This window comes from Mustela lutreola, chromosome 12, assembly GCF_030435805.1.
Source record: "Mustela lutreola isolate mMusLut2 chromosome 12, mMusLut2.pri, whole genome shotgun sequence".
Lineage (NCBI taxonomy): Eukaryota > Metazoa > Chordata > Mammalia > Carnivora > Mustelidae > Mustela > Mustela lutreola.
Window position 1 is genome coordinate 47,872,574 of NC_081301.1, and position 55,325 is coordinate 47,927,898.

Here is a 55,325-nt window from a genome sequence, read left to right on the forward strand (position 1 = left end):
GAGGATAACTGTGTCATTAAAATTTCATGAGGGATTCAATTAGCAAAAAATATCTAAAATGACTCTGGGGTCAAGGGAAGGGGAGACAATAATGAAATGAAATTGTTGAGAAACACTGCTCTAAACCCATTTGGTGAATGCAAAATGAAAAACAAAAACAAAAGTAGAAAGTAAGAGGAACATCCAGAAAATGGAAACTAATGCGTCCCCATTTAAGAGTGTGCACAAGGGAAGATGTTCAGAGAACCTAGAGCCACGGTTCCCAGACGTGCCCACCCCAGCCAGACCAACAGCATCTGCAGGATCCCCAATGGCCCTGCCCTACTCCTTCTTGGTGGCCCTGGTGGTGCTCAGCTGCCACTTCCTCAGCTCTATGGGATGTGACCTGCCTCAGGATCATGGTCTGCTGAACTGGAGGGCCTTGATGCTCCTGCGACAAATGAGGAGAGTCTCCACTTTTTCCTGCCTGAGGGACAGAAATGACTTTGCCTTCCCCCAAGAGGTGTTTGATGGCAAGCAGCTGCAGAATGCTCAAGCAATCTCTGTCCTCCATGTGACGAACCAGAAGACCTTCCACCTCTTCTGCACAGAGGCCTCACCTGCTCCCTGGAACACGACCCTCCTGGAGGAATTGTGTTCAGGACTTTCTGAGCAGCTGGGCCACCTGGCAGCCTGTCCCCTGCAGGAGGCGGGGGTGGGAGAGACGCCCCTGGTGAATGGGGACTCCATCCTGAGGAACTACTTCCAGAGAATCTCCCTCTATCTGCAAGAGAAGCAATACAGCCATTGTGCCTGGGAGATGGTCAGAGCAGAGATCATGAAAGTTTTCTCTTCATCAACAACCTTGCAAGAAAGGTTAAGGGGCAAGAAACAAGACCTGGTTCAACATGGTGATGACTCTCACTGACAAATAATATCGTACTTCCTTGTGTTCTACCAGGTCAAAGACTCTCATTTCTGCTACAATCATGACACGGTGGAATCAATTTGTCAAATGTTTTCAGGAGTATTAAGTGACATCATGTAGAGCATATCAGCTCTACAAGAACTAGTTCCTTTCAGATGACTATGCTGATCTATTGATGTATCTATTTAATAACTTATTTATTTAACTATTTATAAGATTTAAATTATCTCTGAACAACATTAGGTATAATTTCTCTTTGTGGTTAAGAGAAAAAATATATTCTTTATATTTGTTCAATTTATTATTTCCTTTCTTTATTAAATATTTTGTATAGAAAAATTATTGTATTTATTATTTTTTAAATAAACAAGTCTGAGGGGAGCCTGGGTGGCTTAGTGGGTTAAAGCCTCTGCCTTCAGCTCAGGTCATGATACCAGGGTTCTGGGATCAAGTCCCACATCTGGTTTTCTGCTCAGCAGAGAGCCTGCTTCCCTTCCTCTCTCTCTCTGTCTGTGTCTCTGCCTACTTGTGATCTCTACCTGTCAAATAATAAATAAATAATCTTTTTTTTTAAAAAGAGAGAGAGAGAAACAAGCCTAATTATAACCTGAAGAGAGAATGGATTATACAATGCACCTACTCATTATTATGTTATTCACGCTATAAATTAAAAACAGACTTTCTCTAAACCAGTTTGTGTATTGCTGTCAGGATAGAAGTGGACATTATAAATCCAATCCTGCTTTGTATCATGGATTTTTGTGGAGAAACCAACCTAAAAATAATAATAATTTTGAAGTAGTACCAATTATGTTAAGTGATATAATAAGAAGGGGGAAAATGGAGTTCTCTCAGCAGAAGCTGCAGTAAGTCATTGTCAGGAAACAGAAACAGAAACAATAGATCTCTTCTACAATTGACTGATGGAAAATGGATATTTGAGTCTGTGATTTATAAGCAGCTCTATTAACCAAAAGCCTGCGAGCAGAAGTGGTCATATCGGAAGAGTAGAGCATGAGAAAAGAACTTAAGATTGATTCCTCGATAGGCACTTGAGTGGCTCAGTGGGATAAGTTTCTGCCTTAAGCTCAGGTTATGATCTCAGGGTCCTGGGATGGAACCCCACAATGGACAGGGTCCCTGCTCATTGAGGAGTCTGCTTCTCCCTCTCCCTCCACCCTTCCCCCAACCCCCACTTGAACTCACACTCTCTCTCTCAATAAAATAAAATAAAATAAAAAGATTAATTCTGTAAACTTTCAAGTGGTAAGAGAGAAAAGAGCCACAAAGGAAACAAAGGTGAAATGGCCCTAAGGCAATAGGGTAAGAGAATACTGGTCAGAGTATTTCAAAGAAAAAAGTGCTTCAAAGAATTAAATATTGCAAAATGTGGATGGGAAGTGTCTACCACCCTGGGATATAGGGAGCATTGAAACTTTAGTGAGAGCTGACTTGCCAGAATTCATCAACAGAAACCATATTAGAAGGTAAAGGGAGAGAGTGAATAAGAGAAGTGAAGTTAATGTGTTCAGAGAAAACAGTTGTGAGAGATTTGCCTTCTGAAATGCAACAGAAAACAGAATGGGAATTGGAAATTATGTGCATTTTTTTTTCTGCAGAATTCCCTCATTTGCAATGTATGTGTCCCTGGGTCGATTCATGGATTTGAAACATTAGCAAATCATGTCCATCTGTTTAATATGTATTTCTTTTAAAGAATGGCACATTTCATTACTCACAATGCTAATTTATTATTATTTTGATTCCTACAGTGTGGAATGTCAGTAGGCTGCTCTGTGGATTGGAACCACGCAGAACCCACAGGGCAGCAGATGGAAGGCAAGGTTGCTGAAGAGAAGAGCTCCTGATGTCTTTCTCTCACCTGGGAGTCACTTTAGTATTGTCCTTCCCTTCTTGGTCAGATTGCCTTTGAGTCCCTGTTGCCTCAAAGCATCCAAATGTGATGACAGTTTTCTAGCAAAGCTGAGTGGAGAAAGAAAAAAAAGAAAATGATGTATTGAAAGTGATGGAAACAAATGGTCCAGGACCTTCTTTTTCCATTTTCTCTTCCCTAGTTTGGTACTGAATCAAGAAGAAATGGAAAGGAATTGAGAAGAGCAAGATAACTCCTGTCCATAAAATTACTAAATTAAAACAAAGATACTCATTTTTAAAAACTCTGAACCAGTGAAACAAAAGTGGCTAGTTTTATCTAGCATCTTATGTGGCCCCACTGCCCCATATTTCACTGTGAGACAGAGCATGAGGAATCCAAGGGCTCAGGAGAAGAGGACTGACTCAATAATGCAGGGATAGTCATTCCTTCAGTCAAAACCTCGCACAGCAGGGAAAGCTACACCGAGTCCCCTGTGGCCTCAGAAACTGAGAACAGAAGAAGGACTCACAGTCTAATGACTGAACTCCATATAGAAATCAACATTTAACAAAATAAAACTGCAGTCACTATTTAAGGCAAAACTTAAAAAGGGGGGGCTGATAATTTACCCATCCCCGTGTCCCTGACACTCGCACGTAGTACATAACGTTTACCTTGTGTCCTCTGTAAGACACAGAAAAATATGATATTTGGGTACCTGACAGAAAGAAGAGGAATTGGTCACAGAAACACTCTTGGGTCTTGGGTTGTTGATTGTTCATGGGACAAAAACAAATCCCCTCTAAGACAGTTTTGCTCAAAACTGAAAGTGTGCTGAGCTCACTCCTCACAGCCAGGTAGAGAGAAGGGGAGTGGGCGAGGGAGGGAGGGAGTGAAGAGGGCAAAGGTGGAACACAGGTGGCTGTGGCACAGCATAAGATGCAACCCGCCCTGCTCAGGGGGTATGAGATTCTATGCAGAAAGGATACATGGATGTGCAGCTGAAATTAGAACAGAAACACCAAGCTGTGCCAAAAAACAAACAAACAAACAAACTAGGAAACTAGCCTGGGTTTCAGGGAAGAAACTGATGAATCATTAGAAGGACAAGGCAGAAAGAGGTGGAAATGCCACTTACCTCCCTGGTGATGAGACACCCCCCTCCCCTACCTCATCCAAACAGCACCCCGCATGGCCATCCTTGGAAGTCTTCTTTTGTACACAGAATCCAAGAATACTCTTCATCATTAGTCATTATGCCCTAAGCAATTAATAGGAACATTGGCCAATGACCAAGGTGTGGGAAGACCCCAGGGAGTGCTTGTCAAACAGGGGGACCACATCCTTTCTGAAGAGGAAAGATGCTGAGGGATGAGGCAGCAGGGCTGAAGAACAGAAATGAAAATAGAGAAAACAGAGCCCAGGAGCAGAGGTAAAACTGCATTCTCAGCAAGGAGAACAAAGCTGCCTACTTGTGACTGTAACACAAACATTTTTTTTTTCTCATTTGAAAGCTTTGGCTCCATTTACATAGAAACATCTCAAGATCTGGACAAATTAAACTTTGATGAAAAATAATCGAAATCAGTGGTGTCTTCCAATCTCTTCTAAGCATATGTAAAGAAAACCAAATAAAAATTAAAAGCCATAAAAAGTGCCCAGGAACATTCTGCAAATGAAAACTACCCTATTGTATTTAAGAGTCATGAATGGAAAGAATTGGAGAGGAACTGAGGGCCATGACACACCTGACTGGTCCCCCAGACAACCAGAGTCAGCTATGGCAGAGATTTTTCAATTGTCAGACTAGGAATTCAGAATGACTATCATTAATATGCTGAGGGTATTAATGTATTCATATTCTCATTCATTCATTCATTCATCTATTTTATCTTCTATGTACTATTTAAAACAGATTTGAACAGCAAGACGCCCTTTTAAAAATAAAAAAATACTTTTGTTCATATAATATCATATTTACCTTTATAATACATTTGAATGTAGCAAAATTTGTTCATCTTATTTTTGTAAAACTGTTTTCTTTATGAAATTCTTCATCAGGAGATTTTTCAGATTTGTTAATTCTTAAAAAGAGAGATAGCCTGAATTCGTGACCAATTTTGAAGAATGAATGATAAATTCAAATCACTCATTCATTTCTTGTTCATTGTTTTAAAACTGCTTATCTTTATGCCAGATTATGTAGTTATTCTGGGGACACAGAGGTGAATAAAGCAATTGTAAAGCTTATTCTCTTTAAGCCTTCCATTTTGAAGAGAAAGAAACATAAAACGGGAGAATGAGACAAGATGGCCAATTTAGTTGGCCTACTTCTGAACACCTACAAACTCAACAGGAGATTATAGAGAAGAAGAACAGCAATTCTAGGAGCAGAAAAGCAACCACTTTCTGGAAGGTAGGATGTGGAGAGAAGTGAATCAGAAGCCACGGGAAGAGAGGCCACAGCAGGGAGGGGCCTGCTCCCAGCAAGCAGTAGAGCAGTGGAGCACAAAATCAGAACTTTTACAAGTCTCCTCCACTGAGGGACGTCACTTCAGGGGTTAAGCGAGGGATGGAGCCCTCATGGGGACAGTGTGGTCTCAGGACCTGCAGGGTCACAAAAAGATCAGGGGTGTCTGAGTGTGGCAGAGCTCCACACTCAGTATTGGAGCAGGGACACTGGCTGCAGAGACAGAGCCAAGGGGTGGGCTCTCAGCTTGGGGTTACCTTAAATCTGAGACACGATCAGGCCACTGCTCTTTGATCAGGGGCCCCACAAGTGGCAGATACGGGGACACCCCTCCTTTTTCCTCCAGGAGGAGCAGCACAGGAGCACGCAGCAGGAATCTGCTGGGTTTGGAGACTCCAAACAGAGCTGTGAATCAGAGATAGACATGCTTGGTCACAGCTGGGAGAGCATGGAGTGCAGCCAGAGACAAGGGAGACAGGAGGGATTGACTGCTTTTCTCTGAGGGCACACTGAGGAGTGGTGACCTGAGCTCTTGGCAACTCTGAGCAGAGACTGGGAGGCCACCATTTTCATTCTCCTCTTCCAAAGCTGTATGGAAAGTGTTCAGGGAACAAAAGGTACTGAGAGCAAAACGGAGCAGACTGCTTAGCCTGGCCCCTAGCAAAGGTGGTACAATTCTCCCTTAGGTATAAACACTTGAAAATTACTGCAAGAGTCCCTCCCCCAGAAGAGCAGCAAGAATATCTAGCCAAGATCAAGCTCACCAATCAATGAGAACTGCAGAACTCCAGAGCTAGGGGAATGTCCCACAAAGAATTCATGGCTTTTTTCCCATTACTCTTTAGTCTTTCAAATTTAAATTTTATTTTTTCTTATTCTATTTTTAAATTTTTTTCCTCTTTTCTATTTTAACATATTTTAACTATTTTATCTTATCAGTTACTTTTAAAAAACTTTTTATAATTTTCATCTTTATAGTCATATTCTGTCCCTTCATCATGTTTACCCTTATTTTTGTACATATATATATGCTTTTCTTTCTTTAAAGTTTTGGGAGGCAGTTTCTTCTAACAGACAAAAATATACCTAAAATCAAGGGTGTGGCTCTGTTCTATTCACCAGTCTAATCATATTTTTTTCCCTTTCTTCTCCCCCCAGTTTTGGGTTTCTTCTAATTTGGTTAGTGTATATTTTTCTGGTGTCATTGTTGCCCTTTTAGTATTTTGTTCTCTCATTCATCTATTCCTCTCTGGATAAAATGACAAGGCAGAAAAACTCACCTCAAAATAAAAAGAACAAGAGGCAGAACTGAATGCTAGGAACCTAATTAATTAGGACATTAGTAAGATGTCAGAACCAGAGTTCAGAATGGTGATTATAAAGATGCTAGCTGGGCTTGAGAAAAGCATAGATGATACTAGAGAATCCCTTTCTGGAGAAATAAAATAACTAAAATCTAACCAAGTTGAAATAAAAAAAGCTGTTAATGAGGTGCAATAAAAAATGGAGGCTCCTACTGCTAGGATAAATGAAGCAGAAGAGAGAATTAGTGATATAGAAGAACAAATGATGGAGAACAAAGAAGCTGAGAAAAAAGAGATAAACAACTACTGGATCACAAGGGGAGAATTCAAGAGATAAGTGATACCATAAAACAAAACAATATTAAAATAATTGGGATCCCAGAAAAAGAAGAAAGAGGAGAGGACAGAAGATGTTGGAGAAGATTATAGTGGAGAACTCCTCTAATCTGGGGAAGGAAACAGGCATCAAATACCAGGCACAGGAAAAAACCTCAAAATCAATAAAAATAGGTCTGCACCCCATCCTCTAATAATAAAACTTATAAGTCTCAGAGACAAAGAGAAAATCCTGAAAGTGTAGAGGCCTACTTAGCCAGAGCAACTCCATCTCAGTTAAACAGACATTTTGTTGTTTGTGCAGTCAAACTTAAACTGACCCTGCACAGAGGAACTTACTTAAAAGCAAGTCTGGGAAACCAGTAAAATATGCTCAACCAGTCCCTGATAACAGAGCCCAAATACAAGGATGGGTCAGGTCAGGTGGAGATAACAGAGCCCAAATAGAAGGACGGGTCAGGTCAGGTGGAGATAACAGAGCCCAGAATGCAAGGATGAGTCAGGCCAGGTGGAGACAATCTCATTGGGCACATGGCCTTTGCTCTATAGAAGCTAGTCTGTGAAGCTGGGGGTGGTCTCTCTCTCTGTAAAAGACGACCCGGTCAGTCGGTTTGATTCTCTGTGCTGGCATGAAATAAATTGCTTGACCTTCACTTTGTACCAGTCTCGCTGCTTTGATGATGGACCCCATCATGTGGGGGCTCGTCCAGGATCAAATGATGAGGCCTGAGCCAGCATCAGAATTTCCAGGAAAAGGGGCGCCTGGGTGGCTCAGTGGGTTAAGCCACTGCCTTCGGCTCAGGTCATGATCTCAGGGTCCTGGGATCGAGTTCTGCATTGGGCTCTCTGCTCAGCAGGGAGGCTGCTTCCCTCTCTCTCTCTCTCTCTCTCTGCCTCTCCGTCTACTTGTGATTTCTCTCTGTCAAATAAATAAATAAAATCTTTAAAAAAAAAAAAAAAAGAATTTCCAGGAAAAGCCTCCAGAGGTAAGATCTCGAGACCCCATTCTGGGAGATCCTGTTCTGTCTGTCTTTGTGTTTGCGGCGCTCCATGGGTATAGCCCACTGGGGAGAAACTGGACGCAGTATTGCTCCCCAAGGCTGGAGAGGATGCGGGGTTGCCCCATCCCTCCACTGGTAGATTGCCAGGGGGTTCAAGTTCCGCTAGGCGATCAGGGGACCAAGAAAATCCCCACCAGTGGCAGATTGTGTTTTTGAGTTGGGATTATATCTTGCACACCCTTAGACTTGATATATGGTCGAGGAAGGGCCGCTGGGTCTGCAGTTGTCTTTGTCTTGTCTTTATGTTGTCTGTTGTGTTGTTTGTTGTGTTTGAAAGGGTGTTTAACAACAGGGATGCATAAGATGATGAAAAGCAGACCAAAAAAATAGTTAAGGTTTTGGCATTACATGAAGTGGGAAGGAGACGGGGAAGGAGATCAATGGAAAGGGGAAAGGCAGGTAGAGGATGGTCAGCTCCTTTGATCATTGACCCCATCAAAAGCAGCTCAGTACATATAACAGTAGAAATATTAGACTGGCAGCAGATCTGTCCACAGAGACTGGCCAGCCAGAAAGGACAGGCATAATATTTTCAGAGCACTATATGAGAAAAATATGCAGCCAAGAATACTATATCTAATGAAGCTGTCATTGAAAATAGGAGAAATAAAAATTTTCGAGGACAAACAAAAACTAAAAGAATTTGCAAACACCAAACCAGCTCTACAGGAAATATTGAAAGAGGGTCGTCTAAGCAAAGAGAGACCCTAAAAGTAACAGACTAGAAAGAAACAGAGACAATATACAGTAAATTTCACCTTAAGGCAATACAATGGCACTAAATTCATATCTTTCAGTAGTTAACCTAAATGTAAATAGTTACCCTAAATGCCCCAATCAAAAGACACAGGGTATCAGAATGGATAAAAAAAACAAGACCCATTGATATGCTGTCTGTAAGAAACTAATTTTAGACCCAAAGACACCACTAGTTTTAAAGTGAGGGGGTGGGGAACCATTTATCATGCAAACGGACATCAAAAGAAAGCGTGGGTGGCATTCCTTATATCAGACAAGTTATATTTTAAGCTAAAGACTATAATAAGAGATGAGGAAGGATACTATACCATACTTAAAGGGTCTGTCCAACAAGAAAATCTAACAATTTTAAATATCTATACCCCTAACATGGGAGCAGCCAATTGTATAATCCAATTAATAACAAAATTTTAAAAATCAACAATAATGCAATACACCCTGTCACCGAAGTGTACAGATTATCTAAGCAAAAGATCAAAAAGGAAATAAGGGCTTTAAATAACACGCTGGACCAGATGGACTTCACAGATATATTCAGAACATCCCATCCCAAAACAACAGAAAACACACTCTTCTCTAGTGCACATGGAACATTCTCCAGAATAGATCACATCCTGGGTCACAGATCAGGTCTCAACTAGTACCAAAAGACTGGGATCATTCCCTGCATATTTTCAGACTGCAATGCCTTGAAACTGGAACTCAACCATGAGAGGAAAGGTGGAAAGAACTCAAACACATGGAGACTAAAGAGCATCCTACTAAAGAATGAATGAGTCAATGAATGTGATACACTACATTAATAAAAGGAAGAACCAGAACTATATGATACTCTCAATAGATGCTGAAAAAGCATTTGACAAGGTACAACATCCTTTCTTGATCAGAAAAGACCCCTCCCTCTTCAGAGTGGAGGGATAGAGGGTACATACTTCAATATCATAAAAGCCATCTGTGAAAAACCCACAGCAAATATTCTCAATGGGGAAAAACTGAGAGCTTTTCCCCTAAGGTCAGGAACATGTCAGGACTGTCCACTATTATCACTGCTATTCAACGTGTACTAGAAGTCCTAGCCTCAACAATCAGACAACAAAAAGAAATAAAATGCATCCAAATCAGCAAAGAAGTCAAACTCTCATTCTTTGCAGATGATATGATACTTTATCTGGAAAACCCAGAAGACTCCACTCCAAAACTTCTAGAACTCATACAGGAATTCAGTAAAGTGCCAGGATATAAAATTAAAACACACAAATTAGTTGCATTTCTATATACCAACAATAAGAAAGAAGAAAGAGAAATTAAGGAGTTGATCCCATCTACAATTGCACCCAAAACCATAAGATACCCAGGAATAAATCTAACCAAAGGGGCAAAGAACCTGTATGCAGAAAACTATAAAGTATCCATGAAAGAAACTGAAGAAGACCCAAAGAAATGGAAAAATGTTCCATCCTCATGGATTGGAAGAACAAATATTGTGAAAATGTCTGTGGTACATAGAGCAATCTATATATTTAATGCAATCCTTATCAAAATACCCCCAACATTTTCCAAAGAAATGGAACAAATAATCCTAAAATTATATGGAACCAGAAAAGACCCTAACTAGCCAGAGGCATGTTGGGGGGGAAAAAACGAGACTTGCAGCATCAGACTTCCATACTTCAAGGTCTATTACAAAGTTGTAATCACCAAGACAGTATGGTACTGGCACAAAAACAGACACGTAGGTCAATGGAACAGAATACAGAGCCCAGAAATGGACCCTCAACTCTATGGTCAACTAATCTTTGACAAAGAGGAAAGTATAGCCAATGGAGAAAAGACAGTCTCTTCAACAAATGGTGTTGGAAAAATTGGGCAGCCACATGCAGAAGAATGAAACTGGACCATTTCCTTACACCACACACAAAAATGGACTCGAAATGGACAAAAGACCTCAATGTCTTGGAATCCAACAAAATCCTTGAGTAGAACACACACAGCAACCTCTTCAACCTCAGCTGCAGCAGTTTCTTCCTAGAAACATATCAAAGGCAAGGGAATCAAGGGCAAAAACGAGCTATTGGAACTTCATCAAGATCAAAAGCTTTTGCACAGCAAAGGAAACAGTCAACAAAATAAAAGACAACAGACAGAATGAGAGAAGATATTTGCAAATGACATATCAGATAAAGTGCTAGTATCCAAAATCTACAAAAAACTTATCAAACTCAACACCCAAAGAACAAATAATCCAATCAAGAAATGGGCAGAGGACAAGAATAGACATTTCTGCAAAGAAGACATCCAAATGGCCAACAGACACATGAAAAAGTGCTCAAAGTCACTTGCCATCAGGGAAATACACACATCAAAACCACAGTGAGATACCACCTCACACCTGTCAGAATGGCTAAAATTAACCAGTCAGGAAACGACAGATGTTGGTTAAGATGCAGAGAAAGGGGAACCCTCCTACACTATTGGTGGGAATGCAAGCTGGTGCAGTCACTCTGGAAAACAGCATGGAAGCTCCTCAAAGAGTTGAAAATAGAGCTACCCTATGACCCAGCAATTGGACTCCTGGGTATTTACTCTAAAGATACAAATGTAGTGATCCAAAGGGGCACTGTGCACCCAATTGTTTATAGCAACAATGTCCACAATAGCCAAACTATGGAAAGAGCCTTGGTGTCCATTAACATATGAGTAGATAAAGAAGATGTAGTGTATACACACAATGGTATACTCTGAAGCCATACAATGGCTTCAATGGTATACAATGAAGCCATCAAAAAAAAAAAAAAAAAAAAAAACCTCAAAATCTTGCCATTTGCAATAACATGGATGGAACTAAAGGGTATTATGCTAAGTGAAATAAGTCAATCAGAGAAAGATAATTATCATATGATCTCACTGATATGAGGAATTTGAGGGGCAGGGTGCGGGTTCATGGGAAGGGAGGGAAAAATGAAACAAGATGGGACCGGGTAAGGAGACAAACCATAAGAGACTCATAATCTCAGGAAACAAACTGAGGTTTGCTGGGGGATGGGGGGAGGGATGGGGTGGCTGGGTGATGGACATTGGGGAGGGTATGTGCTATGGTGAGTGCTGTGAATTGTGTAAGACTGATGAATCACAGACCTGTACCCCTGAAACAAATAATACATTATATGTTAATATAAAGCCCAGCAGGGCTTTATATTAATTTTTTAAAAATTTAATTTAAAATTAAAAAAAGAAAAGAAACATAAAGCACTAATCATGCTTTAAGAATTTCAATTATATTTCATATTATAATGAGAGGTAAAGGACAAGAGATTCTTTTGCTTGAATGAGGGATGTCAAGAGGGGAGACAGAGCAGATGAACTCTTTAAAGCAGAAGAAACCTCTAAACACAGACATCCCATCAGCAGACGTGTCCTCAGATACAGAATCTCCAACAGAGTATATTGTGGAAATATTAATTTACAATGGCTTGTTGCATATTTACAACCCAGGGCATGATAATAGATGTTTCACTTATAAGTAGATTGCAAAATGAAGAGATGACCTAAAGCTTATGAAGATGTTCGACTTTTAAGGTTAAAAGAGAAGAGCTTCCAAAGAGCCAGTGCAGGTAGAAGGTAACAAGAGAAGAATAATCTTTAGAGAGTACGCAGTAAGCAAACAAAGACCTTAAATTTGATGGGAGGTCTTAGAGAAGAATAGGGCTAACTTGTCCCAGTGTATCTGGAAACATAGGCGCCATTGATCACTTTGTAAGATCCAATTAGGCAGAAAAATAGGCCATGTCGATAGATGAAGAATAAGAGTGTGTCATCTCTTCTCTCTTTTTACTTAGATCAGCGTTGCTGTGGTTCTATATATTTACTGGAAAAAAGAAGCTCTTGGTTTCTTTGATTTTCTTTAGAGTTTTTCTAGTTTCTATTTCCTTGATTTTCACTATTCTCCTTATTGTTTCTTTTTATTTATTTTATTTTTAGTTGCTTCTTTTACTTCTAGCTTGTTATAGTGAAAGTGAAGAATCCTGGCTTTGGACATTTCTTCTTCTCTAGCCTGATCATCTAAAGCCATAAGTTATACTTCAATCCTGTCTGGTTGCATCTCACAAATTTTTATATGTTGGGTTTTTTAAATTTTTTATTCACTTATTTATTTTTAAAGTTATTTTAAAGTTTATTTTTAAAGTAGGCTCCACACCCAACATGGGGCTTGAACTCATGACCCTGTGAGCAAGAGTCTCACTTTCTACTGACTGAGCCAGCCAGGCACCTCCAATATGTTGTGTTTTCATTTCCATTTATTTCAATGTATTTTCATACTTCCCTTGGGATTTTTTCTTTGCCCCATGACTTACTAAATGTGTGTTATTTAATTTCCAAATATTTGGAAATTTTTCATTATCTCTCTGGTATTTTTCTATTTTTGCCTATTGCAGTTAAAGAATTTCCTCTATCATCTCGGTACTTTCTCTATAGAGAAACTTTTTTATGACCCAGAATGTGGCCTGTACTTATGTTTGTCCTAATGAAGTCTGAAAAAATATATGTCACTTGTAATATTTATAATATTTTCCATCTCTAAAAATTCCTATCAATTTTTATTTGTGTCTTCCATTTTTTCCTTCATTGTGCCTTGAGGAAGAAAGTCATCTTAATTATCAAACTCAAGAAGATGTTATTCTTTGTTTCAGCATCATGGACAGTTTTCTAGTTATTTCTTCTAGGAGCACATTTTCAAGCCTTCTTCACACATCATGATTGAAAATGAGCTATTTTCCTTCTTATGTTTTATTTCATTTTTTAAAAATATTTTATTTATTTATCAGAGAGAGAGAGCTCGAGAAGGGCAGGTAGAGGGAGAAGCAGGCTCCCTGCTGAGCAAGAAGCTGGATGCAGGACTCAATCTCAGGACCCGGGTATCAGGACCTGAGCTGAAAGCTGATGCTTAATCAGTTGAGCCACCCAGGTGTCCCTGCTTTCCTTCTTAAAGTCCAATCTTCCATCAAGTCTGTATTGCATCAGGATTTTATTTTTATCTATCATATGATATGAGTTGACACTGATCTCTGCCTGGATTGGCAGGTAACCACTGTGGAATCATTTCTGGATGGTTAATCCCACCATTTGAACACCAGATACATCCTTTATCCTAAACCTGTCAATGATAACACAATCATTTTGGGCATGATGCATTTTATCAATCTGGTTACCTAATTTTCCTCTTTGTTACACTGCATTTTCTGAATTATGAAATATAGCTTATTTTTACATAGAGATTGATATGCCCAGACTTCTCTATTGCTTTCTTTCTACCTGACTAAATGAAGATTCAATCTTTAGGTAAGTCAATGACTTCAGAAAAATGATAAACTCTTAAGCATTAATAAATAATGAGTTTTCAATAAATATAATGGCCAGGAACACTTCCCTCATAAGATGAAAAAATGAAAGTGAATCAGAAATTTTCTCCTTTCCAATATCTGAAGAGCAAAATTAGGTGAAAACCAGTAAAAATCCAGGGCAACAGCATCAAAAAAGAGAACAAGGAAGTGTGTAAATTTGGGATTAAAATATATGAGAACTTCAAAATAAGAACTAAAAGGAATATTTATGACATGTGATATAGGATATGTACTGCATCTAGATTTTGCTAAGGAAATTAGATGTTTGATCCTGGATAATTCACTAAGCCTATTTGGACCTCAGTTCTCCAAATATAAAAGAGGCTGGATATGTTTCTTGAGTTGTGAGTATTAAATAATCAAGAACACTTGGAGGCACTTAGCAGAATGAAGCCTTAACAGATAGTGACTATTATTTATTCATAGAGATCTAGAGGAGAATAGTGGACTTTTCCTAGACCTCTCTCTGTTACTGATTGCAAATTGCTGGTGGTCTAGAAAAACAGAATTGGGAACAAGTGGCTCATCAATTACATACATAATAGTATAATATGTTTATGTATATAGTACATGATATATATACACTATATATTCTGATAGCTAACACATTTCCCCCTTCTTCCCTGCTTCCCTAGATCCCATCTATTCACTACCATATTACGATGTTTCCTTCTCCCCATGTAGAAACCGCCAGTGAGGGGTGCCTGGGTGGCTCAGTGGGTTAAACCTCTGCCTTCAGCTCAGGTCATGACCTCAAGGCCTTGGGATTGAGCCCCACATCAGGCTCTCTGCTCAGCAGGGAGCCTGCTTCCTCCCCCTCTCTCTGCCTGCCTCTCTGCCTACTTGTGATCTCTGTCTGTCAAATAAATAAATTTTTAAAAACCTTAAAAAGAAAAGAAAAGAAACCTCCTATGAGCTCCCCTCCCCCCTCCCTCCTCAGGAGCCTCTCCTGCCCATTCACACACCTGCTTCTTTTTCCTTTGTGGTTTCTATGACGCTTTTATTTCCAAGTACAAAGCCACTAACTGAAACCAAGAGTTGTGTGAAAGTTCTAGGTTTTTGGAAACTCTGCTAGGAGAAGCCGTGTTCTCTTTTTTTTCTCCCAGTGACTATTTTTAGACCTGAGGAAATGTCCCCGCTGTAGTGATGTAATAGTAGCTTTAGCAAAAAGGAAATAGAAAGCAGGATTATTTTACTGTGGCCTGTTAAAATATTTATGAAGGAAGAGTGCCGCCTACTGGCTACGAGGGACAAAGACAGTGAGCAAGTCTGGAGACTTGCTTTGTGTTCTAGTCAGAAGCCTGTCGCCAGGCAGATTTTTTTCCAGGGCAAAAAGAGCTCATTCTTAGAAGGAACTGACTCCAATAGTGTAATAAGCCAATTTCCATAGCTTTTGTATATTTTAGAAACAACATACTTTTTTTGTAAAAAAGTGGTTGGCTTCAGAGAAAAATTGAGCAAAAGATATCAAGGTTTTCCAACTACACCCTGGTTCTGTATCTACATTGTCTTTTGCATTATCAATATCCCCCACCAGATGGAAGAATTGTTATACTTGCTTCCAAGCGTCAAAATTGCTTCTTGTGGTTGCGACCCAATCTGAAGTATTGCAGTGGTCTGTGGCTCCCCAGAGCTTGTCCTTGCAGTGGTCTAACAAAACCTTGGTATTTATTGTCTCTCATTGGGTTTTCTTGGGTATTACACAAGAAACCACGACACAGAATTTTTGGAAGATACACACACTGTCTGCCGGATCAGGGCAACAAACCTAGGAATAACAGGAATAACTTAGGATTGGAGGAGTTTCTCTCTATCATTTCTCGGATCTGAGAGTCTTAACTGGACAGGTGATCCTTGCTTACTGGTGAGCTGCCATGGGCTGTCTTGTGGACATTGCTTGTCGGAGCTTTGATGTGATGCAGGCTAGGCAATAAAGTACAAATTATATTTCATGACTTAGTTCTACAAAACTGATCAGTAATTGTGAAGTGTTAAACAGAAAAAATATTTTGACAATACCTTCAAGAGTATCTAGTAGCTGGTGAAGTTGAAAATGACTTTGTCATATGAGGCAATGTTAAAATTCAGTTCACTAAAAACACATGTTAAGAAAATAATTTAATTTCTCATTTGCTTTTAGCAATTTGGAATGATTTTAAATGTTTGAGTACACCGATCATTATGTCTTCTTAGGAAATTTTAATTTGCTTATGTACTTTATTTATTACAACTTATATACGTAAACAATTTATAGGTCACTCACCAAATTTACTTATATACTTAAGCATCAATAACTTTAAAAGTTAACTTTTAGCTTAAAATTTTTAGTCATTCATAACCCTGTGTGGGATAAACTTTACACTTTCTTTTTTACCTATAGAGAACAGATAGAAATACAAAACGATATATGCTGTGTCTCTGTGCTATTAAGTTTTCTTGGAAGTTTCAATTAAAAAACATCCAAAAGACTCTGGAGGCAAGAAACCATATGGAAAAAAAATGATACATGGTTGAGAAACCCATACTCTAAACCCCAGTAGAAAGTGCAAAATAGAAAGCAAAAAGAGAAGTAGAAAGGAAGGGAGACAAACGTTCAGAAATCGAAAACTCCTGCGTCCCCTACTTAAGCCCCAGCACAAGAGAAGATGTTCAGAGAAGCTAGAGCCACGGGTCCCAGACATGCCCACCCCAGCCAGACCAACAGCATCTGCCAGATCCCCAATGGCCCTGCCCTGCTCCTTTTTGGTGGCCCTGGTGGTGCTCAGCTGCCAGTCCCTCAGCTCTCTGGGATGTGACCTGCCTCAGGACCACGGCCTGCTGCACTGGAGGGCCTTGATGCTCCTGCGACAAATGAAGAGAGTCTCCGCTTTTTCCTGCCTGAGGGACAGAAATGACTTTGCCTTCCCCCAGGAGGTTTTTGATGGCAAGCAGTTGCAGAAGGCGCAAGCAATCTCTGTCCTCCATGTGACAAACCAGAAGACCTTCCACCTCTTCTGCACAGAGGTCTCACCTGCTCCCTGGAACACGACCCTCCTGGAGGAATTGTGCTCAGGACTTTCTGAGCAGATGAGCCGCCTGGAAGCCTGTCCCCTGCAGGAGGCAGGGGTGGAAGAGATGCCCCTTGTGAATAGGGATTCCATCCTGAGGAACTACTTCCAGAGAATCTCCCTCTATCTGCAAGAGAAGCAATACAGCCCTTGTGCCTGGGAGATGGTCAGAGCAGAGATCATGAAACCCTTGTATGCATCAACAACCTTGCATAAGAGATTGCGGAGCAGGAAGTGAGACCCGTTTCAACATGGAAATGATTCCCTCTGACTGTAACATCACACATTCTGGAGTTCTGCTGTGTCAGAGACCCTCATTTCTGCTGTCATCGTGACATGAACCGAATCAATTTGTCACGTGTTCAGGAGTATTAAGCCACATCAAGTCAACGCTACAAACACCTGTTGCTTTCACACGGCTATGCTGATCTACCTATTAACTATTTACGTATTTCACTATTTATAAGATTTAAATTATTTTTCATTGTATAATGTTAGATGTACCTTCATTGTGGTTAAGAGAAATATATATGCTTTAATTTATTATTATTTTTATTTTTTTGTTAATTAAATGTTTCTACAGAAAAATTCTTGCATTTGTTCCTTATTGAAGGAGGAAACAAGTCTGATTACAACCTGATGAAAGAATAAATTGTACAACTCACTTACTTGTTATTTTGTGATTCACATTAGAAGTAAAAGCATCAACTTCCTGGAAATCAGTATGGATATTGTCCTCAGGGTAAATGCAGACATAAGAAATCCAATCCCCTGTCTGTATCTTTGAGTTTTGTAGGGATACCAACCTCTGAACAATAATCATACTGAAGTAGTATCAGCTATTTTAAAGGCAGAATGGGAAGAAGGTAAAATATGAATTCTATAAGCAGAAAAAGAAGCAGACACATCAGAATATAAAAAACAAAAGCACTAGTAACCTTCCACATCACACTGGTAGCCACCCAAGTGCAAATATTCTTTACAAAATGGATCTTTGAATCTGCCATTTACAAGCCATTCCATTCACTTAAAGCCTAGCAAGGGAAGTGGGCACGTAAGAGAGAAAGGGACTTAAGAGTGATGCCTCAAACCTCCCCCAGTTAAGGGAGAAAAGAGCCACACTGCAAACAAAGGTGGAATGACCCTAAGGCCGTAGCATAAGAGCAAATATTGGTTAAGAATCTATTTCAAAGCTGAAAAGGCCTCAAGGAATTGCATCAGTGAAAGGGTGCATGGAAAGGGTCCATGAAGCCAGGAAGTAGAAGGGTTGTGACCACGGGGACCACCTGTTTTGACGGAATTACTCACCAGAAACCATACTGGCGGCGGAGGAAAGGCGAGGAACAGGACAGAAGCTAGTGACTATAGATAGAATATAGATCTGGGAGATTTACCTTCTTTGGGCTAATCAAACTTCCATGAAAAAATTAACAAATAATTGAAATGGGCGATGTCTTCTAATGTCTTCTAATCCATGTAAAGCATATATAAAGGAAAGGAACAAAAATGAAAAGGCATGAAAAGTGTACGGGAACATTCTGCAAATGAAAACTACCCTGTTCTATTGAAGACTCATAAATAGAAAGAACTGAAGATGAATTGGGGGCCAGGGCACCCTCCACTGGTCCGCCAGGGCACTAGAAGCCCTCGGGAGCAGTGCCCAACCCCTCTGCGGGAATCCTACTGGTTCCCTGTGGCAGCCTCTCATTCTGGGCTGTGAGCTGCCTCCTGGTCCCGGGCAGCTTCACAGAAGGACCTGCTGCTTCTGATACAAGAAGGATCATCTGTCCCTTCCCTGGCCCAGGACAGCTCCTCTGGGACATGGTATGTGGCCGCCAGTTCCAGGAGGCCCGGCCCACTATGTCCTCCACAAGGAGGACAGCTGTATCTTTGAGCTGGCCTTCACCCTCTTCCTCACTGGGTGCCGCCGTTTGCTGCCTGAACCCATCCCTGCTGGGAAAACTCTGCCCAGGGGCCCAAGGGCAGCCAGAACCCCAGACACCTGTGTGGTACCTGCGACGGGATTGGCGGAATCTCCCCCGGGTTTGAGGGCCCTGCCCTAGCCTTGAAGACGTGCTTCCAGAGAATCCATCTCCATCTGAGACAGAAGAAACAGAGGGACTACCTGGGAAGGAGTCTGAGTCAAAATCCAGCGACCCATCTCTTCCTATTCAAATGAAGACATAAGGACAGGGAAATGATAAAAAGGAAGAAAGCAGGAAAGGCACCTGGAAATGATATTCTTGACCTACAACACTAAGTCACATAGCCATGAGTGCCATCTTTCTAATGACTCCTCTTTCTGCTTCAGCCATACAATGTGTTGAGTTAAGTTACTCAGCATTGTGGGTAAAATGTGTCTGTGACAGGACTGTCCCTAAGGGCCTCTCTCCACAGGACAGAGCTAGCCTGAAGTTGTTCACGTGTTCACGTTGCAGGATCCTCTGGTTTTTGGATCAACACTGAACCAGTTGGAATGTTGTTCCTGACGTCACAGCTGCAGCAACAAGAACAAAACCAATGCCCCCCAAATGCAAGAAGACGGAAGACAACAACTCTTCTTAGATCCTCTCACAGCTGAGGTCTCAGGGCCAGTCTCAGTACTGGTACTAGGAGAAAAAGGAGCACGCAGACAATCACACTCACCAGGAGCAGGCATTAGTAGGAACTCGAGCTGTTACGGAAGCCTGGCTCAAGGCTCTGTGTGCTTCCACTGGACAGTTAAAACGTCCAGGTCTCCCTAGTTAATGGAGCCCATAGGTGTGTGGGTTGTACCTTTGGATTCTCCGCTAGGCTCCCCCTGTGAAGAGCAGAGAAAAATCTCCTGGCTTTGCCAGCACAGGGAGGGGAAAAGGAATCACTCTAGAATAGTCTGAGTCTACCTCTTCAGATGATAGATGCCAAGGGGATCTATGGCCAGGAGCCTAAGGGAGGGAAGTCGGGAAGAGGGGCCAGCATACTTCCCACTGGAGATGCAGGGGTGAGTCTGGACTCTCCAACAATGCACGTCCTGGAGACATTAAATTGCAATGTGTCTTGCATATTTGGAAATCGAAGCCTGGTGCTGAAAGTCCTTCCATCTGATGTGACTGTAGAATGAGAAGATGCCCTAAAGCTTCAGAGAACCTTTAACTTCTAAGGCTGAGAAGGAGAAGGGGAGACCCTCAAGGGCACAGCGATGGGGCAGCCAGTGCAGGTGGGACGCAACCAGGGAAGAATGATCTCTAGGAAGTGTGGAGGAAGGGAAGTTTCAGAATTTCCCAAGAGGAACCTCAGGCAGGAATTTATGACATGGGCTATGACTGTGCCCTGCATCTGGAATTCTGCTTCCATCTCCTTGTTTGATCAAGAGAACCTCACTGGAGCTCTCTGCAGCTCAGTCTCTCCAGATGTAAAGTGAGAAATATTCCTAGAGCTGTTGTGATAATGAAGTCGCACATTTCAAAGCATCCACTGAGTGAGAGTTTAACAGATGGGCAATATTTCCTTATGTTTTCCCTAAAAATTGATCTTCTCTTAACCTTTTCCCTATAACTGACTATAAATGGCTGATCCCCCAAAATACCATTGAGAATAAAAAACACCCATTGGGAATGGGTGTCCTATCCACTGAATGTAATTAGTTACACAGTAATGTAATACGTACACATATACACTGTGCCTATGTCCGCATACTCCATATGTTCTGGTACAGCACATGTCCCCTTCCTCCACGCCCTCCGAGATCCCATCCTTTCACTCTCCAATCACAGAGTTTCCCTCTCCCCAGTGGAGAAACCTCCTGTGAGCTCCCCTCCCCCCTCCCTCCTCAGGAGCCTCTCCTGCCCATTCATACAGCTGCTTCCTTTTCCTTTGTGGTTTCTGTCTGGCCCTTTTACTTCCAATTACAAAGCCACAGCGAAGAACAAAAGTTGTTTGAAACTTCCAGGTTTTTTCGAAACTCTCCTAGCAGAAGCCTTGTTGTTTTCTTTTCTCCTGGTGACTATTGTTGACCTGAGGGAATGTCCCCACTGCAGTGATGTCACAGTGGCAGGAGCAGAGAAGAGATAGGAACAGGAGGCTGCTGTTCTGTGGCCCGTCACAGTCTTTACAGGGGAGGCTGCCAGCGAGGGGGCAAGGTGGGCTAGACAGTGACCAGGTGTGCACACGGGCTCGTGTTGTGTGTAGAAGTCTGTTCCCTGGTGGGAGATTTTCCTCCAGGCCAAAAAAGAGCTCTTTCCTGGAATGAACAGACTCTGCTAGTATAATAAGGCAATGTCCATGGCTCTTATGTACTTTTTGAAAAATACACTTTCTAAACAGAGCAATTATGTTCCTAGTAAAAGTGAGTAGAAGGTCCTGAGTTTTTCCCCATCCTCCTTGCTCTGGAGCTGCATGGTCTCTCCCCATTACCAGCATCCCCACACCGGAAGCAACACCTGTTCCAATTGCTTCCAACAATGTAACAAATGGTTTTTAGGGCTTGCCAATGTATGTGGTACCCTAAAGCTCAACCTTGGAGTGGTCTAACAAAACCTTAGTGCTCAGTACTTACTGTCTGTCATTGGGTTTTCTTGGGTATCACACAAGAATCACAGTCATGGAATTTGTGGAAGATACATGAAATGTCACAAGATAGTGCCACACCTAGGAATACCAGGAATAACATAGGATTGGAGGAGTGTCTCTCCATCATTTCCTGGACCTCAGAATCTTACCTGGACAGGTGATCTTTGCTTACTTTGAGCTGCCATTGGCTAACTTGTGGACGTTGCTGATGTTTGACCCTTGTTGTGATGCAGGCTTTGGAAATAAATACAAATAGATTGTACTTTACAATTTAGTTCTTCAAAACTCATTCAACGCATCAGTAATTCTATCTAGTGGTAAATTTAAAAATATTCTGAGAATAACTTGATGAATATCTAGCTGCAAGTGAAGTTAAAATCATTTTCTCATTGAGGCCACATTAAAATACAGTACACTGAAAAGAAACAGCCAATAAATAATTTAACTTTTCATTGGCTGTAGCAATTTGGAATGATTCTAAATATTTAAGTACATTGATATAATTATTATGTCTTCCTAGAAACTCTTAATTTGTATCTCACTTTTACATTTCTATTTAAATAAGTAAAAAATTAGAAGTCACTAATCAAATTTAGATATCCAGTGAAGGATAAATAGCTTTAACTTAGCTTTCAGTTGAGGGCACCTGGGTGACTCGGTGGGTTAAGCCTCTGCCTTCAGCTCAGGTCATGATCTCAGAGTCCTGGGATCCAGGCCTGCATCGGGCTCTCTGCTCAGCCTACTTCCCCCTCTCTCTCTGCCTGCCTCTCTGCCTGCTTGTGACCTCTCTGTCTCTGTCAAATAAATAAATAAAATCTAAAAACAAAAAAGCAAACAAACAAACAAAACTTAGCTTTCGGTTGAAATTTTTAGTCAATCTTAATTCTGAATTAAACAGAGTATAATGAACTCTTTTTCAATCTATAAAGCAGAGCTATAAATACATAACAATATAGACTAGAGATCTGTGTTACCATGTTTTGTTGGAAGGTTCAATTACATAAATATTAGAAAGACTGTAACAGGAGGCGGCAATAGGAAAAAGAAACAGTTGAGAAACCCACGCTCTACAACCCAGGAGAAAGTGTAGAAAGGAAAGCAAAAAGAGAAGTAGAAAGTAAGGGAAACGTTCAGAAATCGAAAACTCCTATGTCCCCTACTTAAGTCACACGCACAAGAGAAGATGTTCAGAGGAGCTAGAGCCACGGTTCCCAGACGTGCCCACCCCAGCCAGGCCAACAGCACCTGCAGGATATCCCATGGCCCTGTTCTGCTCCTTCTTCGTGGCCCTGGTGGTGCTCAGCTGCCACTCCCTCGGCTCTCTGGGATGTGACCTGCCTCAGGACCACGGTCTGCTGCACTGGAGGGCCTTGATGCTCCTGCGACAAATGAGGAGACTGTCTGCTAGCTCCTGTGACAACTACACAAACGACTTTGGCTTCCCCCAGGAGGCCTTTGACGGCAAGCAGCTGCAGAAGGCTCAAGCAATCTCTGTCGTCCATGTGACGAACCAGAAAACCTTCCACCTCTTCTGCACAGAGGCCTCACCTGCTCCCTGGAACACGACCCTCCTGGAGGAATTGTGCTCAGGACTTTCTGAGCAGTTGGGCCACCTGGAAGCCTGTCCCTTGCAGGAGGCTGGGGTGGGAGAGCTGCCCCTGGTGAATGGGGACTCCATCCTGAGGAACTACTTCCAGAGAATCTCCCTCTATCTGCAAGAGAAGCAATACAGCCCTTGTGCCTGGGAGATGGTCAGAGCAGAGATCATGAAACCCTTGTATGCATCAACAACCTTGCATAAGAGATTGCGGAGCAGGAAGTGAGACCCGTTTCAACATGGAAATGATTCCCTCTGACTGTAACATCACACATTCTGGACTTCTGCTGTGTCAGAGACCCTCATTTCTGCTGTCGCAAAGACATGAACAGAGTCAATTTGTCAAGTGTTTTCAGAACAAGTCAACTCTACAAGCAGTAGTCGCTTACAGATGACCTTACTTGTGTCTATTTATCTATTTAAATATTTATTTGTGTAAAAATTGATAAGCCTCAGATTTTTCCTATATTATGTGCACCTTTACATAGTGGAATATAATAAAATATATATTTAATATGTAATCAGTTTATCAAGTTTTTCTTTTTGGAACTTTTACTACAGAAAGTGTTCTTTTTTTAAAGATTTTATTTATTTATTTGACAGACAGAAATCACAAGTAGGCAGAGAGGCAGGCAGAGAGAGAGGAAGGGAAGCAGGCTCCCCGCTGAGCAGAGAGCCCGACGCGGGGCTCGATCCCAGGACCCTGGGATCATGACCTGGGCCAAAGGCAGAGGCCTAACACACTGAGCCACCCAGGTGCCCTCAGAAAGTGTTTTCAAAGAGCCACACCCGGTCTAATTGTGCAACTTAATTAGAAATTAGATGGCAGAATGCATTTACCATCATACTACATTAAATTGGAAATAACTGTCTTTCTCTAAGACAACTTGCACGTTGCCCTTAGGCTATAGGACATAATAAATACAGTCCTGATGTCTACATCTTTGGTTGCTGTAGGGATGAGAATCTAAAAACAATCCTCCTACTTAGTGTTCTAATGGAGAAGGAAAGGACGTGACTTCTCTCACCCGCTGCTAGAATGGAGATGTTCAGGAAGTGCACACAGAAAAGCTGCGAACCCCTCAACAAGTCACTGGCAGACACGGAGGCACATATGTCCAGGGTCAGGGGGAGACGAGCTGTCATTTGACAAGAAACACCATGGCTGAGGTCCACATCTAGCAGGCAAAGCGAGAAACAGAGATGGTCACGCAGGGAGACCGTGTTGTGTGAGAAACAGACATAAACTTGATTCTGAGGCTCTTCAACCAGTGAAAGACGGGAGAGAAGAGCCACAAAGAAGATGGTGGACTCTTGGCCATACAGCACAGGGATAAGAGAGGATGCTGGAGAGTGTCTTTAAGGAAGGATATGTGCTTTGAAGACCATCAGCGGATTCCTGGAAGATGTGGACTGAAACTGCCTGCCATGTCAGAAACACAGATGCCTTTGCTGACCTTCCTGAGAGTCGGTTTGGTGGAATGCATAAGCAGAGACCACTCTGGAACGGGTGGGAGCATGAATAAGATAAGTCAGTGCCTCTGACTTGGAGAATATTGCGTGGGATCTGGGAATATGGAGTTCGTTATTCTGGGCATAATTTGCCCTTTTATGCCATATATTTTTTCCTGAGTGATTTCATGGAATGGATGTTCTAGCAAATTATGTTACTGTGCTTAATACTGTAGTTAGTGTAAATCATGACTTAATTACTTACAATGGCTTATCCTGTCTTCCTTCTTACTACCTTGCATATCAGCAAGCTGCTCGGCTTTAAGAACTCACTAGGCGGGAATAGATAACTCATTCAATCCTTCAAAAAATTATCTATTACTACTGATAAAAAAAAAAATGTTCCTGGAATGACTGAGACTGACAGACTTTCTTCAAAAATGAGAATGGGTAGATGGGTCAGGCATTTTCTTTCTTAATATTATAAGCAAAGAAGAAAATTGGTCAAAAGCAGCTGAAAAATACAATATGAATCATGGAAATTCATGGAGCTATAGTGAGCTGTGTGTAATTCAGGAGTAAAAACAGATTTAACAATTATGACAGCATAGCGTGAATATTCACTGAACTCATGCACTTAGATGATCTCTTACATTGCATCTTCCATAAGGAGCAGCTTAAATATTATAGCTATCATCTTATTTTAATGCTGACAGCGATATATGAGAATATTATTTGTCTCTTCCTACAAAATTATTCAGAACTAGGTGTCCTCCACTTTAGTAACTGACCTCCAAGGGGGAGATTAACAAGTCATGAATGAGAGTCAGCCATGAGAGTCGGAGATGGCTATTTTTCAATCTTGACACCTGGGAAGCTCAGCCAGTTGAGCATCCATGACTCTTGATCTCAGCTCAGGTCTTGATGTCAGACTGTGATTTCAAGCCCCACATTGGGCTCCACCCTGTGTATGGAGCTTACTTTTTTTAAAAAATGAAAAAAACTGGAAAGTAAGAGCTGTGGCGGCAAAATAAATATATTCCCTTACTCAAGGTGAAATGATTATAATCAGGTCTTTCCTCTACTTGGAGGAAATGTTCACCCTCAGCATCTGAGGGCTGTAGACACCTTCTTCTGGTCAGGAGAGGAGGAGGTGAACACTGAGAGGGTTCCTGACACAAACACTCCAGGGGCAAGGGCAAGGATCTAGGGGCAGTAAGTGCTTTACTAACAAGGAAACCAGCCTCTGCACAGTAGAGGAATCTAGAGTTCTCGGGCATGGTGAGCCTGTCGTCTGAGAGTGAGTCCAGGAGAGCCTGGGCAGAGGACACTCAGTCACTCCAGAAGAAATATGTTAGTAGAGGTGATAACTACCTTGTCAGTGAGGTGCTGCTGGGAAAGTCCAGTCATCTGGAATTAGAACCTTGACACCTCTACGTCCCAGACAAGAACCAGGCTTCCTCTTGGGGGCACTGGCACAGCCTAGGAGCAGTGTAGACAGGTTACAAAATGTCAGAGAGAAAGGACAGTACCTGTACTAGTCTTGCCCTTGAGGTCCTCGTGAACCGTAAACCACATGGATCTGCACCAGTTATTTCTAGAATGAAGAGAAACATCAGAGAAACCCATTCACTCATTACCATAAGACTTTGTTGTGAATATAACAGTAAATAAAACTTAGTCCTGGTTCTAGAGAACTTGTGTACCATACTTGGTCTGATCGGTACCTGACAAGATACAAATCCATAGAGAGGAAGGAGCCCATCTCCCTGTGTAAGGGAAGGAGGGTAAAACTTTAGTGCAGAATCAAGGCCAGATTTGTTCCTCACACAAAGAGGAGTAAAACAGGTATGTGTGTCGGTGTGTGTGCATGAGTCCTTACATTCCTGTACCACCTCGGTCTTTAGGACAAAGATGTCTCTCATTTAACTGTAAGTATCCACGCGGATGCACCCATCGGAAGTTTACTGGGAAAATAAGCTTCTGTTGTGAAAGTCATAGTCTAGTTTGATGACATCTTCTTAGACCATATGGAGACTACATAAAGGAAAACAAAAAATAGGAAGTAAAAGCAGAGACGAATGTTCAGAAAATGGAATTTTCTGTGCTCCTCATTGAAAATCTACGCGGCGAACAGAGAACCTCGGCTCCCAGGTTCCCCGCACGCCCAGCCTGGCCAGACCGCGGAGGCCTTGTCTTCCCCATGGTCCTCCTGGGCCCTCTGCGCCCAGCCCTTGGGGTGCTCACAGGAGGCCCTGGGGGCTCTCAGGGCTGTGCCCTGCCTCAGAGCCACGCACTGGTGAGCAGGGAGAACTTCGTGCTTCTGGGCCAGATGAGGAGACTGTCCCTTTTCTTCTGTCTGCAGGACAGAAAAGCCTTCAGATTCCCGCGGGAGATGGTGGAGGGCAGCCGGCGGCGGGAGGCCCAGGCCAGGTCGGTCCTTCACTGGCGGCTCCAGCGGACCTTCAACCTCTTGCACGCGGAGCGCGCCTCGGCTGCCTGGAGCGCCCGCTGCTGGGCCAGCTGCGCTCTGGCCTCCATTGGCCGCGGCAAGATCTGGACACCTGTTTGCTGGGCGGGCGGTGGGGAGAGCTGGCCCTGGGAATGGACCGCCCCACACCCGCCCTGAAGAGGTACTTCCAGGAAACCCCTCTCCTCCTGGAAGAGAAGAAGAACAGCGACTGCGCCTGGGGAATCGTCAGAGTGGAAATCGTGAGTTCCTTGTCTTCAGCCACCAATTTGCAAGGTAAGTTAGGAATTAAGGATGAAGACCTGGGGTCACCTTGAAATGATTCTCAGGGACGAATGTGCCATATGACCCCCACACATATGTCTGGTCACTGCAAGAGGCTGTCATTCCTGGTTTCATTTCAGAATTTATTGACTTTAATTCCGCCAAGTGTGTTCTGAGTAGTAGTAAGCAAGAACGTGTTTAAAAATCCAGCTTCAGGATCACCTGTCCCTAAGAGATGACTGCCCTGATGTTCGTTCATTCTTTCTTTCTTTCTTCTTCATTCACTCTTGTAACTTATCGTATTTATTTATATTTTCATATTAAATATTTGCCTTTAATTGTATTAAAATTTAGAAAACATTTTCATCTTTTCATTGTATTAAATATGCATTTTTCTTATTTAATTCTTATCAAAGACAGCTTCTTGAGTCTGTTTTTTTGTTGTTGTTGTTGTTTTGTCTTTCTTCTTTTCTTTCTTTCTTTTTTGAGAGAGACAGAAAGAGTATGATGGGGACAGCGGAAGGTGGGCAGAGGGAGAGGGAGAGAATCTTGGGCAGGCTCCATGCTGTGCACAGACCCCCATGCGGGCCGGGGGTGGGAGTGGAGGTTCTCCATTTCGTGACCCTGAGAAAATGACCTGAGCCAAAATCAAGAGCTGGACTCTTAATGGACTGAGCCACCAAGGTCCCTGAGTCTGTTTACTCTTAAATCTAAATCCAAATACTGGTTTTCAAAGTCAACTGGAAGAATGGATGATAATATTTATCTATTTATTCATTCATTCAGTAATTTCCTATGTAAACTGAGTGTCGGTGAGGCAGATTGCAGAATATCCTTTCAGAAGCACAGCTCAGGAAATCTTACGGGACAACTTCTGTTTCCAAACATTCAGTCTCACTAGGAGACTTACAGAGAGAATAAATAGTATTTAATTTTTAATTATTATACATAACTCAAAAAGATGTAAAGGAAAATGATGTTCTTACTTAGAAGCTTTAAATACAAATACTGTGGAGGGCAGGGAAGCTAGATATCCTTTGCAGGGTCCTTGGGAGGTCCTTACTTATGGAGGTCTTACTGCTGGTTGGGCTTAAGGGTCTAGACTGAACAAAAAAAAAAAATGCCCCGGGGGTGGGTGGTATTCATTTGAAATTCTTTATTGTGTATCTGGGAGTGAGGGCAGGGGAGTGCATGTGGTCACTGCTATGCAGGGAGGACAATGGAAAGAGGACCTAAATGTGGTTCTGCAGACCCTCAACATTTGAAGGTCAGGCAAGAGGAGAGTCTGTGATGGAGTGGCCAGTGCAGTTGGAAGGACACACAGGCACGATGACACACGGAGGACAGATTCCTGCAGGGAAGAAGGTCAAAGTCGTGCTTGCAGGACAGGTGCCAACAATCGGTCCCAGGGGCTCTGCAAACAGACGCCATTGGTGACCTGAGCAGGATCTGGTTCAGTGGAATCGGTGGTGCAGAAACCAGAAGGGAACAGGTGGAAGAGGAAACACAAGCACAGAACTCAGGGCCCCTGTGTACACGAAATCACTTGGGAAGCTTGTTTGTGAAGTGGAGGAGAGAAATGAGGTGGTACCTAGAAGGGGGGTTAACATCTCTATGCATATATATATATATTTTTTTTATGTTTCTGTGATATCTTTCTGGAAGTGCAGGGATCAAGACAAAGAGACTTCAATAATAACCTAAACTCAGATTTGAAAAATTAACAGAAATCCCCAAATGAAACCTAAAATATCATCCACTCTCCACAGTATAAGATTTTGCATCGGTTATTCATTCCACCAGTTTGTGTGTGTGATCTTGGGCAAGACACCTAATCCCACTGAATCTGATTCTAGAGTGTCCTGGTCTCCCCCTGGACTTTACCTGCCCAAGACACCTGTGTGTGGGGGCAAGGACCAGGAGAGGCCCAGGACGCTGCTATGACGGCTGTGAACGTCTACAGGGAATCACTGTGTGGTGCCAGCGGGAGGCAGCTGAGTGTGAAACCACGTCCTGATCCTCCCCTCATGCAGTGCTTTGCTGTCACAGGCAGGACGTCACGGATGAGCAGCTCGGTAGAGAAACTGAATGAAGAGAGATACAGCACCAACACTGCCCCTGAGTCTAAACCTCACGAGCTGGTCAGGTGTCCAGGAGAGCCTTGCACCAGTGCGTAGGAGCCAGACATTCTCATTCCACCAGGAGGAGACAGCACCTGTCACAGGAGCTCAACTGGCCACAAACCAAAGTGGGCTTCAAGAACCGTGAGGCTCTAAGGGGCAGGAGCAGCTGGAGAACATGGAACAGAAGCAGCTCAGCTACTCTGTGCTCTCCCGGGCTCTCGGCTGCCCAGTTGAAGCCCCAACGTCAAGTGTGATCCACTTCAGTTGCAAAGTGGTGCATAGGCTGGCCACTCTGCCTCTGGCTACATTTAAAAGGCCAGTTTCAGGGTGCCTGGGTGTTGGGGGATGCAAGCAGAGCCTGAGGTCGCGAGTACAAGAAAAGGAGAGAAAAGACTCACTTCGTAGACCGCGACAGGCAAACCCATCCCAATTCAGGTCTTAAAAAACACTGCTGGCCGAGCAAGGTGTTTCACAAATGCTGTCATCCTCCAGGAGACAAGACTGGTGTGTGACGGAAGTGAGGATCCTGATGACGAGGTTAATTGTACTGTGAATGTCTGGCACCATGGGCGGTGCCTGAATGCCCAGGACAAATGAGAATTGGAGAGAGAACTTCTCTGGGACCTGGCTGAGTCAGAACTCTCCAGAGAAGCAGAATCAGTAGTAGGTGCGTACATAGAGGTTTATTTTGAGGAAGTGGTCCATGAGTTTGTGGAGATGGTCAAGTCCAGTATCTACACAGTAGGTCCGCAGCTGGAGGCCCAGGGAAGAGTTGCAGTTTGAGTCCAGATGTGGTCTGCTGGCATAAGTTCCACTCCTTCCAGCAAGGAAGGCCTTCAATGGAGTGGATGGGGCTCACCCCCATTATGGAGGGCAGTCTGGTTTGTTCAATATCTAGTAAGGCAAATGCCCATCTCACCTAAAAAAAACAGTTTCACAGCAACTTCTAGAATGTTTGACCAAATATCTGGGGACTGCGGCCACACTGACCCATCCCAAAGGCTTCCCTCAGATTCTTAACAGCCTCTTTGATTAGTGTGGAGTGTAAGAGTCCTACCATGTGGCCAGTTGCTCAGGCTGGGGAGACAGAAGCCCTGCATTCCAGACTGTCTCTATGACCTTGAGAAAGTTACTGCCCCTCCATGTGCTCCATTTGCTTCTTCAGAAGATGGGGATAAGAGAAAGGATGTCTGTCGGCCCATGCTGTTCACTGGCATGAACTTACAGTGACTGACAGAGCAGATGGCGAGAAACAGCTGCTTGGTGAATGCGTGTTGGGGAGCAGCGCTCATCTCCCCTCTATTCATGCTGTATCAAAAAGAGAGGGAGGATCTGGAGGCAGGTGGAAGCTCTTCCCCACCCAGAGATTCAAGGTCCTGAGGACTTCCCCTTGCCCATCTGAACTGGCATTTAAGTGGCTGAGCCACACAGGCACCCCTTCCTTGGCTGCTCTAAGACACTTCTCCGAAAAAGGATCTCGGTGGAACTCTTCCGGAAAGCTACCTGACAAAGGAAATTTGTACAGATACCTGCAAGAGATAAGAGATACAAAGTACTTTTAAAAGCAGAGTGGGGACAGGCGGGCTTGTCATTCTGAGGTCGTTCTGACCTCGCGATATTCTTTTTATCCTAACTCCAAGGCTTGATTTCACATCCTGTTGTGATTCTCTCTCTTGTGTCACTTCATCCTGCATACAGAGCTTGGCATTCCACAGTCCATCTAGGAGGAAGGATGCCTGAAAAAAACACGACTAACACGACAGATCAGTGCCCTTTTCTGAAGAGGAAATAGGTCCAGTGCCATGTTATTGCCTCAGCTGTGAGCTCCCAATAGAGAATATAGGACCCCAGGTCGCAGAGGGTAAAGGTAGCATCTTATAGGAAGTTGAACTCATCAAGATTAGCTCCTGAATGCCCAGGGATTACGATGCAAAGTTAAAAGTTCAAGGACAATTATAGTAAATTTCACTTAGTGATAGGACTATGTCATCCTAACACTCTTTTCAGACACATGGTCCCAAGTGGTCATCACAACAATCCCATGAGATTTGGAGACCAGTGCTCTTTCCAAAGAGGAGTCTGATGCTCTGGAAAGTTAACAATTTGAAACATGTCCAAAGGACCCAGACATTTGCCCCCCGAACCAACGGTCCTTCCACTGTATCTCACACCACCACCTAGTGGGCAAGACCCAACTCAATCATTCTTCCATTCCAATAGATGGGCACAATAGGGACCAGGATGAGGCCTGCTTCCTTCCCAAAGGGCTGGCCCACCAGGTCATTAGTTTCTGAGAACAGGTTCTAGGAACTGATGTCCTCCGTGATTGTTGACCTGAGCCCTCACTAAAAAGAGATATGAAGTTTAATCCATAGAGTCTGGCATTCAAGAGCAGAACATTACATTTAGGCCTCACACTTTTTCCTCCTGCCTCTATGTTGATGCTGAAAGACAAGGAAAAATGGTATGTGAGACAGTCACACAAAAATGGTATGTAAGACAGTCTCACTTTCCTCTGTCTACGAAAGCAGCAGCGGTCATTACTACTGAATAAGGTGAGTCTACACTGATGGGAGACCCATCTTCTAAGTTCTTCATTTTTAAAGTGGCTAACGACATTTTCTATTCATCCTTCTCTGAAAAACTCAAGGAATGGTTTTCTGCACGTGGTCCATTTAGCATATTTAATGCAGAAGTCCTGCTGAAGGAAGCCACACGGTGTCAAGTCTTCGAGATCACGTGTGCTCCATTGATAGGATTGTACTCCAAGGAGGTATTGAGTACTATCTGCTTGGAGACTTTCAGAGGCTAAGCAGCTCTTTCTCTCTCTCTCTCTCTCTCTCTCTCACTCTCTCTCTCTCTCTCCTCTCGTGTTGGTGCTGACACAATAAAGAGGCCTGGCCCAGAGATTCCCGAAGTGAGTTAAAACATGAAAGAAGCCAGGGAAATCCAAGACCAGTAATGTCTATCCCAGGTGAGTCAAGGAATTCTCCCAGGGGCACTAAAGAGGAAATAGAAACATTTTCAAATAAAAGGAAACCCTGCCCTGAGATTCATTCCAAATGTCCTCACATCAAGCTGCTTTTCCTGTTACATCAGTTCCCTCAGTTCTGTCTCCTCACTTTCTCCTAGAGTTTCTGAATTAAGTACCTTTTTATAACCTGAGCTCTTCTACCCATTTCTTCCTTCCTTCCTCCTCTGCTCACATCTCCCCCGCCTTCTCCATTACTAACCCACACCATTCCCCCATCATCTGGGAACAGCTCTGTCTTTCTAAGAAAGGAGAGCTAGCACCCTTCTGTTATCTGATCACATAGTCTCTGGATCTTCCAGGTTTTCACAGTGCTCTGGTTGTGAATCTAAACTTCACTGAATAAAGAAGAGAAATTTTTTTGAAGAAGTGACCTAGATTCTATGCTAGATTAATTACATCAGACACTTTCTGGAGGCTGAGGAGAGCATAATTATTTTAGAATAATTTTATTTTGAGACAATTTTCAAACTTACGGAAACATTCAAAGAATAGGAGAAAAAATTCACAAATTCCAATTATTCAAAGACACCCCCCCCCCATATGCCAGCTGCCCTTCCCAATTCCTTTATATTCAAAGAATTTAATCCGGGATCGTGCCTTTCACCCAGTACTCACGTATTTCTTTTCTTCTTTTAACTGGAAACAATTCTTCAAGCTTTCCTTAACTTGGATGACCTTGACAGTTAAAAAAAAAAAAAAAAGTAGGTCAATGACACTGAAGAGAGAATGTTTTCAATTCTTAACACTCTAAGAAAAATGAACCACTAAAAAATAGTAATAACAAAAGCAAGTATATATGGGAAAAGTTTGCCTTTGGCCTCCGGCTCCAATAAATCTCAGCCGTCCATTGGACCTATTACCCAATCATTCCACTGCAGGGTTTCCATATTTATGAGATCGCGTCCAGATTGTAGATGCATATCCCCTTTCCCTGAATTCTTGTCTTTAACCCCAGAAACAAGCTTGGATCTGCAAACATACCCCAGGCAGCACGCTCCCAGTTCGGGCCGTGCGTCCCCAGGAACGCCCCATTCCTAGACGTTTGACTCTGCAAAAACACTGCCCAGCAAAGCAGAGGATCCACGCAAGGGCCGACCCAGGACATGAAGGATCCGCGCAAACCGCGGCAAAGTTTCTCCTCAGCGGTCAGGCCCGACAAGGGAGAGTTTGCTCTCTCGCCCCCACCCCGATTCCACGCCGTCCCGGACCCCGGACCCCGGACCCCGACGACACCTCACCCAAGCCAGAACCCCGAGGCTTGCGAAGCGGCGCAGGGAGTGCCCGTTACGTTGGGCTCGGGCGCCCCCTTCTGGCCGTCGGGGCGCAGCGAGGGAGCCTTGCCTGCGCGGTTAAGTCCTGGCCGTGCGTGTTTCTCTGTGGTCCGCTCAATCACAGAGCTCAGCGGCACAATCAACTCGCCAATGGTGCTGGTGATGCTCTGGTCCAGGCGCTCCGGATCTGATGGTCGTGAAAAACAGGAAATCACGCTGTTGAGAAAATGATAAATTCTCAGTCACGCCAGAATAACAGGACCTGCTTTAATGTTTTTTTTTCACCACAAAATAGGTATTAACATCCAGAAGGCACAAGCCACCTGTTCCTGCCGTCAGATTCTCAACCTGTCCCATACAGATCTTTATCCTGTTTGCACAGAAGACTACAGGACAGCTTGGAGTTAGAGCTGGTAGTTAGATTACTCCCGAGGCAGTCTGGAACGTCAGGACCAGAAAAACAAAGTAGAAAATCTTCAGGTTTGTCCTTACTTGGAGATGTTATCTAAAAGTATTTCCAAGGAATCAGCAGCTTTCTGAAGAAGAAGGAGTAGAGCTGCTGTGCCTTGGAAGTTGTCAGGGGGACGGCTGAAATGTGTTTTTCCCTATTTAATAAATTCCAAAGACAATCAGGAAATAAAATTATCCTCATGACGCTCTAATCACTATATTATTGTTTGTCAAATCAAAGAAAGCAATCTGCACTGTATTTTCTGTGCCAATTGTCAAATATCTGAAGTCAAAACTTTATATGTATAGTCTTCAAAAAATGTTCAGAAAAATAAACAATCTGTTTCTTAAAAAAAAAAAAAACTAACCAGTGATAATACATGTTTCATTTATCTTTTCAAATTTTTGGAGGGTATTTGTTGTCCCTAGAATCTGAAATATAACTTATGGAAAACCTTCTTCTTTATATTATTTTGTTACAGACTTCTGTCCATTAAGGTAATTTTAGCTGCTTGAACAGATAAACCTGAAAATGTCAGCAATTTGAAAATAATACAAGTTTATTTGTGTGATACTTCAATGCACGTGTTCCTGAACAAATGACTCTTCTGGTAGGTTCTCCCTCAAACGGTGATGCAGGGATCCAGTTACTTTCTATTTAGTGTTTTTGCCATCATCAATATGTGACTTTAAATATGGCTGTGGTGCTTGGGTTTACTCCACTTAGTTGTAAAAGAAAAAAGCACAGTTGATGCCATGGGCGTGTTTTCATGGGCCAGACCTGAACAGAGCAAACATAATTTGCACCCATGTTCAGCTGGCCAGGATTCACCCCACAGGGCCACGTCTAACTGTAAAAAGACTGGGAGAGGACGTCTAATTTTGTGACCAGTAGGGAAAAGATGTACGTTTAAGGAATAACACCATCATTAATTTTTAAACTATGGGCACTAATTTGGTTTTAGGAGAAACAGCCAATTTTCTAGCTTTTGTACACTTTATCCAAAAAACGTTGACTGCAGATCTGATTCCACAAATGAAAACCAGACTAGGGACGCAACAGGAGAAGGCATGGGCGTTCACATTACTAGTTCTTTAAAAGGGAGATTCACCTGGATTCCCAAGTGCATCGGTTAAAGTTGAAACGTACCCCTTCTATTTTTTTTTTAAGATTTTATTTATTTGATAGAGAGAAATCACAAGTAGACGGAGAGGCAGACAGAGAGAGAGAGGGGAAGCAGGCCCCCTGCTGAGCAGAGAGCCCGATGCGGGACTCGACCCCAGGACCCTGAGATCATGACCTGAGCCGAAGGCAGCGGCTTAACCCACTGAGCCACCCAGGTGCCCCGAAACGTACCCCTTCTAGATCCCAAGTTCATTTGGGGTCCCTCTTACAAATTAGTCTCCTTCCAAGAGTTCTTTTGGCTTGAGGCCATGCCGGTTATCCCACAGTCCTACCTCTCTGCAAACCTCCGGCAGGATACTTTCGGTGGGCTTTTATTTTGTTTTGTTTTTAAGATTTTATTTATTTATTTGAGATAGAAAGAGAGCAGAAGTGCAGGGTGGGGTGACAGGCACAAGGAGAGGGAGAAGCAGACTCCTCACTGAATGAGTAGCCTGATGCGGGGCTTGATCCCAGAACCCTGAAATCATAACCTGAGTGAAAGGCAGATGCTTAACCGACCGAGCCACCCAGCGCCCCTACTTTTGACATGTTATTAACTACTTGGAAGCTTTAGGCTGAGAGATCTTATCCATTCACCTCTGCTTCCTGGGCAATGTATATAGGGTAGAAGGAATTGGTCAGGAGGTACTAGCTCCCATCACTGCCTATGGTGCTTCAACCTGAAGATACCACCTTTAGGCAGCGAGAGCAGCACATACTGCTGAGATCTCCATATCCCCAGAAATCTGGGTGTGCATTTAGCAATGTTCTGGGAAAAGGTGGACTGTGTGATCCCAGACAATTACCCTCAGAATCCAAGAAATGTGCCGAGTAGTAGTAACTGCATAGGGAATAAATGATAACATGCCTGCTCCTCCTCTATTTTTTTTTTTTTTTTACAAAATCTGTTCACTGTCAATTATGCAGCATAACACAATTAGAGTAGTTGGAATTTTCAGTTAGACTGAATCTTCATCACTTGGTAACTGTGTGGCCTTGGATAAATCATGTAGTTTCTAAAGCTCACTGTCCTTATTGGAAAGTGTGAATGATAAAAATGATAAGCCTTCATTCTTATAGAAGAGTTGATATCATACACATTATGACCAGATAAATTCACAATCAGATGGAAAATGAAAGTAAAAATTTGGACCCTTTGAGGACCGACATTGATGTCACCAGTGTTCCTGCTTTGGTCCTCCAAGGGACCAGGGCTTTAGGAGCAGGACAAGGTAGCTGGTGATTTTTGCCAGTATTCTTACCCACAGGGCTATGAGTGTGTTCTTTAGTTTCCAAAATTCATCAGTCTATCCCGATGCCATAAAACAGGGCCAATAAGATCTGAATAACAACCATGTGGCAGACACGTAGAAATCCTCACTACAACCCTGGGTAGGAGTTGTTCCTGATGAGAAAATTCAGACATAGGTTAAGCAATTTTCCTTATAGATCAAACGGGTCTAAAGAGTACCTGAAATTGAATCCAGGTCATTCTGACTTTTATTTATTTATTTTTTAAGATTTTATTTGTTTGTTAGAGAGAGAGAGAGAGACAGAGCGCAAGCAGAGGCAGACAGAGTGGCAGGCTAGAGGCAGAGGGAGAAGCAGGCTCCCTGCCGAGCAAGGAGCCCGATGTGGGACTCGATCCCAGGACGCTGGGATCATGACCTGAGCCGAAGGCAGCCACTTAACCAACTGAGCCACCCAGGCATCCCTCATTCTGACTTTTAAAATAGCATAATCTTGCCCCTTTTTCATGACGGAGAACACAATTACAAGCCCATCTTCTAAACTGTGGATGACACGGACAGCATCTTTCAAGACAGGCATCTTGTCCAATGTGAGCCATCTTGTGGGAGTCACAATGGGGACTGATCTGAAGTTTAGAAGGTACTGACCATCCTTGGCATGGATGTTCTCATGCCTGGTTCCTCCAGTTTGACATCAGTCATGAAGACATTCCAGGTGTGACAAAATAAAAAATAACGATGTTTCAGTTCTTGATGTCACTAAGGGGATCACAAACATCATCACTGTACCATCTTCCAAACTAGAAGTATCCACGGGTTCTGGCTCAGCCCTGCTGATACAAGCCCTATCTGAAAACGGAAGTCTGATCACATCCTTCAATGAATCTGAGCGCATGTTGGAAGAACTGTGGAAGAGAGCACATGTTACTCATTCATCATACTCCACTCATCCCAGCCTCAGAGATGCAAACTCTTAACTTAGGCGAAACAAAGATGGCCATCTCAGTAGAGGGCTGGATGGCACCTTACCATGTGAGGATCTTTTGGGGCAAGAACATTCAGCTGTCGTGGAAAGCAAATGAGCAAACCATTGTGCTGTCAGTTTCTCAGCCCACCAGACTCCCCTATCTACTACCTAATCATAATACCCACTCATCCTTGCACAGAATTCTGCAGTTTTCTCTCATCCGGAATCTTATTGGAGGTACTATGAGGAATGGCTTTCAGATCAAAGTTGGGGAGTGTTATCTTCAAAGACACCCATCCACCCTGTGGCAAGTGTCAGAGAAGGGACTCACAGCCAGTTCGGAATGCATAAGCAGTGTCCTTTTTGCCATTGAATCTGTCTAAGCTATACCATGTCATCAGTCATCCAAGACTGGTGAAGACCCTCAACACTAATACAGTTTTTAGAAGAAGCTTATTTTTCAGTCCGTTTCTTTTTTAAAAGTGAGTAACCTCATGGATGCTACCCCTACTAGATGAGTTTCAAAAAGAAGGGAGTTCAGCAAGGTCAGAAAGTGGGAAAGAGAAACAAAAATGTATCTGGCCATTTATGTGTCATCTACAAGATAAATAATATATTACCTTATTAAATCTCCCTGTTAATTTGCTGAAACAGTAATGCCATCAAGTCCATCCGTAAATGAAAAAAGCAGAACCCCAAGAGATGAAGTGACCCATCAAGGGCACAGCGAGTAGTTGGTAGAGCCAGGAGTTGAGCCCAGGTGTGTTGATGGAGACCCTTATGCCCAGGAGAACTGAGTGAATGTCATGCATGTTTCCTTCACTCCCAGGTAGCTGTGGCAATCAGGATAGTCAAATGCCCACGAGTCACCCTGCCTGAAGTCCTGAATTCACAAAGAGCTTCTGCCTTGTTCCCCCTGTGTCTCATGCCACCCCCCTCCCAATTCTCCTCATTCTCCTGCAGCATTTGTCTAGGTTATGAACAGGTCTTCCATCACCAGCATGAATACGTTCAAGACCCCCTCAGTTATACTGAGATATAATGGACACGTAACATTATAGTAGTTTCAAGTGTACAACATAACGGTTTGCTATATGCATATACTGTGAAATGATTACTAAATTTAGTTAACTTCCACCACCTCATAGGGTCACAATATTTTTCTTCTGCTGAAGACTTTTTAAGATCTACTCTCTAAGCAACTTTCAAATATATGATACAGTACCGTTAACTATAGTCATCATGCCGTGAATTTCATCCCCAGAACTGATTTCTCTCGTAATTAGAAGTCTATGCTTTGGGCTGCCTTCACTCACTTGCCCATCCCCCCACCTCTGGAATCTGCCAGTCTGTTGCATACTTGAATGCCCTTTGTCTGCATTTACTCATTTCATACACTAATCCTTGAAAAAATACCATTACTGTCCCTCATATTGGAGATGAGGAAACTGGAGAACATAGCGTTTATGTTATTTGCAAAAGGCCCACTAACAGTGGGTAGCAGAGCTGGGGGTCAACCCTCAAACTCTGGCTCCAGAAGCACATTCTTTAACCACCAAAAGAGATCGCGCAGACTGTCAGGGCACAGCGCAAGGCAGTAAAATGGGACGTGTTGAAGAGTAACCGCTGACTTCCCACAGCACCCTGCCTACGGTTTCCTCCTACTCTTCACGGGCAGCTCAGAACACTACACGGAGGCGTGAGGTTTTGAGATGGCCAGGTTTTTGTCCAAGAACCAGAACTGGTAAGAAGGAGTCAGATGTGATCTCAGGGCCAATAGGGCCTATTATTTTCTTACCCATTTCACAGAAGACAGTAGTAAATAGAGGCCAGGATTAAATGTACAATGGTTCCCTACCTTGAGTAAGCCCTGCTAAGCATGTTGCCTATGTTTGCTGTTAAAGTTGGAAGAAATTCTAGACGTGCCTTGCCTCTGTACTGAATGTTTAGATGCAACACGGCACGGAGCCTCAGAATTCTTGGGGTCTTGGGTGCCTGGAAGGCTCAGTCGGTTAAGTGCCTGCCTTCAGCTCAGGTCATGATCTCAGGGTTCTGGGATCGAGCCCGCATCTGATATCTGATGTGCAGCACATGAAGGTTATTGCTGGGGGAGGTGGGTGAGCAAATTTGCATAACAACTCAAGGATTCTTAGAGAAAACAGAAACCCAAAGCCCAACCCCATTTGTCCCAAGATTCAGTTATTAAAACTTGGTTATTGTCTTGGTGTGGTGCTTGATACCACACAAGCCAGCCCAAGGATATCAGAAATACTTACAAACAAAAGTGCTAATGAAATATAAATGTCTCTTTTTGGTTTAAATTGACTGTTTACACACTACGCCAAGTCTATGTATAAACTTACTTTGGAAGAAGATGACTATGTGGGTCTAAAAGCATATATTTCACGTTACTCGTGTCACTTATTATAAATTAGAATTTATTTTGTTTCTCTTATACACTTGTCTCTGTTTTTAAACGGGCAGAATCGAAACTGTTCTCTTTTTTTAATTTTATTTTATTTATTTTTTAATTTATTTTCAGCGTAACAGTGTTCATTGTTTTTGCACCAAACCCAGTGCTCCATGCAATCTGTGCCCTCTCTAATACCCACCACCTAGTACCCCCAATCTCTCACCCCCCGCCCCTTCAAAACCCTCAGATTGTTTTTCAGAGTCCATAGTCTCTCATGGTTCACCTCCCCTTCCAATTTCCCTCAACTCCCTTCTCCTGTCTAACTCATACTGCCTAGAGCAATCTATATTTTTAATGCCATTCCGATCAAAATTCCACCGGTATTTTTCAAAGAGCTGGAGCAAATAATCCTAAGATTTGTATGGAATCAGAAGAGACCCCGAATCGCTAAGGAAATGTTGAAAAACAAAAATAAAACTGGGGGCATCACGTTACCTGATTTCAAGCTTTACTACAAAACTGTGATCACCGAGACAGCATGGTACTAGCATAAAAACAGACACACAGACCAGTGGAACAGAGTAGAGAGCCCAGATATGGATCCTCAACTCTATGGTCAAATAATCTTCGACAAAACAGGAAAAAATATCCAGTGGAAAAACTGTTCTTTTTTTTTTTTCATTTATTTATTTTCAGCATAACAGTATCATTATTTTTTCACCACACCCAGTGCTCCATGTAATCCGTGCCCTCTATAATACCCACCACCTGGTATCCCAACCTCCCCCCGCCCCCACTTCAAACCCCTCAGATTGTTTTTCAGAGTCCATTTCTAATTTCCTGACTTCTTCCCTGGTGGAGGTCTTGAAAGGGAGCTCCAGTCTCTGAGCCAGAAATTGACCTACATGCAGCAGATGGCACTGTTAGACCAGATTTCCATACCTCTAATTAAGGCAAGCAGCGCTCCGGACTCAAAACAAGACTTGGAAAGAAGCTGAGGGCCTGGAGAACAGGGAAGCAATGTTGCCTAAAATCTTTATTCTCTCTGTTCTAGCTTGATCCCCAGTCCAGCATGGGATACTAAATCACCAGAGAGAGGCCACTGAAGGCCGACAGTAACAGACGGAGGGCGTGGAGGGAAGGAAGCCCTGCGGCTTAGACCCTACTCTCAGAATAACTCGATTCATCTGCCGTTTTGGTTAAAGGTTGGAGGGAGCCACTGAAAACGGGTAGGCCACAGGGTACACACATAGATCTTTCATTTGTTTCCTTCGCTGTAAGTGTACCTTACTGCAGTTTCAATATGAATCTTGAAAAACATGTCAGAAATATAATGTCTATTAATGGTAATAATATTCTCATTCAAAGATGTTGCATTCCAGGATGAGAGCCTTCTTCAGAGCCAGTTTAGTAAGTAATAAGAATATCAAAGTCATTGTTTTACAGTCATATGCTTCATCTTAAAATTGTTTGGTTTTATTTTTACGTTTTTATTTATTTATTTATTTGATGAGAGAGAGAGCGCATACAAGCAGGGGGAGCAGCAGGCAGAGGGAGACGCAGACTCCCCACTGAGCAGGGAGCGGATCCCAGGACCCTGGGACCATGACCCAAGCCAAAGGCAGATGCTTAACAACTGAGCCACCCAGGCGCCCCTCATCTTAAAATTGTTTAAGGCAAGTTGATTACCACCTGACGACCAGAGGACCCCTGAGAACGTCCAATGATTACATTTGGAATACTGACACTTATTTCACATACTGGATCCAACTTACTGCCATTCTAAGAGCATTCAAAATTAAATATCTTTGTTTTCTAAAATAAGAAGTCGGGGCACCTGGATGGCTCAGTTGGTTAAGCAGCCAACCCTTGATTTTGGTTCAGGTCTCCATCTCAGCACTGTGAGATGGAGCCCCGCCTTGGGCTCTGTGCTCAGCATCTTGTCTGTTTGTCCCTCTTCCTCTGCTCCTCCTCTTCCTTGCTTTCTCTCTCAAATAAATAAATTCTTTAAAATCAAATAAAATCCCGAAGTCAATTCCTATTCACTAATTTTTTAGACCTTCTCATCTGTTTATACATGCACATAAATTCACATGCATATCTATGTATGTGATGTCTCTTACACTTATTACACTGACTACAAGCAACGGTGCTAGTAAGAACTGGGAGTAAATAATAAAATCAGTTAAAATTAATTTTCAATTAAAACTTAAAAATTTATTTCTAAAGTATTGTACAATTTTTCACTCAAAAATGAAGAGAAAATTTAAATTGTTTTAAAAATATATACTGTCTTCGATAATAATTGGGGTGCTGGAGGGAGTATGACAAGTGTCAAAAAGGTAAAAGTAATACAGAAAGTAAAGCATAAATCAATACATTTGAAAACCAAACACATACGCTTAAGATTATAAGTATAAACTGCTTAAATGTCCTTATTAAAAGAAAAAAACAACTCTTGTTTGGTTTAAAGCACAAATTTCATTGTTACTTTGCATAGGGAGATAAGCATAAAATCAAATAATACTAAAATAGTGCAAGAAAAGATGGGTGAAGGCAGAGCAAGAAAACACAATGAAGAAAAGTGTTTAGAGGTGGCAATATTAATATGAATGAGTTATTGACAATGATTAATAATACTGATACCCATGAGAATTGAATGAGTTAAATTTGAGAAGAAGGGTCAACATACATAGGACACAAATAGAATCTGTGATTAAATTATAAAAGGCATTGAACTAAAATTCAAATAATATAAATCACTAAGCAAAAATTTTTAGCAATATATAGAAATGTGAACAGAAACATAATGTTAGCATTGCAATTTTATAAAGCACAATGTCTATAAAATAGTTATAGAAAAATAATAAGGATGGATAGAATTAGAAAATATGATTTAAAAGAGTAAATTGGTGGCTAAGACTCCACGGCACTATAATTTCTTTCAAACATCTATAAATCATTCACAAAAATCATCCTATATTAAACTAAAAAGAAAATATCAAAAATTCCTTCAGAGTAAAAATACTGTAAGTTGTACACTCAGATCACAATGTCTGAAATCAATTTTAAAATAATTTTTAAACAATCAACTAGACAGTTAAGATCACACTGACAAATTATAGTCATCAGTGAGAAAAAAATGAGAAATTTAGGAATGGCACTATTAAAATTTACAGAAGCAGTCACAGTTACACACTGAGATAAACTCACAGCTTTATCCAACATATGAATTGAAAATAAACTGACCTCACTTATTAAAGTCAATAAAAGAATTTTAAATAATATTAATACACTGTATAAATAATAAAAGCTAATGTTTATTGATTTTTCACTCCACAGCAGGGACAGTGCTAGATACTTTACAGAAAGTATTTTTATCTTCTCAACAATCCCACCATGCCCTTAAACAATACCTTATTCTCCATTGCATATCCATAGATCATACTATTTATTGAGCATCTACTGTTTGCAAGAGCAGCAAATGATAGAAGTTATTAAGTAGCAGAACTATGATTCAAACTCAGTCAGTATTTTCCCAATTCCATATACTTTCCACTGTGACAGAATTCAAATCACGTGAATAACCCAGTACATCATGATTAAGAGACTATCATAGAACTATAAAGATGATTTTATACTAGAAAGTATATTTATGGGGCGCCTGGGTGGCTCAGTGGGTTAAGCCGCTGCCTTCGGCTCAGGTCATGATCTCAGGGTCCTGGGATCGAGTCCCGCATCGGGCTCTCTGCTCAGCGGGGAGCCTGCTTCCTTCTCTCTCTCTCTCTCTGCCTGCCTCTCAGTGTACTTGTAATTTCTCTCTGTCAAATAAATAAATAAAAAATCTTTAAAAAAAAAAAAAAAAAAAAAAAAGAAAGTATATTTATGTAATGCATTATTTATCACACCAGAACTTAAGTTGTGGTTTCTTAAGGCTTAGTTGCAATGTGGAGTCTAAAACTAAAACAATAAACTTTTGAAATTCTATTACAAAAAGAACCTACCAATCTGACTTAATCTTTGAACAGATCTCCTTCACCCATGCATAATTTTGTAATACATGCATCGGTTATTCAGAAAATATTGCTTCACTGAGCTATTCTGACATTACAAATCTATATATATTTCAGTTACTATAACCAAGGACTTTATTTGTTAATATCACCATTGTTGTCATCACAAAAGTCTTTTTTTTAAAAGATTTTATTTACTTATTTGACAGAGAGATAGAGAGCACAAGTAGGCAGAGCAGCAGGCAGAGGGAGAAGGAGAGGGAGAAACAGGCTCTCCACTGAGCAGGGATCCCGATGTGGAGCTCAATCCCAGGACCCTGGGATCAAGACCTGAGCTGAAGGCAGCTGCTTAACTAACTGAGCCACCCAGGCACCCCACAAAAGTCTTTTAAGTATTGAGAAGTTGTCAAGTTCACAGTGGTAGGTTTTCAAAAATTTTAATTCTCTATTGAATGTTTATAGGGTATAATTGGCAACTAATGTTTTTCTTGAGTTACAAGTTCACTTTGTAAGTATCTTGAGAAAATGTTTGTCACATGCCTGAGTCTGAGTAACCCTAGCTTGTCTGTCATTCTTTCAAGTAAAAACAGATTCTGTGAAGAGTGGCTAGTTTAGCTGACAACTCAAACAATTGTAGCCGTACTTTTCCTCAAAACAACCATCATGCATATGACAGAAGTTCTTGTCACACAGACTCTTAAAAGACTATCACAGAGAAAATTCAAAAGATGTGTGCTCAGACAACTTAATAAAATTAATACTCTTTCTATTTCATCAAGAGCCTTATTAAGTTAAACTGGCTTTCCTTTTACTTCAAGTATTTTACAGTAAAAAATATAATAATTCCTGGTACATTTTGGTGCCACTGCCTTGATTGACATGGACATCAGGAGTTTTACCCACCATTGCTTTTGCTCCATCAGTGCAAGTTGTTAATGTAGTGAAAAAAAGCAAATAATGTCTTGGTATTTTTATAAAAGCAATTTTGATGTCACAGAGCCCCTTAAAAGCATCCTGGGGACTCCTAGGGGCCCACAAACCACACTTTGAGAACCACTAGTCTGATGGATTTCCCTGCACCTGCTCTGGTCAGGCTACTCTCTTGTTTTAAATCCTAAAGGAGCTTTCTTTGGCTCCTAAGATAAAGTCTAACATCTTTGACATAGTCTACTGTTGGACCTCTTTCCGTTTCTCCAGCATCATCACAGGCCATACTTTTCATCAGCCAACACAGTGCAACTAATCTAGTCTTTTTCACTCTTTCAAAGGTACCAGGCCCTTTCCTGCTACAGGGCTACCTCCTCCCCATGCAGTTGCTTTTTACCCTGGGAAATTTTGCCCTCCATGTGATGCTTAACAAACTCCTACTCATTTTTCCAGTCTCCTACTTCATAGCACTTCCCTGGGGAAAACTGAAAGTACTCTAAATGAGCTACCCAGGAAACTCACTGCCATACCATCTTTTATTTCTGTGTAGCCCAGATCCCAAATGTAAATACCTAATTATATCATAACTACTGCTTTAATGGCTATGTCTTTTGTTCCAACGTACTCCAGTGAAACTATGCATCTCGTACTCAAGACTCTATCCCCAAGGCCAATGAATGAATGAATGAAGGGCACCACATATTTTTATACTTAGTTTGCAAAATTAGGGCTTTGGAGAAAGTCTATAAAAAATAAGAGAAATGTCTTAAGTTTAATAAGTCAAAAGCCAACACTTTTTATTACAACTCTGAAACAGGTCACAGCTAATGGAGCTCTTGGGTTAGAAAGTCATCATCAGGGGCGCTTGGGGGGCTCAGTGGGTTAAAGCTTCTGCTTTTGGCTCAGGTCATGATCCCAGGATCCTAGGATCGAGCCTCACGTCGGCTCTCTGCTCAGCAGGGAGCCTGCTTTCCTTCCTCTCTCTCTGCCTGCCTCTTTGCCTACTTGTGATCTCTGTCTGTCAAATAAATTAAAAAAAAAAAAAAGTCATCATCAGTAAAGAAAGTACTGAAGTACTTGGCAAGCCATTGGAAAGTTCCAAGAAGTCCTTGTGGTAGAGATGGTGAGATATTGTCCAGCTTCTCTGAAAATCTTCTGTCTATGGGTCTCTTGGGTATTGAGTGAAAAGTTGTCATTTTCTGAATTTCCTTTAGAACTTTGCGCTTCCCCATTTTGGGCTTTACTTGCTCGTCAAGGGTTTGGAAAATTGTCATCAGTTTCAAATCTTTCTGTACTCCTACAATTGAAGTAAAGTTTATCCACTAAAAAATCAGAAAATTAATTAGAAATTAGAAAATTAATTCAATGGAATGCTTACCATCTTAACAAAATCCAACTCAAACTAATGATAGAGCTATCTAAGTCTTTTTTCCTCATGTTAAGAATAACTTTTAAGGAAGATTTACCAGGCTTCCTTTTAAAATCTTCTTTATTCCCCTTCTAGATGACTCTCTTGGAAGTGTTGATCAGGTGAGAAACATAACCTGATTTGTGTATACGCGGATCTCACCTTATTCTCTGCTGAAAAACATTTAACTTGTCAAATTTGATTTTATTTACTCTGCTTAATTGAGACAATTACTGAACATTTACTGTGTGCCAATTATTACACTGAGCTTGGGCTATACCCAGATGATTAAGCCTCGAACCTTGCCCACAAGAAGAGTAAAATGCAACCTCTACTACCATGGGGGGTGTTCAAGTTGTTAGAATGTTGTGTTTGCTGCTTTGTGGCAGCCTCTTTGTATTAGCCCAAACCATCGTATTAGTCTGGCAAAATAATGGCTAAACCACCCTTGTTTTTCTTTGCTATTTTTATGGAATTATAAAATTGTTGCCTTTTCTTTTTTATTTGCCTTTTCTCTTTATAAAAGTGGTCCTAACGCTCCCCACAATTTTTTCTATTTCCACTTTGAGGTTTGATGCAAAAGCAAGGAAGGGAAAACGTAAGCAAAGAGAAAACACTTCCTGTATGATTTTCAAGACATCAGAACTTGCCTCTCTCTTTTTCACATTCCTAGAGAGTAAAAGGAAGCGATAATAAACGTAATGCACAAAAGGCAAAAGGAAAGTAGATGCTGAAAATGAAAGGAAAAAAAAGTGGCATCTCCTCTGTCCAAATGACGAAATGTTACTTAAACTACACAAGGGATCCCGAGCACTCTAGAGTGACAGACTCAAACCAGCCTGTGTGAGTCCCCAGGGAGGGCAGCTGGCCCTTTAAGGCAGACTGTTACCGAAAGTGCTGGCTAGTTTTCAGCTGTGCTGAATTGGAGAACCCATCTCTCTAGCTATTTGTCTGTTTACTTTTTTTTTCACAGAGAAGATCGGATTCCGAAGACTTAGTCATACTAACTCACACTCAAAAGAGACTGGGTTATAGATGCAAAGGCCACGTTATTAACATGTGAAAGGTTGGCTACTACCCGGAAGTTAATAGATGTCAGTTATTCGGAGGGAACACTACCTGTCACATAAACCCATGCTCATGTTCACACAAGAGATGAGATCAGAAATGAAAATGTATATTAGCGAGCTGAGACGGACGGGAAGGGAGGGAAAGCAGATCACAGCAGGGAAACCTCCATCCGGTTCCCACAATTGGATGGGTTCGTTTTCTCCCTGTGGCAATAGCTAATAGATGTTGAGTGCCTGTTTTGCCCAGGCATTGTTACAGGTACATGACATCATCCTGTCATCACAACAACCCAGTGGAAGAGATGTGGTTATCATTTCTGTGGGACAGAGGAGAAAAACTAGGAGCCCAAGGTCACACACCAGAGCAGAGGCTGGAGCTATGACATGAACGCCAGCGGTGTGGTCCCAGAGTCACCTGACCTAGCCACCAGATGGGGATTTTTCCTCTGATGATCCTTCCTTCTATCTAAGATGGACACTTAGCAAGTTCTTACCCTCCGGTTGTCATTCTTAGTGACCAAAAAGCACCATCTTGAGGTGCCCGGGTGACGCAGTCATCTAAGCATTGGACTCCTGGTTTTGGCCCATGTCACAACCTCCCAGTTGTGGGATCCTGCCCCGCATCAGGGTCTCTGCTCAGAGCAGGATCTGCTTGAGTTTCTCTCTCCCTCTCCCTCTGTCCCTCCCCACTGCTCACGCTCTTTCTCGCTCTCTAAAATAAATAAATCGATTTTAAAGAACACTATTCAATTATCTCAAAGACTTAACAATATACTTAATGGCTACTGCTCCCTTTTCACTTGCTAAGTAAGTTCCAGTCCTATCTTCCAAATGGCATGTTTTGTTAATCTCTACTGGATCTTTGGACTCCCCTATTCCCATCTGAAATATTTTCAGAAATTATCACGGAGGTTAAAGCATCCATTTTAATGGGTGTCACTTGAGTTGGTCTTAAACTCACTGAAGATATTATTTGGAAAACAATACTGTAGAATAAAAGTTATTCTGACTATCCTTGCTTTCAGAAGACTATCATTTTCAGACAAAGTGCCCAAATTTTAGACCTACTCACTTTTTGGAAAATATGGTCCTTTTTGTACTTGCTAAGGGACAGAAAGCTCTCTGTGTGCCTTCACTATGACAGACACTCAAGATAAACATTACTGCCCTCAAGGAACTTACAGTTTATCAGGACAATCAGATATTAAACAAATCATTAAATTGATTAAAATCAATCAAATTAAATTAAATTGATTAAATTAAATTAATTACAAGCAAATGGAATATAGCCAAAGGAGAATGCTTAAGATTAAGAAGTAATATGGAGGGCGCCTGGGTGGCTCAGTGGTTAGGCCGCTGCCTTCGGCTCAGGTCATGATCTCAGGGTCCTGGGATCGAGTCCCGCATCGGGCTCTCTGCTCAGCAGGGAGCCTGCTTCCTCCTCTCTCTCTCTCTGCCTGCCTCTCTGCCTACTTGTGATTTCTCTCTGTCAAATAAATAAATAAATAAATCTTTAAAAAAACAAAAAAACAAAAAAACAAAAAAAAAAAAAAAAAAAAAAAAAGAAGTAATATGGAGGCAGAACAGTTTAGCAGTGAAGTACCACTTGTATAATAAATTGGGGCTTTTTAAAAAAGATTTTATTTATTTGACAGGGAGAGAGAGAGATCACAAGTAGGCAGAGAGGCAGGCAGAGAGGAGAGGGGGGAAGCAGGCTCCCCGCTGAGCAGAGAGCCCAATGCAGGGTTCCATCCCAGGACTCTGAGATCATGACCTGAGCCAAAGGCAGAGGCTTAACCCACGGAGCCACCAGGTGCCCCTAAATTGTGTTTTTTAGGAAGTTAAGCAGCCTCTCTGAGTTTTTGGTTTCCTTATCTGCAAAATGTAATTACAGTAATTACCTCATAGGGAAGTTGTGAAGTTTAAATGAAATTCTGTTTGTAAAACACTTTGCTAAGCACCTACCTCTAACTGAAGATTGCTGCCATTAATATTATTAAAATATCTGTATGTTAAAGATTCAATGAAGACATATCATGGTAAGCCTGGAATATAATTGCAGCCCCATTAGCCCAGAGTGTGTGGTGGGATATCATTTGTCAGTGGAATGCCTAAGGATAAGAGATTATCTGGATTACCATACAATGACTAAGGCAAAGTTTTTACTGTGAAGGGTTATACTTGGTAGAGAGCCAGAAGAATCACACACATGCACTTTGCGCTTTGTACACATGCACACACGCAACTGAATCTTTTAGGGAAACCCGCACCAAGCAAAGGGCTTGGCAGACCATAATTCATTTTTGACAAATGATATCTGCAAAATTGATTCCCTAACAATATCTTCACTAATCAACACAAGCGATACCTTCGAGGCACATATTCAACTAAAACATTTTAAAGGAGGAAAGTATAAATAAGGAAAAAAATAAGAAAAATTGAAATCTCCTGTTTTGTAAGCTTTTTTATATTTCCTGCTGACCTGGAAAGACAATCATTTCTTGCATACATAATTCTCCCTTTTCTGACTTTGTCCATGCTTTTCTTCCTAAGAACAACCTGGCACATGTGAAAAATATGAAAAAATATGTTCCAATGCTGTGTACGTACTGCATGGGCACACATGGTTGGAGTCCCCCATCTAGGTGCTCATGTTAATAAATGTACATTTTTAATTGACTTCGTTAAAAAAAAAAAAGAAAGAAAGAAAGAAAGAAAAGTAGAAAGGGAAAGAAAAACACGACAATGGAAAAACCCAGAAAATGGAAGTTTCTATATTCACTATTTAAACGGCACTCATCAACCAAAGTTCTCAGAGCCTACTGAGACTTCCTCTTCAGGCAGTCCTGCAGAATCACCCCCCAGCTGCTTAATGGCCCTCTCAATCTCTGTGCTGCTGGTCCTGGTGATGCTGGGCTCCAGCCCAGTCCACTCTCTGGACTGTGCCCTGCATCCAAGCCATGGCAATCTGGAAACCTTCATGCTGTTGAGCCAGATGGAGAGAATCTCCATTCTGTCCTGTCTGAAAGATAGGACTGACTTCAGCTTTCCTCAGATGCTTGTGGACGGAAACAAGTTTGAGAAGACAGAAGCCACAGCTGTCACGCATGAGATGCTCTGGCAGATCTTCAGCCTTTTCAGCCAAAGGGGCTCCCTGGTGGCTTGGGATGAGACCTTACTGGACAAATTCCTCGCTGGACTTCATCAGCATCTGGATGACCTGGAGACATGTTTGGAGGAAGAAAAGAACTTGGAACAGTTACCCCAGGGAAGTGAGAACTCCAGACTGGCTGTGAAGAGATACTTCCATGGAATCAATCTCTATCTTGAAAAGAAAGAATACAGCCGCTGTGCCTGGGAGGTTGTCCGGGTGGAAATCAGAAGGTGCTTGTTCTTCATCAGTGAGCTCACAAGGAAACTCAGGAAATAAAGATGTCGAGTCTGAAAACTCATCTGGTCAACTAAATGCTCATTTTCTAGGACTCAAGGTGTCATTTTCATCTCTGTCTTTATGCCAGAAGAAAAATAAATAGTAACAAAGGTATGGGGTTATTACTAAGTTATGTTAAATGTTGCAAATTGTTTAGAACAAAGATATGCACAATTCATCTGCAATAGCTTAAGATCTTTTCTACTTTTTATTTATTTAAATTATTTGAAATATTTTTCCTGTTTATACTATTTAAATATTTATTGTTCACAAACTACTTATTTGGTATTGTGTTTTGTATAAGACTACAGTTCATTTTTAAGTTATGGGAAATAAAAGCAACTCTTAAAAATCAATTTTGCTTGCACACACTTTTTGAGTGAAAATTTAACCCTAAGCCTGATCTCAGAAAATAAACCAACAGAAGATTCCTGAATGAAACAGGACAAGGATAGCCCAACTTGGCTAGTGGAAAAGCCAATGCTAACATTCATATGGAATTGCAAGTGACTTCAAATTGCCAAAAGAACCTCAAAAAATAAGAGCAAAGCTGGAAGGTTCCCATTCCTGATTTCAAAACATACTACAAACTACAGTTACCAAAACTGTGGGCTACTGGCATAAAGGTAGACTTACAGACCAATAGAACAGAATTGAGAACCCAGAAATAAGCCTATATATCTATAGACACTTGATTTTTGACAGGAGTATTAAGACCATTTAATGAGGAAAGAACAGCATCTTCAACAGAATGATGCTGGGAAAATGGGATATTCACACGGCAAAAGAAGGAATTTGGATCTCAACCTCACATCATATAGAAAAAAATCCAAAATGGATCGAAGGTCCAAATATAAGAGCTAAATCTAGAAAACACTTAAATAAAAACTCTTAGAGAAAAATAAATCTTGAATGACATTAGGTTTGCCAATGATTCCTTGGGTAAAACACTAAAAGCATAAGCAACAGAAGAAAAAAAAAGATAAATTGAACTTCATCAAAACTAAAACTTTTGTGCACTAAAGGACACCATCCAGAAAGTGAAAAGCAATCTACAGAATAGAAGAAAATATCTGCAAATCATATATCTAATAAGGGTTTAGTATGCAGAATATATGAAGAACTCTTATAACTCAATAATAAAAAGGCAAAAAAAAAAAAACCCTAAATAAAAAAGGGCAAAGGATTGAATAGAAATTTTTTTGTGAAGAAGATTACACAAAGTGACATTAATATAAAACAATGTTCATTATCACTAGTCATTAGGGAAATGCAAATCAAAACCACAATGACATAACACTTCGTACTCACTGAGATGGGTAAAACCCAGTAATGGAAAATAGTATTGGTGAACGTGGAGACATTGGAATCCCTACACATTGTTGGTGGGAATGCAAAATGTTTCAAATTCTGTGGCAAACAGTTTGGGGGTTCTTCAAAAAGTTAAACATAAAATTACCATATGGTCCAGTAATTTCACTTCTAGATATATACCACAAAAGAATTGAAACTGGATATTCAAACAAATACTTGTTCACATATGTTCTCAACAGCACTATTCATGATAGCAAAAAGTGGAATCAACCCATAGATGGATGAATGGATGAACTGTTGTGTATTCATGCCATGGAATACTGTTCGGCCATAAAAAGGAACAAAGTATTGATACGTGCTGCAATGGGAATGAACCTTGGAGACATTATGCAGAGAGATAGAAGCCAGACACAAAAAATCACTAATTGTATGATTCCATTTATATGAAATATCTAGAATAAATAAAATCAGAGAGATAGAAAGCAGATCTTGGTCGCCAGGCACTGAGAAGGAAGAGGGTATGAGGAGTGATGACTGCTTCATGTGTATGAATTTTCCATTTGGGGTGATGAAAAAGTTCTAGGTGGCTCGGTCAGTTAAACATCCAACTCTTGATTTGGGCTCAGGTCATGATCTCAGGATTGTGAGACGGAGCCCCACACAGGCCTTCGGGATCTGCTTAAGATTTTCTCTCTCCCCCTCCTTCTGCTCCTCCCCACCCCCTCCCCCTCAAAAAAAAGTTCTGGAACTAGATTATGGTGATGGTTGCACAATATGGTGAATGTACTAGATACCACTGAATTGTACACTTTAAAATGGTCAGCTGATAGAGATAACCGTTTTTTCCTCTGATCATTTCCCATGTTTGCCTTCCCAGAAGACTGCAAGTTCCTTAAAGACGAGGAAATACTGGATCCTTTAACTGAACTCAGCTAGTCCAGAACTTTGAACAGAGGCATATTTACATGATCCCACCTTCCCCTTTCATAGTGTCTTCTCCTGTTTGCAGGGCAGTGTAGGGAGGGCCTAAAGACAGTTAATAAAAGTAAAAAAATTAAATCCATATATAGAGGAGTTGTGTTGACATAGTAATCAGAGTTTTTGCAAATGCTGCATTATTCCAAATTTTCTCTAGTGTGCTAGTCTTGTCTTCTCCTTTGGACATGGTATTCTTGCAAAGGGACTCTTCTTAGCAACTCCCATGGTTTACTGCAAGTCTTGGGCAAGTTGCCTAACCCTTCTGTCGCCTAATTTTCACGGTTGTTTTAGGGGGTTCATAATAATGCCTACTGCAGAGATTTACGAGATTAAATGAGTAATGGGTGCAAAATTTCTAGCACAAAGGAATCACTCAGAAGTGAGATATTTGTTACTTTCATTTTTATTAACTGTGCATATAGTAGTTACTCAGTAAGTAATTATTCACTTCCGAGTTTCTTATGGTAATTATTTAAAGAAATTTGGGTGCCTCTTGACCTTTGGTTAATGTCTCTACATTTCAGGAGCTGGGAAGAAAGAATTGGTGAACACGCAGAGAAGCTGGCAGGGAACTTACCTCAAAAACCAAAGAACAAAAACTTTGGGGGATTAAAGGGTGTTAAAAGTCTTGCATAGATAACAACAGCCATAAAATCCAAACCTAATTTAAAAATAGGCAAATGACCTGAACAGACATTTCTCCAAAGAAGATGTGCAAATGCTCAACATCACCTAATCATTAGGGAAATGAAAATCAAAACCACAGTGAGATGCTACCACACACTTATTAGAAGTTATTACCAAAAAAAAAAAAAAAAAAAAAAAAGTGTTGACCAGGATCTAGAGAAACTGGAACTCTTACTCGGTTGCTACGGGAAAAAGTATGGTGGTTGCTTAAAAAATTAAAAATAGAATTAAAAATAGAATTACCAGATGACCCAGCAAATCCAGCAATTTTACTTCTGGGTATAGCCTCAGAAGAAGTGAAATCAGGTTCTTTTTTTTTTTTTTTTTAAAGATTTTATTTATTTATTTGACAGAGAGAGATCACAAGTAGGCAGAGAGGCAGGCAGAGAGAGAGAGAGAGAGGAGGAAGCAGGCTCCCTGCCGAGCAGAGAGCCCGATGCAGGACTCCATCCCAGGACCCTGAGATCACGACCTGAGCCGAAGGCAGCGGCTTAACCCACTGAGCCACCCAGGCGCCCCTGAAATCAGCTTCTTAAAGATACTTGTACACTCACATTCACAGAAGCTAAAAGGTAGAAACAACTGAAGTGTCTACTGACAGGTAAATAAATAAAATGCGGTCTATCTGTACAATGGAATATTATTTGGCTTTGAAAAGGAAAGAAATCTGACACAGGCTGCAAGACGGATGAACCTGGAGGACATTATACTATATTAAAGAAGCCAGTCACGGAAAGACAAATACTGTATAATTTCAATTATATGTAGTACCTACAGCCGTCACATTCACAGATACAGAAGTGGAACAGAGGTTGCCATGGGCTTAAGGGAGGGGAGAACGGGGAAGTTGTTTTTAATTAGTATACACTTTCAGTTTGGCAAAATGAAAGGAGTTATGGAGGTTGGTTGTGCAACCATGTGAATATAATTAGCACTATTGAACTATGCACTTCAAAATGGCTAAAATGATAAATTTTATCCCTTTGCATTTTACCACCATTAAATTAAACAAAAACAAAAACCTTAAGCCTTGCATCGACACAAAAACATCGTATCAGTGTGGGTAGAGGCATGGGATTTATTCTGGTTTGAACCAATGTTTAAATTCTGAGTTCCCACTGCTGAACTGTATGCCCTTGGGAAATATGCTGAACCCTTTTGGGCAGCCTCAGTTTTCTTCTCTATACAACGGGAATAATTATACCTCGCTGCCTCTCAGGAGAGCGCTCTGAGAAGAACAGATCATCTCAAGGACCTCTGGGGCTCCTATCCCAGCCAGACTTGCTGAATTTCCAAACTCGGGGCTCTAGGGATGCGATGGGGGCAGGGACCTGC

General features: G+C 41.7%; 5 protein-coding genes across 5 annotated transcripts; all 5 read left to right on the forward strand.

Moving 5' to 3' along the window:
- The first annotated feature begins 310 nt into the window (after positions 1 to 310).
- On the forward strand, positions 311 to 968 carry LOC131812513 (interferon alpha-1/2-like). Its single transcript, XM_059142170.1, has one exon. It carries the CDS (start codon positions 311 to 313, stop codon positions 905 to 907), a length of 597 nt encoding a protein of 198 aa, XP_058998153.1. The 3' UTR covers positions 908 to 968.
- A 15,865-nt stretch (positions 969 to 16,833) lies between these two features.
- Positions 16,834 to 17,397, forward strand: LOC131812530 (interferon alpha-1/2-like). The gene has a single exon (XM_059142201.1). The coding sequence runs from the start codon at positions 16,834 to 16,836 to the stop codon at positions 17,395 to 17,397; it is 564 nt and encodes a 187-aa protein (XP_058998184.1).
- Positions 17,398 to 22,966: 5,569 nt separating this feature from the next.
- On the forward strand, positions 22,967 to 23,530 carry LOC131812535 (interferon alpha-1/2-like). Its single transcript, XM_059142204.1, has one exon. It carries the CDS (start codon positions 22,967 to 22,969, stop codon positions 23,528 to 23,530), a length of 564 nt encoding a protein of 187 aa, XP_058998187.1.
- A 3,429-nt stretch (positions 23,531 to 26,959) lies between these two features.
- LOC131812132 (interferon omega-2-like) lies at positions 26,960 to 27,543 on the forward strand. The gene is given in 2 exon segments (XM_059141233.1): positions 26,960 to 27,260; positions 27,263 to 27,543. Coding segments are annotated over 2 exon segments (582 nt in total).
- Positions 27,544 to 50,453: 22,910 nt separating this feature from the next.
- LOC131812526 (interferon alpha-14-like) lies at positions 50,454 to 51,011 on the forward strand. Its single transcript, XM_059142195.1, has one exon. The coding sequence runs from the start codon at positions 50,454 to 50,456 to the stop codon at positions 51,009 to 51,011; it is 558 nt and encodes a 185-aa protein (XP_058998178.1).
- The last annotated feature ends 4,314 nt before the right edge of the window (positions 51,012 to 55,325 follow it).

Coding starts and splice junctions, on each gene's coding strand:
- LOC131812526 (XM_059142195.1), top strand. CDS start 50,454: ATGGCCCTCTCAATCTCTGTGCTGCTGGTCCTGGTGATGCTGGGCTCC.
- LOC131812530 (XM_059142201.1), top strand. CDS start 16,834: ATGGCCCTGCCCTGCTCCTTTTTGGTGGCCCTGGTGGTGCTCAGCTGC.
- LOC131812513 (XM_059142170.1), top strand. CDS start 311: ATGGCCCTGCCCTACTCCTTCTTGGTGGCCCTGGTGGTGCTCAGCTGC.
- LOC131812535 (XM_059142204.1), top strand. CDS start 22,967: ATGGCCCTGTTCTGCTCCTTCTTCGTGGCCCTGGTGGTGCTCAGCTGC.